We start from the raw sequence: 72,089 nt of genomic DNA, 5'->3' as shown, positions 1-72,089 counted from the left end.
ATATAAAGGGAAGCATCCCTAACGTAATGCTGGAAAAGTAGCTTGAAGTCAAGTTGTCAAAAATATTGGCTTTGATAGCTAAGATGTTGGTTATCAAAGATGAAAGGCTAGGCATTTGTATCTTGTTCAGCAAGCAATGGTACCTTCTAATGACTTTAAGTGAGAGTATTAAATAGTCAGATATATTCTTCAAACAGGAACCCTCCAACTCCATCCCTTTGCCCTGACTCTCCCTATTGTTTAAAATTTACTTTTCCCCACCTTTCTATTTCTTGTTTTCTCTAAGCCTCAACTCTAGGACCACCTATTATATGAAATCTTCCTTCTATTCCTCCAGCTGCTAGTTCCCATATACCCCAAACTCCCTTAGTTATTTTGGATTTATTTTATGAAGAAGTCTTTATGGAGAAGTATATTTTTTCTTTTGGTACAATGTAAGTTCCTTGAAGACAGATGTTTCTTTTCTTTTTTTTTCCTTTTTTGTTCTTTCTCAGTATGTAGCTCAATGCCTAGTGCATAGAAGGCATAGAATAAATGCTTATTGGTATTTCCTCAGATTAAATAAAATCATGGATTCAATTCTAATGAAGTGGCTACTTCTTTGTGTGCCAGACTAAATTTTTCTACTATGTATAATGTTAGTTTCCTTCCTCAGTCAGTTACTATACCCTAAGAGAAAACAAACTCTTCTGAACAAAGTGTTATTTTCTGAGTATATGCACATGACTTAAAAAGGTTTATATGCCCATGCTTTATGGCTGTCTCTTCATTTTCATCATCCTGTTAACTCTGCAGTTCTTTTCTACTGCACTCATGGGTTTTCTTGCCCTTTTCTTGTCTTTATGAATTCCTTTCTCTTTTTCTCTTGAATTTCTTTTTCAACTGAGAATTACAGTGAATGAACTTCAAAAAAGAGAGACTGTTTCTCAGTGGGGAGGAGCGATAGGAGGGAGGGAAAGAATTTGGACTTATTTTTTAAATGAATGTTAAAATTTGTTTTTACATGTGATTAGAGAAAAATAAAATATTAAATTTTAAAAATAAAATAAATAATTCTACTTGATGTACTTACTTTACAGGGTGGTGATGGTGATCAAATGGGATGCTGTTTAGAAGTCATTTTGAAAGCCTTGAAGTGCTATATAAATGATAGATTAGTAAAATTGCCATTTAAAAAAGAGAGAGAAAGACTAAAGAATTAGAAAAAATGACAATTCCAAGAAAGGGTACAGCAAAGGAGAGATTTATAGAAAAGAACTGGAAATTAAGAGTCTTGGTCCAGCTAGGATGAATTTAGGTGGAGAAGAAGCAATCGTTATCCACATTACTGCCAAGAACAAAGGGGAGACTCTGCTCTCCTTGCCTAGTAGGAACATTTCTTAAAATAGAAGGAGATCCTCTTGGGCAGTGTGTGATAATGGCAGGATGGAGGAATGGGGTGTGAATTCCATCAGAAACATATAGAAGTGAATGCTCTAGGCTCTAGGCTAAGGGTCAATTCTAGGCTTCCCAGTTAGGGACCATAGAATCATAGCTCTTTGAAGGTAGGAGAGATCTTAGAGGTCATCTAATTCAATTCTGTCATTATCTGGGTGAAGAAATAGGCCTAGAGAGGTTAAGCGAGGTCTAGGGTCATACAAGCAGTAAGTGATAGAACTGGGACTCACACCAGGTCTGCTGCCTGAAAAGCCAGTGTGATTTCCCCTACTTCATACTGTCTCCCAAGGATTATAAAAGAATCAAAAGTCAAATCAAGGTTAAAATAAAGCAAAAAATAATAAAAAAGGCTCAAGAGGAAATATAGTACAGTAGATCTATAAGGGACCTCAGAGTAGATTTTGTTTGCCTTTTCATTTTGCAAGTGAAGAAATTCAGGCCTAGGAAGCTTATTACGTCCTCCCTTCCACACCACAACTTTCCCTATCATAGTTTCTATATATTGCAGATCAGCATAAAAAATTAAATGGGAGATTTGGGGGAGTTTTGCAGAAATTATGGACAACAGGCAAAAGCCAGCAGAAAACACAGAAAAGGTTTAGAAACTCAGAAATGCATAAAATATGTGTATAATATTGTATAATATCAGCATACTTTATTTTTTAATACCAAAATAGTTTTGACTTCTTCTCTGGTAGGAAGTGAAGGCCAAAAAGTTTTACCTGGATTTTCCAGATTGCAGGGGGCACCACACCCTTAACCTGCATGATGTGGAAGTGATAACTGTATGTCTAAGATTGTTCAACTTTAATCTCAAACCGCCAGTAACAAGAAAATCTGAAAAGTGAAGCTTTCATTCAACCTCAGTCAGGAAATCTTATATACTTCCTCTGTCTGAAAGAATCTGTGTCAGCAAGTGGTCAGTCCAGGGTCCACACTTGGGTGCAGATCTATTACTAAATAGATGTAAAGAGGGTTTAGCTGGTTGAGATAAGGAAGGAAGTCAAAGGAAGACCTGACAAGGCAAGCTTTTTGATAAATATATTTATATCTAATGAATTTTCTGTGTTTTTGTTATGTCTCAAGCTCTATCTTCCTCACATTGAGCTTAGGTATAGAATGAGAGTGGAGTTAAGTAGCTAGGTAGCTAAGTGGGTAGAACTCTAGGACTACAGTAAGGAAGACCTGAATTCAAATCCAGGCTCAGATACCTACTAGTTGTGCAATCCTGGGAACGCTGTTTAACCTTTGTCTGCCTTAGTTTCCTCAGCTGTAAAATGGTACCTCCCAGAGCTATTCTGAGGATCAAATGAAATAATGTTTGTTAAGTACTTGGTATATAATATGCACTTAATAAATGTTTATTTCCTTCCTTTCTTCCTATAAAGTGGACCCTGTTCACTCTTACCCTCATTAATGTTTGTTTCTTCACTGTTATAGCAGTTATATCTGTATAATCTGATTTAGCACTTAGAGACATTCTGTTATTTATGGGCACCTAGCCATAGAGCACTGGACCTGGAGTCAGGAAGATCTGAGTTCAGATCTTACCTTAGAAATTTATTAGTTGTGGCAAGTAACTTAATCTCTCTGCCTCAGTTTCCTCATTCATAAAATAGGAATAATGATAGTATCTGCCCTATGGTGTTGTTCGGAGGATCCAGTTAGATAATAACTGTAAAGGGCTTAGAATAGCACTTGGTCCATACGAAGTGCTACCTAAATATTAACAATTATTATTGTTTCCTGTTGCTTTCTGTTGGGTTGAACGCTAGGTGACATTGCTAGACACTAAAGTGCATCCTGTACACCATGAGGACTGGCCCTGGGAGTTCCTCTTGAGATAATATCAGAAGATATCAAACCCTCTAAAATTCTTAGAGAGCAAGTGATTTTCCATCCCTCAGCTCAGCCTGTCTCTGGGTGGCTTTATTAGCCAAAAGGATAATGGTAGTATGGATTTACCCAATCGGTATAATTCTTAGCCCTCTAGTAAACTATGCTTCCTTCCTGAATCAGCTAGGTATGATGGAGTCTTAAATATGGAACCTTGCTCAATGGAGTCAGCTACCCATATAACCATATAAGCTACAGTGCTAATATTATTTTCACTCTTTGTATAAAATCAGTAAAAGGAAGAAGTCAATAGAAAACAGAACATTCACCATGTAGTTACATGCCCTAAGCTTCAAGATCCAAACAATCCTTAGTCTCTCTGCCATGGTCACCATTTTGCCTTTTCTGTCTTTCTTCTGTCTTTCCATGTGGATGAGCACCATATTGCTTCCTTTTAAATCTTAACCATACTTAGTTCACTATCTTCCTTTCCTCCCCTTCTCTTGTAGTTATAGAAAGAGGAGGGGATGGTATGTACCCTTTGCATGTTTTAGATATGCTTTTCCAATTAGAATAAGCCATGGGCCATATTAGGTGCTCAGTAAATGCTTATTTATTATCACTGATATCTGAGCCTGTTTTGAGGTTACTAGGTCCTTATTCCTTTGTGACTGATAACATTTGACTAACACTAACAACATTGCTAGTCCTCAAAAAAAAACCAAACCAACAACTCAAAAAACTATTGTTAAGATCACATGACTTATTTAGGAACAGATAAATAATAAAAATGGCCAATGTAATCTTGGAAATAACAAATCAGTCATTCAATCTTCCAGCCTAAATAACAGATATAAGGAATATTTGAGGGGTTCTGGAGGGATAGGATATACATAGTTCTGACCCCACTAAGAAAATCTGAACTGGTAGTATAGACAAGGGAAGATCTTATTATTTTAAACTCCAGCTGGGAAAACAGGTTTTCCCACACTGGCAATCCTGCTCACCTCTGTGCAGTATTGGTATAGCTGTGAATTGATCCAGCCATTCTAGAAGACAATTTGGAACTTTATCCAGAAAGTTACCAAATTGTGCATGTCCTTTGACTCAGAAATAACACTATTAGGCCAATGCTGGCATAGAGCTGAGATGGGGCGGAGAGAGAGTGTTACTGGAACTGATGGTTAAATTTTCAGTGTGAGCATTTACACCAAAGAAAACAGTGAGTGCTACAAGTTTGATCTATTGTTTTGTGATTATCTGACTTTAAAAAGTGATGCAGATAGTGTTAATAATGCCAATTAAACTTAAATGTATATTGTGCTTTTTTTTTTTTTTGAGAGTCATTTATTAATTATTTACCAGCATACTGTCTTTGGATGCCAAAGAAATCAAAGAAAGAGGAACGGACTCTACATGCCCAAAAATATTTATAGCAGCTCTTTTCATTGTAGCCAAAAGTTTGAAATTAAGATGGTGTTCTCTTATTGGGAATGGCTAGAAAGAAATGTGCTCTGTGAGTAAAACGCAATGTTGTTGTACCATGAAAAATGATGAATTGGAAAGTTTCACAGGGTGCTGGGAAGATCTTTATGAATAGATACAGAGAAAAGGGAGGAGAACTAGGAGAACAATTTGGATAGTAGAATAACATTGTAGAGAAAAATAGCTTTGAAAGACTTTAGAACTCTGATCAATGCAATGAAAAATCATGATTTCAAAAGAATGAAGACAAAACAAGCCACTCATCTCTGACAGAGAGGTGACGAAAATAAAATGCAGGAGACCTGCGGTTTTGGACATGACCAATGTAAGAATTGTTTTCCTGGACTGTATGTGTCTGTATGTGTGCATGAATGATGTATTTATTTGCATATATATGTATATACACATATACATACATACACATATATACACATACATACATACATACATACATATGCACAAATGGGGAAGGAGGGAGAGGGGGCAGAGGTAAAGAGAGGGCACGAGAAAGAGAGAGATTAGTTTATTGTTTTAAAATTTGAGTTGGAGGCAGTAGAGGGACAAATTAATAAAAAAACTAGTTCCTTGAAAAAAATTAAAACAATTAAAATGTTTTTAAAAATGTTCAAAGTCCCTATAGGTTTAACCTTAATGGAAGATTCTGTGAGCATCCAGATTTAAAGGTAGGATGAAGGAAAAAGGGCAGGAGAGTATGCATGTCTGTCAGATTTTCTGACATATCATGAATTGAGATTATTTTGATAATTTCATTAGCAAAGCACCAGGGGATATGGTGAATAGAGGTATTTTATCAGATTTCTTTTTTTTTTTTATTGAAAATTAGTTTCTATGATCCTTTGAAACCATAACATAAAGATTTTCAAATAAACTACCTTTAAGGAGATACTAGCATAGCTTCTAAGTAATCTTCTATGAACATACATGGATCTGAAGGAGAAAAGTAGCAAATAAGAACGAAGCATAAAACCCTTAGCAAATGTCACCATAGACAAAAATGAAGTGTTTAAGAAACTGAGTGACTATGGTAGGAAAGAAAAATAAAAAATAAAAACAAATGAATAGTCATTAAGGAACATGACGGTTTCTTGGGTTTAATTTCTTATGATTTATTTCCAGTACTGTTCCAATTCATCAGAAAGATTCTTAGCTTTCCATTTTGTTTCTGTTATCTCAAGGGAGTAAAACAAAACATATACATTAAGCACTTTTTTTTCCTTTTGGACAATACATTTTGAGCTTCTCTTTATTTCACTCTAACTCTAGACTGCCAGCTGTATATAGTACATCTATTCAAACTCATTCATATTTAACTCTTTCAGAAAAATGAAATAATCATCCAAGACTGTATAATTGCTTTGCTATCTCCACCTCCACTTTCTTTTAAAAATAAGACAGATATAAAAGCCTTCCTTTTATGTCATTAAGTTAGGAGATGAAAAGGCCATCTTGGGGACAACATGTTCATCCACTGCCAAATGCCAAATGAAATGATGATGGGAAAGTTAGTGAGTGATCACTCTGTCAGTTACTCTGCAGTCATTAGGAAATAAGTCAATTAGGGAAAGAGAAGGAAAACAACAGGAAGAGGAAGAAAGGGGTTCTCCTTTGCTCTCCCCTCTGCCCATGTTACAAAGAAAAGATAAAAACTGGGAATAATTAATGCAATGTTTCATACACGAGATCATAGAGAAGACGGTCTAATGGAGAAAAAAAAAAAGTCAATCTAGGGTCATTAACTTTTCCAACATTTGAAAAAGAGAGAAACCCACTTAGCACTTCCATCTTTATAGAAGAAAGGTTAAAAAATGCATTCTTCATTAGGATAAGGGATGTTCAAAGACTCAAACCTATTCTATCGTTGTTAGTGGCACTGGGCTGAAGTATTGCCACCATCTGGGGACTCATTAAAATCTGGGATTCATTCCATTTACTTTTAGTTTCTTCATTGAATCAAGGAGGGGTGTTGTTATACCTCCCCCTGCTGGTGGAAAACATGAAGTGTAGCCCTTATTGGAAGACGCACCCCAATTCCTAAGCCTAGCTTAAAAGGACTTACTTCTATAAACTCCCAAAGTGCTATGTAAAAATCATTTGTTTATTTAATTTAAAAACTAAAACAGATATTTAAAATTAATTGGAAACATGAAAATGATCAAAAATGCTATTAAAACTTATGGAAAATTTCTCATTTACTAGAAGTAAAAAATAATAATTGGTGTATGTTCTGATTTAATTAAGTATATATGGTATAAATCTTTGTGGCTTTATAACCTATTCATTGTATCATTTTTATTCCAGTTCCTTTTGTGCATTTGATCATCGTAGTACAAGATTTGGAGTTGAACTATGCAGTTCATCTAGTCTGATGTCTTCACTTAAAAGATGATGAAATTGAAAACCACATTGATTAAATAGTTAGCCAAAAATCACCCGAAGAGTAAGCAGCAAAACCAACATTTTATCCCAGTATCCTATGACCAGTACTTTTATCTCTTTACCTCTTTGCCTTACTTCTGCCTGTAACTTTACTAATCCATTAGTCAATAAACATTTATTAAATGTTTACTATGTGTGAAGTGCTATACTAAGTGTTAAGTTATGAAAAGGTGAAGTTTATTCATTTAAAGGCAAATTATGGGGGATTAAAACCTATATTTCACAATTATTTAGTGCTCTCTGTAGCGCAGTATATATATGTATGTATATATATGTTCTCTAGAAGTATTGAACTAGATGCAAGATCATAACACATCAAAAGTGCTAGATCTGGAGTCAAGAGGCTTGGGTTCATATCTTGGCTCTGATGCTTGCTCACTGTATGCCCATGAGCAAGCAACTTGACCTCCTGAGTCTTACTTAAATTCTATTCGCTTGCATGTCATGGTATCATGTCACTGAAGGGAACAGAGAATGAAAGACAAAAAAAAACTATATACATATATATATGCGTGTGTGTATATACATACATACACACACACACACATATATATGTGTATATATGTATACACACAGACATGCTCACATATATACGAAAGGGGGATGCTAATACCTATACTGCCTACCTTGAAGGGTTGTTGTGAGGAAAGAGCTTTGTAAGTCTTAAAGCATTATAGGAATAAAATTTATTATCCTAATTCAGTTAATCAAGAAATACTTATTGGGCACGTACAGTGACAAGATACCCTGACAGCTGCTGCCACTGGGGATTACAAAGTGCCGACACAACTGCTGCCTTCACAGGGTATATACTTTAGTTGGGGAGACTGGGCATAACACGAACAATAGAGAAGCTAAAGAACGATGTGAAGTGTTGTATGGATACAACATGATTATGGTTGCGGGTACTCAAGAAATGTTGAAGATTAAGCCAAGGGTGAGTCATATAAACCATGAGTGTCATAAGTCATAGAGTTCTAGGTCATGATATAGAAGGGACGTTGCAAATCATCTAAGCCATCTAACGTCGTGAGTTTTCATTGCTTTCTCTTGAGATTTCTGTAATGATGTTAATAAAGGTTATCCATTACTTATTCATTGTTCTTACTATTCAGTGAGACCATCTTATTTTCTAGTCATCCATGACTTGACTGAAATACTTTATATCATTTCTCCTGTATAACTCTGTTTGTAATGTATTGCAAGTTGTTCATACCCATCACATGCCTCTCCAATGCCATTTTGGTGATCTTCAACTTCTGTCTTTCAGAAATTATAATATTTTATGACCCACAACATACAATCACTAGAATAGTATTAGTGTCAAAAATGCAAATTTTCAAATCAAGGAGAAGTGTGGGGTCATTAAAAACGATGGGCTATTTCCCAAAGGCATGGCAGTTTGTTTACCCTGTCCTTTTCATTTCTGTGCCCATTTCATTTTAGCTTCTTTTGTGTCTGTTCTGGTTATGATGATCTGTACAGACAATAAACCTTCTCCATCCACATGATTTTTCCTGTATGGGACTCTAATCTCCTGAATAATTCTAGAACTCTTTTAGGAGCTTCTGTAATGTTCCAAGGTTTGATTAAATCAGCTCTTGAACCCAGAAAGACAAGGGTCCAAGTTCGACCTCTACTAAATACTGGTTATGGGGCTCTGAACAAAGGCAATTAAACTTTTAGTACTCTAGAAAAATCCTAAAATCAAATCTTACAGAGAACATGCTAATGTTTAATGGCAAAGGACATTTCTTTATCCAAGAGTTTTCTAAATCAATGATATCACAGACCCAGATCCAAAAATTATCTGCATGTAGAAGCACCTCACAATTGAAAAGGAAACCTTCTTAAAGTTGGACTCTATGCTGGACTTCCTCCATAACAGTGGCAAACACCTTTGGCAAGCATATACTTTCATCTTTCTCTTGATATTAGAAATCTGAACATTATTCAACAAAATTGTCTTTGTTACATATTTCAAGAAATTTTATATAATACCCATGCAAAAAATACTCCAAATTACTAACAATTAGAGAAATGCATGTAAAATTAACTCTGAAGTTTTACCTTACACCCATCTGTTTACTAAAGTTGATTTTTAAAAAAAGTCACATGGTAGATGGGACTATCGGTGGAGATTTGTACTGGTCCAGCCATTCTGGAAAGGGATTTGGAAGTATAACCCCAAAGTTACTAAATGCTGCATACCCTTTGACTTAACAATACCACTACTATGTCTATGCCCACAGAGATCAAAGAAAGGGGGAAATGACCCAAATGTTAATATATATGTATGAATATATATATATATACATATACATAAATGTATATATCTATATGTATCTATCAGCTCTTTTGTGGTAGTAAAGAGCTGAAAACTACAAAGGATCCTTTTAATTAGGGAATGACTGAGCAAATTATAGGATACAAATGTAATAGAATACTATTGTACCATAAGAAATAATGAAGAGGATGATTTCAGAGAAACCTGATGCATAAAATTCTACAGAGCGAAGTGAAAAGATCCAATTCATTCCATAATGACAATATTATAAAAATAAACTTTGAATGACTTAAGAACTCTGACCAATACAATGACCAATCATGATTCCGGAGGACCAAAGACTCTAGAGAAGCAGGGAGAAAGCTGCCTATCTTCTTACAGAAAGCTAATGAACTGAATATATAGAACAAGTCCCATAAATTTGAACACAGTCAATTTGAATTTGTTTTGCTTGACTATGCATATTGACATACATATACATATGTTCTATACATTTCTTTTTCTTTCTTTTTTTCTAGTAAAGAAAGTAGGTGGGAAAATAGAAAATAAATATTTTTACTTAAACATAGTTAAAAAGAGACATCTTATATAGGTTTGAAATACATATGGGAGAAACTTTGTTGGAAGAGTCTCCTTGTGGTGGCATTCTACTTTATTGGTTTAAATATATTTAATAATCACGAAAAATAAACACCCTAGGATCTTGTATTCGCTGTATCTTTCAGTTAATTATATGATTGTAAAGATGAGGTGTATTGTGGAATATCATTTGTGAAAGTCTTCTTATTTTTGTTTCATAAATTCTTGAATGGAAAGATTATTCTCATTAAAATTTGTATAGACAGGAGGTCAGTATATGAGTCAGTCACAGCTGCTGTTCTTTCAGTCTCCCTTTTTTATGGTAATGTCTGAAATTATTTTCCTCTACTTTTGATATCTTTCTCTTCTTTATATACCTTGAGGTATGATTCCTCAGTATCCACAAAATTGTGTCACTTCTAGTTTTAGGTGACACTGGTCTTTTCCAGCTACTTTACCCATCTCTGCCAGTGCCATTTTTACTTCCTCCAGAAGAAAATCCAGAACTTTCATGTTAGATACCAAGTCTGGTGGCTCTGTTACCTTTGATGGTGAAGAATTTGTTATAAAAAAACTTTACAGATCTTTTCCATATTTTCTCCCAGTGGACTGACCTTTTAGTTTGCCCTTAAATGCCCCTGGGATGGCTTTTTAAAATTCTGATCCACTCTCAACTTTCTTCTAACTTTTGCTAAATAATTCAATTTCTAGTAGTATATCTACCTATTGATCATTAAACAAGAATATGCCATTTTAAGTATCAACAATTAAGTTAATGTTAATAGTGTAAAAACTGTGTGATTCTTAGTACTCTGTATTACCCTTTTTTGTTAGTGTGCCACCATCACTTAAGAAGCAGAAAGGGACCAGATTATATTGATGGCCATTTTACATTTTTCTTTGTTTCATAGGTTGGGGTAACCAAAAGTTTCATTAAGAAATTGCTATTGCCATAGACAGAAATATGCCTCTTCATCTTTTAGTATAGATAAAACTGCAGGTGTGCCATAAAAATGGGCTAAATGAGAAACCAATTTGCTTCTTAAAGTAAGTAGATCAAGTGTGGTAGGGTGAATGAAGTATTATTGGACTTAGACACAAGAAAACTCTGGCTTAAATATTCTCTCTGACCATTATAGGCTGTAATGACCATTGGAAAGTTACTTACCTCCACTGAGCCCCAGGCAGCTCCGTAAGGCAGGGGTTAGAAAACTATTTTGGTAAAGGGACAGATAATGACCATTTTAGACTTTGTGATCTAAGAGGCAAAATTGAAAGTATTATGTAGATAACAAGAAAAAACAAATTTCTATAATTTATTCATTGATAAAACTCAAAATATAATAATAATAATCCCTGTTTTGATAATACAGGTTTATTAATGAGGAGAATTGAACTCTTTTTTGGGGGAAATGACATTTCATTTAGTTGGGGTTAAAAGTTAGTGTTCTCTATCATCAAAATCAGTTGCAAATGCTTATCTGTTAGTGCTGATCTGTAATGAGATTTTACATATTTGATTTTTGACAATGTCTTTTCACATGGTTAATGCCAAGTATCAATCCATAAGAATATGATTTTAATTGAGCATATTCATTACTTGGAAAGTATTTATAGAATTCTATTAGAATTTTCTCTTGATATTTGCCTTTTAGTGTGGCATTACTTATTGTAGATTAAATACATGTAATTGAAAGTTAGACGGATGCTCCTCAATAGCACAGTTAAATAGATTTTGAAATATGAAAATTTCTTTTGTGCTTGCATCAATGTGCAAAAACTATTGCTGGAACTGTAGTTTGAGCTCCAGAAAGTATGTCCACTACAATTTTGTGGGAATGGAAGTCTTTTTTCTTCTCTTAAAATTATTCACTTTTGGAAAGTGTGGAAAGCAGCTTTACAGTTCTTGTGAGTCAAACAATGCTACTTGTCAAGTTGACTCTACCCCATTTAAGTTTTAAACATTAATGCTGTTTTGCCTTGTAATTTTAGGTTGGACTCATCAAGAAATATTATCATCTGTTACAGCAAGCAAAATATGCGTTTTTAATAGAGCTTAGGAAATATTTTGGAGGTCCTGGGATGATTGTGCAATTGTTTGTTTCTATGAGCATTATTACATATTATAATGGGTTTACAGAACGCATTTGATTTCAAATCCAGGCTTAGAATGGTATAGGAAAAATGTCTGGAGCAGCTAGGTGGTACAATGGATAGAGCATTGGCCTTGGAGTCAGAAGGACCTGAGTTCAAATCCGGCCTTATACCCTTGATATTTATTAGCTGTGTGACCCTGGGACCCCTATTCCTTGCTTAAAAAAAGGAGAAAAAGGTAAAAGAAAGATGCCCTATCATGTTATTTGCAATGTTATCTGTCCTATAAATGTTATTTAAGAATGTGGTAGTTGAAAGCATATAGGTTGTCTATTAAAATATTTTAGAGAGAAAAGGTAGACCAAGTTACATTTTGAATATTCAAAAAAATCAAAAAACTCAATTTGAAACATAGTCATATTTGAAATTAAGCAGATTAGGGCTTTAAAAAATGGGCACATTCTCACATAAATATTGATATTTAAAATAAATATACTATTTCATGTAGTAATCTCTTCAGTTCCCACAGATCTAATTGTCATCTCTATGCAGATGATTGCCTAATTTGTTTATTCAACCCTGATCTCCCTCCTGACCTCTAGTCTTGTGTCTCCAACTGCCTATTTGATATTTTGAACTGGATGTCCTATAGATGTCATAAACCCAGCATGTTCAAAACTGAAAACATTATCTCTCTCTTTTCCCCAAATCCTCCTTTATTCCCAATGTCCTTGTTACTGTTGATGGCAAAACCACCCTCCCAGTTGCTCAGATTCACAACCTCAGTATCATCTTCAACACTTTATCCTCTCAAACCCATGTTCAATTGGTTGCCAACTTCTGTTGATTCAGCTTTTGTAACTTGTCTCCCATATGTCTCCTCTGACACTGTCACCAACCTGTTGCATTACTGCATCACCTCACAAAAACCCATTTGACTTCAGGCAATGGGTTCCTACATGAGAGTGAACAATGGGAGACAAAATTAGAAATACTACATATAGTTAGATTGTACATGGCATTAAATACCAGTGAAAAGAATCTGAACATTTTCTAGTAGACAATGGGAAACCACTTGCATTTTAAGAAGATTAATCTGGCAGCAGCATACAGGATGAATTAAAGAAGTCACAAATTGTCCATAAAGACAGTTTTTAGGAAGCTTCTGCTACAAATGTGCAAAATCTTCACTTTTAGACTTTTGACTGGGATTAGATCACTATAATGTAGATATGATTTCTTGGATCATTCCAGTACCAACTTTTAAAATTTTCTAGTTTTTTTGGTGCTGCTTGTTTCAGGTCCATTTTCTTACATCTACAATACTTATAAATGACCACTGATTTACTATGTTGCCTTCATACTGATTTGCCTCATACAGTTGATCATGTAGGACACTAGTGGTAATTGAGAGATAATGGTCAGTCACCAAAGCATTATATGAAAAGAAAAGCAGAAGGCTATCTTATCTCCCTCACTAAATCATGAAAGGAAAATATAAAGCACTTCACTGGTAAGCAGGTGACTTTATTTTCTCAACCTGAAAAATAAATGTGAATTGGATTGATGTTAGATGAAGGAAAAGGGTTAACCCTAAACTCATAAAATTTTAAAATTTATTCAAAAAAGTGTCATCCTCTGGAAATAGTACTGAATTTTACTTTCCAAAGAGATGACAGATGCCAATATATTTATGATTTGTTCTGCAGATCTTTTCCCATCGTATTTCTATTCATGATGCTTCTACAAAATTAGATATTTCTAACCCAAAGTTCTTGCTTCCATCATTTTTTATAATAAAACCTATTGTTAGTAGCAAGATTGTATTTTACTAATTCCTGTTCCTAACCTTTGAGAGCCCCTCTGGATTTTTAATCTGTAATCCCCAGTGTTCTCCAGTTTAGTACCATCTGCAAATTAGTTAATATGCTGTTTAGCCTTTCTTTGAAATCAGTAATTAAGATGTAAAGTAAGACTGAGCCTAAGACTTATTCCCATGGTCCCCCACTGGGCACTTCTCTTGAGCTCAACATATAATTCTTTTTTCATAACCCCTGGTTTATCATCTTTCAGCCAAATTTTGAACTATTTTGCTAAGCTGGTAATTAATTTGATTTATGAAGTAAATTAGTTTTATTTTATCTTGTGAAATATTTGTTGAAATCCCTCACTCATTTTTGAATTTATATGGATTGCATAGTTTCAGACAAAAAGAGAAGAATATTTATTTATCACTTCCTTGGATTTTTCCTAACTCTGTACTTTTTATGTTACTAGATGACTTAGCCTGGAGATATTTATAACTAGTTCCTTTAATACTTGTCCCATCATTTAACTGGGGTCAAAGTTCAATATTGAAGCAAAGCAATTACAAAACATGAATGTGCCTTTTTTCTTTCTGTTTTTAAAAATGAAGTCCTAGATTTTTATTTACAGTTCTCTCAAATCTTTCCACTTCTCCAGGGTTTAAACACACACACACACACACACACACACACACACACACACACACACACACACACACACACACACCTTCAGGAAATTCATTCACTTAATTTCTTGATTAGCCAGAAAAGAATTCTTTGTTTTCCGAATCTGGTTGTTTTCTATTAGCTGCCAATTATTCCCGCCTCAAATTGACATACAAATAATTAAATATTCAGGTGCACTGATCTTGCCACCAACAGGCTTTATGGGTATTTGAGAAATTTGTTTAAGTTTAATTGGGAAATTAAGCCACAGGGTAATGTTCCTGCTAAGCTATACTGCTGTGTTCTGAGTAACCAGACTAATCTAGGTCAGAAAAGCACACTAGGACACATAAACACCCAAGAACTACCAATTATGCCTTTGATGCCAGCCAGATTCTAGGGTACTTCATTCTACTCATTCATTTTGGTACTTTTTCTTCCTGCTCCATGAGTCTGCTTTATGACCGGAAATTTTTTCAATAGATTCCCGTCCCTGATTCTTCCCTCTTTCTGCTCCCCACCCCTTCTTGACTTTTCCAAACATTTTATTATCTTGTCTGTTTACAAAACATACTCAATTTAGTTCTCAGCTCTATCTCTGTGGCTCTAGATGCCCTTTCTGTGTGTCACTGGGATAAATACAAACATTCAGCCATGCTGTCTCCATGCTTATCTAACTTAATTCTAATTGATGATGCTGTATATCACTCACAAGCCAATAAAAGATGAATCTTCCTGTCTCATGATGGACTACTTCTTGGCACAGACCACCATCAAGATCCTTGTCTTCCGCTTTTGTATTGTCTGCAAGGTCTGTGTGTTAGAAACCAGTATAAAGAAAAGTATCTGACAAAGAACCTGGATGATTCAGTGTGGCTTTGCTCACTCTTTCCTCACCTCGACCTCTTGGAATACTTATCTTCTTTCAAAGCTCAGCTCAAATAATCACCCTCTCCTATCTGAGACTTTACCTCCTCCCAGTTACTACTCACCCCCTGCCCCCATTACCTTGAATTTGTTTGCACATACATTTATCGTACATGTCATTTTCCGTGGTGGAGGTGTATGACAAGTCCCTGAATTTCTGGTTGACTCTCACATAGTTCAGGGTGAGAAGCTGGAGAAAACAGAAAAGGAGGTTGAAGTTGAGGAAAAGGTCCAAAGTTTCTGTTCTGTGATAACGTATGTCCATAGTTTTGCTAATCTCATTGAACTGTTTACTTTCACTATTCTCAGAGGCTAAGGTGATTTTGAATAACATGAAGGATGTAAGTGAAGTCAGCAATTTCCAGAGTGATGGAGATACTTTTTGGATATACCATTGGATATACTTTTTGGAGATATCATTCACTTGAAGGCAATAGTGTAGAGTATGAAAGTAATAGAGGCTGTATCCCCTTGTATTTGGGGGAGTGGGTCACATTCAAATCCTCCCCAAAAGGAGAGGAAAACTTTAAAGGACTTAGGTTTACAAACTTGCTTCCAAAATTTTTCTTTAAATTACAAATGAAGGGGATGCCCATCAGTTGGGAGATGGCTGAACAAGTTGTGGCAGTTGATTATGATGGAATACTACTGTACTCTAAGAAATGATGAGTAGGATGCTCTCAGAAAAACCCAGAAAGACTTGCATGGGCTGATGCAAAGTAAAATGTACTGTGTATAAAGTAATATCAGTATTGCAAGATGACCATGTGTGAATGACTTAGCTAGTCTCAGCAATGCAATGATCTAAGACAACTCTGAAGGACTTATGATGAAAAATTCTATCCTCCATCTCCAGAGAAAGAATTGATGGTGTCTGAATACAAACTGAAAAAACAGAAACAAAATTTTCCTTTATCCAAGCTACGTTTTTGACATGCAATTATCTATAATCTTCTTGAGTGAAGTTTACTGCCCTTATTCTCCCTTACTTTCTTAGCATGCAGAAAGGTTAATTGAATACATGTAGGTTGACTTAAATGGGCAATTAGTAGACAGAGTGTCAGGCCTGGAGGGGAGAAGACTTCTTGAGTTCAGGACACTTATTAGCTGTGTGACCCTGGCAAGTCACTTAACACTGCTTGCCTCAGTTTACTTATCTGTAAAATGAGCTGGAGAAAGAAATGGCTAACTACTACAGTATCTCTGTCAATAAAACCCCAAATGAAGTCCCAAAGAGTCAGACGTGACAGAATAGCAACAGGACTGACCTAAGAGTCTAGTCCATATTTTTTTTTAAGTCCTGACATCTCCATTTTAGAAGAGTTGGGAACAGAAGAATTATGAGGTTCATCTTATTAGGAAGATTTTAATTAATAATTTGGGGTAAAATTAAAGAGAATTTTAGAAACTTCATTTTGGTAGTACTAATGGATGTTTATTTTCATGCTAATGAAGTTTCAGGCTTTATGCCATGCTCTAACAGTATAGATTTCTACTGAGGTCAGTTTTACTTTATTTTTGGTCTAGTTGGTTTTCTTTATGTTTTATTTTGTTTTTTCCAAATTTATTTATTTTTTTCAGTTGTCAACATTCACTTTCATAAGTTTTAAATTTTCTCCCCCTCCCTCTCCCCTTCCTCCCCAAGACAATATGCAATTTTATATGGGCTCTAAACATACATTGCTGTTAAACACATTTTCAGATTAGTCATGTTACATCGAAGAATTATAACGAATGGGAAAAACCATGAGAAAAACAAAACAAAATGTAGCATAACAAAAGAGAAAATAGTCTGCTTCCTTCTACCTTCTGACTCCATAGTTCTTTCTCTGGATGTGGATGGCATTTTGCATCACGAGTCTTTTGGAAATGTTTTAGGTCCTTGCATTGCTGAGAAGAGCTAAATCTATCAAAAACAGTCCTCACACACTGTGGCTGTTACTATGTATAATGTTCTCCTGGTTCTGCTCACTTCTGAGTTCAGTTTTATTAATATATATGGCAACAATCTAGCTTTTCTTTTGCATCATATAGCATATCATACATAAGATTTAGCATATTAGATCATAGGATCATTAAATTAGAACTGGAGGGGACCTCGGATGTCATCTAGTCCAACCCTTTAATTTATAAATGAAGAGACTGAAACCAGTCTCTTAAGAGATTAAGCAATGTATTCATACTTTACACATGTATAAAGTAACATAAGTAGGATTAGAGTTCATCATTTCTGCCTCCATAGCCAAATTTTTTTTTCACTGTAGTCAAAAGACCTGAGTTCAAATCCCAGTTCTGATACTAGTTTTCTAGACATAACTATCTAAACTTTAATTTCTTCACTTGTGTAACAAGTGAGTAAGGGGAAATAGTGCTTGTACTTTCCACGTCCCAGGGTTCTTATGGAGAAAATGCAATCTAAACCTTAAATTGTTATATAAATATTAGCTATTCTGAATTCTAATCAAGTTAATCATAAAAGGCAGCACAAGACGACTTTATCTCTCCATTTATAGTGATATAGGCATACATATATTTAAGTACATGAACTTTTCAAGATGAATATTGTTATTATTTTGATTTAGATTAGTTTCCCTTTAATTACTTCTACATTTCTGTGCACTCTAGGTTTTGACCCCTAAACTCTTTAAAACATATATCTTTCTTTTATGTTGTCTACATCTACCATAATTCCAAAATGAGTTGAGAGGAATTAGAAGATGTACTTGGGAATAACATTGGTTTGGTAGGATTGAATCCTTGTTCCTGGTACCATAGTCACTTATTCCTACTCTCAGTTGTGTTGGAAAACTGAAAACTGACTGGCTTAGGGGAGCACTGAGCCCATCAACAAGGTTTACCAATGATTCTATATCCCAACCCCATGACATATAGAGATTGTATTGATTTAGACATTGAAGATATTTCTCATTTAGAGATGATGAAATATAGAGCAACAGGATTAAAGGGAATTGTACCTGGTTACACAGTAAATCAATGACAGAAACAAAACTAAAACCTAAATGTCTTCAATCTTGGTCAGAATTATTTCTACCCCAAAAAAAGATGCTACTTTCAGAGACTCAATACATGATATACTATTATTGATATCTTTCATTAAAATATTGCTTTACCATTACTGAATATATCATGTACATATCATCTCCTATATTTCTTATAGTAGTTCTGTAGGGTATTTTAATGCAAATCTCATCCTCATGTTAGAAATGATAAAGACCATTGGGAATCAGAGAGGTTAAGTGATTTTCCCTGCTCACACAGCTCTTAAGTGGCCAATTCAGGGTTCATGCTTAGGTATTTTAAAATTAAGTCTGGTGTCTTTCCCTACACCTCTTTGCTTCTATGAAATATGAAAGACATGAATGTATTTCCTATATGTACAAATATCAGAGGGCTGTGTCTTACCCAAACCTCAAATACTAAAATAGAGACATGTATGAGAAGCTTATTTTTTACCTCTTGTGAATTATTAAGTTAATTAATAGATGAACTACATTAAGAGATTTTGACTTAAAAAAAACTAGGTTATGACCCAGAAACAATTAGAAATATTTTTGTCTTTTACTTTTATATCACCTTCAGTTGTGCATCCTTCCAGAAGCACAGAATATATAAAATTCACAGAAAGAATATAAAAGAAAAGGGGACAAAACAGTTTAGCAAAGCCAAGCAATATACCAACCATATCTGATATTATGGGTGATATTCTATATTCATAGTCTCCCACCTCTGCAAAAAAGGAATGAAGTAGCCCTTTTTTCAAGTATTTTCCAGGGCTAAGATGGTTCTTTATAAATATACAACAACATTCTGTTTGTTTTATTTTTTTAAATTTTCTTTCCATTTACATTGTTGGCATCATTCTATAGATTGCTTTGTTGCAGGAATATTTTTAAAATGTTGTCCAATAAAAATTCCCATGTAGTAATATAATAATATGTTACCTGTTCAAAATAATAACATGAATTAGGTTAAAAAAAAACAAGTCAACTAACGTGCAATGGGATATACTGTGTAAAGTCACCGACTTCTTAATGTAGTATACGTTTATATGAAAGCTACTTCAGATGGATGCAGTCCATTCCCTGCAGTTTGCTCTGTGCAGTATGATCCAATCCAAATTTAGCCACATTTGCATCATATAAAAAGAGGTTTGTTTTTATTTAATAAAAAGTCTTAAAACATGGATATGTAATTTTATTAACAATGTGATATGTATTTAAATAGGAATTTTAAGTATAGAGGAAATAAGGCACTGTTTGCACCATTAGATGGCAGTATGAGATAAACACCATCACTCCTGTTTAAAAAAAAGAAGTTGTGATTAGATCAGAAAGAATGAGCTTACAATATATTTCATATATACATATTACAGGAGTAATGGGTACACATGGGTACCATACTACGTGAGTAGTACAGCTTTTAAAATGGGAAAAATTGAAATGCCAGCTGAGAGTGCAAATATAATGAATATGAGAAAGACAAACAAAAAAAGGGAACCGAGTGAAATTTATGAGAGAAAATAGATATAGAAGAGAAATAGGAAATAGTAAAATAAACATGTAGACATTATAATCATACATAGCATTATAATGTCATAGAATAGGTGACCTTTTCTTTGATTTTTCCCCCTGGATGCTAATGGGAGCATAGTCTGATTTTATGATTTCAATGATATGAGGAATTCTTGATTTAGAAACTCCTTCCTCTGATGTGCATAAACAATTGAAGTCTTAATGTAGAGTTTTTAGAGAGTTATTTAGGGACACTTAAAGGTTTAGTGACCCACTCAAGATGACACAATACTTCTCCTATGATGTGCCTGACATGGGATGTGAACCCATATCTAGAAGTCTGACTATCGATTATGCCGCACTGCTACTTTTAGATTAAATTATTGTACTGAAAATGCTATTTAGGCAGACCTTGCCTGAGTTTCCCCAACAGTAGAATAACCAGCAAGATCTGGCTCTATCTACCTTGTAGGAATATTTCAAAGGTGATTCCCCAACAAAGTTATTTAAGTCCTGTGGATGGGAATAATGTATTCTAGAAGTATGATTGTGTGTGAGACTGCTCACTGTTATATAGAGCATCCTGTTAGAAAGTGTTTTTGTCAATAAGAAGAAGCCTGAAATAGTGGATAGAGTCCTGGCCTTGCAGACAGAAAGACCTGTCTCTGATATATACTGACCACATCACCCTAAGAAAGTCATTAATATCTCACTGTTTGCTCTAAGGCAACTCTATTCATAAGAGAAAGGTCCTTAGCTTGAGGATTTTAAATGATCTGTGAACTTGCATATGCTTTTATTTTCATTAATCTTGTGAGCTACTGGAGGACAGGAACTGTCTTTTGCTTTTTTTTTTTTTTTTGTATCCCTAGTTGTTAGCACAGTGCCTGGCACACTGTAGGAGCTTAATAAATATATATTAACTGATTAATCACTAACGGAAATTTTGCATTTTCCTCAATTATGGACCATCCTGAGGAGGGGTCTGTAGGCATCACTAGACTGACTGAAAAAGTGAAGAACTCTTTCCCCAGGACTCAGTTGCAGAGTAATTTCTAACCTATATTCATTGGTGGAGGGCATTTTCTCACCTTAGAGTCCTTATGCCAATGGAATATCAAGCCCTCTTCCTAATCCTATCTTGGCTAATAAATAAAACTAAGAAAGCAGCAGTCAGTCATATACTGACATTCACTATTCGATGCTATATCGACCCTACATAGAATGTTGACTAGTCCATTTGCAGAACTTTGCTTGTTCTACAAGATTCATCTTCTTACGTTCTCTGCTCCAAGCATTTTTTAAGACCAAAAAGTTAATAGAATGATCCTATACTTCCAATGAATCTTAAAATAATTGGCAACAAGAAGAGCAAGAACACTGGGCTGGGATCCAGGAGACCTGGGTTCTGGTCCCTGCCTTGCAAGTGCCTCGCTTTGTGACCTCGGGTAAAGCCAAGCCCCTCTGGGCCCTGATTTCCTGAAGGGATTGTTCAGAATGATCTCTAAGCTTTCCTTCAACTCTAATAATCTATTATAAGCCGTATCCCCAGATGGCATCATTTTGCCATTTTGCAGATGAGGAGGTCCTGGGGGACTGGGGATTAGAAGGCAAAGAGGCTAAAAAAGCTTTCCCTTTGATTTCCTGAGTAGTCAGTAGTGGATAGGAGGGCTGAGGGATGAAGAAGGGGTCTTTTCTTTGTTTGGTCCTTATTCTCCTTTCACCTTTCTTAATTTCTGACATGATGATAAAGAGCCCTGGGTTTTCAGAGGACTTGAGTTCTAATTCCAACCTACTACCTGTGTGATCTTGGTGAGGGTCTCTTAATGACTCAACTTTCTCCCCTTTAAAATGAGATGTGGAACAGCTCATCTACCAGCTGCTTTTCAATTCTAAATCATGTGATTTTTTTTTTTTTTGATATGAAACTAGGAGAATTGTTGGAGGATTTCTCAACCAGGAGACAGTTGGCCTCCTGGGAGGATTCTTCAGGACTGGAGGTCAAATAAGTGAGTAGCCAAACTGAAAAGAAAAGAATTCATTAGCCAACTAAGGAAGCTTTCATGCTAGTGGCAGCTTCAGCTCCCAAGAGCACAAATAGCTTCCCAGGCCTGCTTGGAGGATATAACAAATAATTCTTTCGGATGGACCAGCTGGATACAATCTGATCCTATCTCTATATTTGGGTACAACATTGGTGCAGTCCTATGTATGCCCCTGCACAGCAGGGCTTTGTGTAATCAGCCTAAGTAGGCTGGAGGTAACAAAGCAAATAGCACATTGCAACAAGGTTCTTTTTCCTCCAAAATCAGTCAATCAACAAGCATTTAGTAATCACCTAGTATGTGCTAGGTCCAGGGGATACAAAGAAAAATCAAGTTCCCCTGTTCTCAAGGAGCTCACATTTTTATTGGGGCAGACAATATGATCACAAGGATAGACCTGTGATTGTACTGGATAGGGAACTCCCAGGTTGGGCAGTTCCCTCTACTTCTCTTTAATTTCTACTTTAGGAATTCCCCAGTCAGTCTAGTATTTATTAAATGCCTACTGCATGCTGGATATGACTGGCAGGAAAGCTAAATGACTTACCTAGGATCATATAACCAGTTTGTCTCAGGGGAGACTTGATGGTAGGACTTGTTGGTTCTGAGGATACTTCTCTAGTCACACTAGTTCTTACCACACTACTTCTCATTTTTCTAAATCTTTAAAAAAAAAAAAAACCAACACTAGTAAAAAAAAAAAAAACTAAGTAAATTTGGGGGAATGTGGAGACATTAGCAACGGGGGAGGCCAGGAAGGCTGCTGTGGAAGGAAGCCCAGATTACTTGTACCTGGTGCCTAGACTCATTCCACAGTAGAGGTTCCACTGAAGAGAAATTAACCAGCTTGTCTAAGGCTTATAGGGAGTCACTGAATGGCAGGAGTTAAGTCTGTCCCCTCCCTTTGTGCGCTCAGTTGAAATTGCGGTTCTCTATCTCTAGGTAGCAGAAGTGGGTAAAGTGCTGGGCCTGGACTTGGGAAGACTCATCTTACCTGATCAAGAGTAGGCATACAATTTACAGCCACAAATAAATATAGTAACCTTGTATTTGACAAGTGTAAAGACAGATTTTGGGATAAGAATTTATTATTTGGTAAAAATTGTTGGGAAAACTGGAAAGTTGTCTGGCAGAAACTAGGCAGAAACTAATATCTTGCACCACCAAAGTAAGGTCAAAATGGATACATGACCTAAATATAAAGAGAGATATAAAAAAATTAGAAGAACATGGAATATATTACCTATTCCTTACATATTATGGATAGATAAACAGTTTATGAATAAACAAGAGATAGAAATATGAGATATAGAATGGATAGTTTCAATTACATTAAATTAAAAATTTGAGTAAACAAATCTGGCTTCAGATACTTCCTAGCTGTGTGACCCTGGCCCAGTCATTTAATCTTCTTTGCCTCAGTTTTCTCATCTGTAAAATGAGCTGGAGAAGGAAATGGTAAACCACACTAGTATGTCTACCAAGAAAACCCTAAATGGGGTCATGAAGAATGAGACTGAAAATGACTAAGCAGTCACAACAATCACTAGGAAAGTTCGTCCTGCAGCTCCACAGCACAAGGCTACCTAGTCTCCACCAGACAGATGGCTGAAGGAGGTAGTGCCAGTGAAACACAATCCCGAACCTTGCTTATCAAAATACAGGATCACAAAATCCTGATGTGCTGATCAGGCGCAGCCTCTTAGAACTCTGATTAGCCAGCTCCTGTTTGCTTACATGGCAGAGCTCTGTGGTCTGTGAAGCAGTCCTTGTTAGCAGCCTGGTGTGTGTGTGGGGCAGGAGGTAAGGGTAGGAGTGTGCACGCGCATGCTCGTGCACCCATGGAATTCATTAGAGGAGGATGTCGTGTGTCCTTTGTGCATGGGAAGCTTTGGGGCCTCACATTTCCATCCCCCTAAAACTCTGAGAAAAAGCACTAAATTCTGGGTGTCTGAATGCAGCCCGCTCCAGGGCATATTGTGATCACCAGCTGGGGTCAGGGAAAAATCCCTATCCACTTGATGTAATATGGCACAATTAGGCATATAATGGGAATTTTATGCTGTCCCCCTCTGAAGCATCTGGCATTGGCCACTTTCTAAAACCTGATCCTAGACTAGCTAGTGTCTACAGTATCACCGCATCTGTGGGTGTCCCTTCACATATGAGCTACTACTCAATAGTGTGACCATTTCTACAACTGCTGCATCCTCTGTATTGCCATTTAACAGAGTGAATCCCCAGTGTCTGTGAGGAGACTGTTATTTTCCAGGGAACTCTTGTCCTTTCCTAATTTAAATACCAAATGAATCTTAGAGAGGCTGTCTGCCCTGGCATTAGCATTGGCCCTTGGGACAATCATTGTTTGGCTATTCTTTTCAGATGTGAAGAATCTGAAAACAACCCATTTAAAACTCCACTTAAAAATGTTACCTCTCTATTGGAGTAGCAGAAGTAACTTCCCCAAACTTGTCTAGGAATTTCTTTGCTCTGGAGAAAGAATGAGAATTGGGAAATTTTAAGCATACTTTGTTTAAATTCTCAGGAAAGAACAAAACCATTTGTGAATGGATTTTTAATTTTCTTCAATCCTTATTAACCTCTTACTGAGTTCCATGTCATCTTTAAAAAAGAAAAAGAAAGGAAAGAAAGGAAAGGAAAGGAGGGCTGAAGACTCTGGTTCGACTTCTCAGAAGTTATCAAGTTTATGAATCTTGCTCACTCTCGTTCTCTAACTACAAGAGTAGTTGGGTTTTTTTTTTTTAAATAACATACCTGTCAGAACCAATAGATGCAAAACAAAATCAGAAACTCTAAGGGCTAACACTTGTCACCAAATGAGACTGCAACATTTTCTTTTTCCTGGTTTCTTGAAGGGTAAGGATGCATTCATTCTGTTTCAAAAAGTTATGGATGGTTTGAAAGATAACCAGTCACTTACAAATGAAGATATAAAAGTGATCATTCATATCATGTGAAAAAAAGGTCTTTATTTTCTGTGATGCCAGGAGATTAGAACATGAGAAAAAATTAGACACTCTAAATTGTAGAATTAGGTTTAGCATTGAAGCATCTTGAGTGAGTTTTAATAGCACATTGGAAGACTGAAAAATTACTGAGGTGAAAAACCAGTCTTGATTTTGAAACATCAGCACATGAAACTAGCTCAAGGCTCAGTTTAAAGCAAAGTGTTTTTTGTTCTATTTTTTGATCAGACCTTAAATTTCATTTGTATGAATGAAATTCCCTCTCAGGTTGGCATCTGTTCTGAAATTGAGTACGTTGGAGACGTGCCCATAGCATTGAGAGGTTAAGTGAGTTGTCTGTATTTATACAGCCGGTATGTATTAGAGGCAGATCTTGAACATAGGTCTTTCTAACTGCTAGACTCTGTATGACTCAAAGAGAACTGTTTACAAATTTGTCTTAAAGATGGTTAGGAAAAAGAGAAAGGAATTTGGATAGTAAGTGTCAGTCTTTTGACCACCTCTTTCAGATATATTTCAGAAGGAAAGGAGGAAGAAAGGGTAGAAGGGAAGGAGGGGGGAAGGAGGAGTAGAATGGGAAGGAGAGAAAGAAGAGAGGAAGGAAAAAGGAAAAAGGAAGGATAAAAACAAGGGTGGAAGAGGGAGAGGGAGATAGTGAAAAAGGAAAGATAGGAAGAAAAGGAGGAAAGAACTTTTTTAGGAAACTAGTAGGAATTTGTTGAAAAATCCTGGATTAGAAGTTAGGACCCTTCATTTCTGGCCTTGACTTGCTTAGGACTAGATGGATTGGGCCCCTGATTCCTCATCCCTACGATTATTTAGACTAGTCATGTCTATGTTGCCTTCTGTGATTTTAGACATTTTGTTTAAACGTACAGTATTTGGGGGGAGCTTATACAGGAATATAAACTTCTGGAGCAAAGGAACTATGTTCCTTGGGTGCTCTCTGAAGCTCCTAGTGCATAGTGAGTTCTCAATAAACATTTAAAAAAAGAAAAAACCCCAGCAGCTGCAATAATACCATGACACAAAGCATATTAGAAACAGATGGTGGGGCTGGATAGTTTGATAGTACAAATGGAGTAGGATGAAGATTCTAACCTCTCTTGCTTCAAAGAGTTAGAATGGCTATTTTGGGCTCTAATTGGAGGAATAATTTGATAACTACTCAAGAAGGAATTGTGTTGCAAACATTTTGAAAAAGTCTGAGATTGATTCCAGGTTACAGCCAAGAATCAGTGTCAAAAATAATTGCAAGGATCCTGTAGAGTACCTAGTTTTGGGGAAAAGACTGTGGCAAACTCAACTAATTTAGTTTTTATCAGAATTTTATTTCCAATTTTCATCAGGTTTTCTATCACTCAGCCTTCAGACAGTGTTTGGGGAGCCTTGAGTAACCTAGATAACTCAACTCATTCTCTCGGTCCATGCTTAAATGCAAAAACCATCTTGACATCCGCCATTCCCAGTTGCAAGGAGTAGCAGCCTCACCTACAAGCCTAGCCATCATCACACTTGCTTGATGACTAAAAATATTTTATCTCATTAGCACCTGAAATCAAAACCTATAAAAGCAATTCTGTGTGTAATAGAATCACTCTAGCTAGGTAGTGTCAGACATTTTTTCCTGTATTTTTTTCTCGTTCCTTTGCAGGAATCTGTAGAATAATAATTTCTTTTACTTTAAAACAAATACTCTTTTTTTCTTCTCCTTAAAAAAAAAAATCAGCTCAATGCCCAGAGGTGGAGAGGTCTAGCTTTCCATAAGAGGAAGGAGCAGTGTTAACAAGGGGCTGTCTTCAAAGATGTCTTCAGTCCAGGGGGATTCTCCTCACAGGTTTTTGGCACTGCAAAGTCTTTGAAGATTTTTGGATTTTTGCTTAACAGGTGGTCTCAGCTCCTGCTGCTGCCTCCGCTGCTCTGAAGCTGCCCAGCCCAGCATGATCCCTACCTGCCTGGTTTTCTAGAGGGGCCGCCCCAGGAACCGTTCCTTTATTTATTTATTTATTTTCTTGGTCTGGTGACTACTTTTCTTATAAGAGGGTTATGATTTTCCTCCTCCCTCCGTGCTCTTCACCCACTACCAACTGGCCCCCCAGGCACTTAGCATAAATATCTGCCAATCAATTAGTCCAGGCTGGGAAGGAAAGCCTGTGTTGAATAGCATGCAGATTGGTTCTTGGCCACGGGATGGCAGAATTGATCAAGCATTTAGATGTTTAAGGCCCCAGGCCCCCTGACCAGCCCCAACCTACCCCCTCTCCCAAGCCAATGTTTAAAAGCAGATGGTGAGAAGAGAGGACACTAACTAAATAGCAGCTGGTGTCTTCTCATCCATCTTCCCCTCCCCCCAGTCCTGTGCCTGACCTGCCCACAGGCACTCTGCGCTATTAGGGACCCCGGTGCTTTGACATCACTCCCAGAAGTGGCACTTTAGGGAGTGACATCACAGCGCCTGCCAATTAGCGGAGTTAAACACTGTGCAATGTTGTCACAGGAGGTGCGGGAAGGCTTTCGAAGCCTGTCATTTGGGAAGTGATGTCCACCAAGATGGAACCCGCCCATCCATCCAGAATGCCAAGCACCTGTTCTCCCAGATGCCCAAGCACCACTTTGAAGTGTGTGCTTAGAAATGCTCATCTTATGTCAGATGGCAGGTAGTGCACCTCATCCTAGTAAGAGGGTTTTTGGATTACACACCTGAACCCTGTGCAGTGATAGGAAGTACCCGCACAGCTATCTCAGCAGAAATGAGTATCTACTCAGCCTACTGGACCTACTACCAGCCAAATTCAGCATTACTTAGTAGCTAGGATTTCTACAGAGCTACAAGGTTGGCAGAGTGCTTAACACATCTCCTTTGATCCTCACAGGACCCTTTGGGGTAGATACTATTACCATTTCCATTTTACAGATTAGGAAAACTGAGGCCTAGAGAAGTTAAGGCAGGAGAAGTACTTCTGTTTAGTGCCCATGGCTATCCTCTGTTATCACCTGAGTGATTATGGTCATATATTTATTACCTGATTATGACCTGAGTCCTTATCATCATGCCCTCTAGCCACAAAGGGATCTTCAAGAATATATGAACTAGAACTGGTTTTTCCCCACTAACACAAACTAATAGGGGTAATATCTGATTGAAACAAAAGTAAATCTAAACAAGAGTTCTGATCGGCAGTAGGACTTGAGTCAATCAGATTGTCCCTATTAAACCCAGTGTCAATATGGTGAGCCCCAGAGAGTGGAGTGCCATCAGGCTGTCTAAGTAAATGTGAAATGGTTTAGGTTGGAAATGGAATAGGTCAAAGCTTCCATGATGATCAGAATGGGGATCTGGCCTATGAGTAGCTGTTACATGTCTAGACTACATGAGATAAGGAGAACCAGCCTCAAAACAACATAAAACATCATATGGATGATGCAGCACAAGTCATTCTCACTTGGAAACACAGCATGATGTGAAAATCTTAACCAGAAAATGGAACATCTTTAGTGTCATCATAAAATTTCCAAGACAAAAAAAAGGAAAAAGCAAAACAAAACAGGAAATTTTCATTTATTATACATTTTAAAAAGAAGCATGTTCAGCAAAATAGAAATGGCAGATAAAGAGTAAATTTACTGCCTTTTTGGCCTTTTCTTGCCCAGAAGCTGTCATCTTTATAGACTTGTTCTTCTATCTTCTTGTTAGCTTAGACTTCCATCTATTTCCATAAAACAGTACTCTATTAATTTACGTTAGTGAGGAAGAACATCTCTAGTCTGTTTATTTATGGAGGTCTCGTTGCTACACTTTCTAAGAGTTCCTGACAGTTATTATATTTCAAATGTATTGTATGCCCACATCTATGAGGATCATAGATCTCAATCTGAAAATGACCTAAGAAGTCATCTAGTCAAATCTCCTCATTTTATAGATAAGGAAACAGAAGACTCAGACAGGTCAAGTGACTTGGTCAGCGTCATGCAGGTAGTAAGTGGCAAGGGTAGGATTTGAGTCCATGCCCTCTAATTTTAAATCCACTGCTTTTTCTAGTGTCCTATGCTACCATTTGTTACATATATAATGCACATATACACATACATGTGAATGCATGTTATACACACATACACAAAGTTCATTCCAGCTCTAAACTTATGATTCAATAATTATCTACATCTCTTTTTCTTTCTTTCTTTTTTCTTTTATCTATCTATCTGTCTATCTGTCTATCTATCTATCTATCTATCTATCTATCTATCTATCTATCTATCTATCTATCTAGAGGATAGTCCCCAGCAAAAGGCTGAACTAATGTAATCTGAAATGTTCCTGTGCTGTGCAAGTAAAATTCCTCTTGACCTAATATTCATGAGGCTTGAGAAACTTTAAACTGCTTCTCATCAAAGCAAACAGGCAGCTAAAGATGGAAGGGATGGTGATGTCTCAAAGACAATTACTAATTAGATTTTTAAAGAGTGTGTGTGTGTGTGTGTATAGAAATCTAGAACCAGAAGAGTGACGCCTCAAGCACAATCAATGATTAGACTTTTAAAAGAGTGAGTTTTGTATTTATGTGTGTGTGTGCATATACATGTGTATATGCATATACACTTATATGCAAATGTGTGTATGTATTTGTATGTATGTGTTTGTGTATATATGCATAGACACACATATACATATATGATAAATGTAGAGCCAGAAGGGTGATGCCTCAAACACAATTGCTCATTAGACTTTTAAAAAGAGTGATTTTACATTTGCATGTGTATATATGTGCATACACACACAATAACCATAGGCCTAGAGCTGAAAGGGACCTTAGAGGCCATCTAGTCAAACTGTTTTATTTTATAGATCAAGAAACTAAGACCTACAGCAGTTAATTGACTTGCTTAAGGTTATGTGGATAGCAAACGATAGAGGCAGGATATATTAATTCCCGTCTTCTTACTTCAAAGCATTTGTTCTTACCACTGTATCAGATCTAGAACATAGAACTTAATTTTTTAAAAGATGGGGTCCAGGATAACTTTGTGCATTCACAAAAACTGAAGTGCTAAAATGTCTAGGAGCTGCTATAAACCATCTCGTACACCTCCCCCAAAAGTTGCTTTTCGTTGACTAGTTGCATAGAGTATCAGCATTTTGCTTTGTTTTATAACAGTGATCAGAAATATTAAGGATATTGATTAAGCTTAAAGATAACTACAGCTTAGAAATCCTGCTCTACTAAAATTAAAAAAACAATAACAACCAATTGAAGTGACATCCAGAATCACTTTTTTAAAAAAAGTCTAATTAGTAATTGTGTTTGAGACATCACCACCCCTTCCATCTTCAGCTGCCTATTTGCTTTGATGTGAAGCACTTTAAAGTCTTGAGATCTATCTCTTCCAAGCCTCTTGGGTGTTAGGTCAACAGGAGTCTTACTACCACAACCCAGGGACACTTCAGACTGCATTAGTTCCTTCAACCCTTTGCTAGGGACTCCCCTCCCCCACTGCACTGAGCTACTCAGGAAGAGACCTTTTTATCCCTTCTGTTTTTAAAAATCTCCAAGCAGTACTTTGCCATCAAGAAGATACAAATTGATTTTTAAAGCTTTCTTTGACACTGTGCCTTTTCATTATTGCAGGGTTTACACACTGAGTGAGTACTGATTCATTGGGAAGACTTCTAAGGAAGTCTCTGCACTGTTGAGACATTTTGGTAGAGAAAATCCAATTTTCTCTGCTATAGTTTTATTTTCTTGCTAGTTCCCCAGCATCATCAATCTTTCACTGTCAACACAACAGGAATTCATGAGAAACCCTGCTTGTCATACAAAATAATTGTTATCTTGTCTCATAAAACAGTAACCCTGCACAGGTGTCTTAAAATAAATTTCTGAAGGGAGATCTCAAGACATGGAATCAGTCTTAATTCCATGTATACCAGGAAAGTTCTTTCAGGCCTGACAAGCACTTAGAAACAATACTTTCACAACATTTGCTTGGGGGAGATGGAGAGATTAAAATAATCCTCCCCCCGCCATGATTAATAAGACTGCCTATGCATGGTTGAAGAATAACTTTCTAGTTCCTTCCCTGTCGGCTTCTATGTCTAGGTTATGGCAGTGACAGCCACAGAGGCAGCAAGGCAGATATTAAAACTCAAATCAAAGGCAGTAGTATTGGGAATCAGCTTACATTAATGAAGTACTGAAACTTCTCTTCAGAACAGATGAAGAGTAAATCATGAATTGGATCCCCAGTGATTTCTTACTTGATAGATGGGGAAGAAAATGACACTTTCGGAGTAACAGGGAAACCTCAGCCGCCTGTCAAAACACATCCAACACTGGGGCTAAATTAAAACAACAGCAACATCTTTTTGATGTGGACATTGTATTTCATCAAATTTCATATTTGGGTGTGATTAAAAAATCCAAATATGCCACCTGTGCTACCTGCTAAGAGGGCTGATTGGGCAGGTTTCCATTGGGAGCCTGTGTCCTTTCATTCTCAATTTATAAAGTGACTAGAGATAGAACTGGCTACTTAGTAATGGTATAACATATAAAATGATATAACATATAATGGTTGTGACCAAATTAGCTAGACATTTATATCAGTTCTCTGATACACTTGCTCACTCATGTGCATATGCACACACATACACACACACATAGACACACACACACGAATTAATGTCAGTGGCTACCTGGGTAGCAACAGGACTACTCAATAGAGTATCATAGCATTTTAGAGTAGAAAAAACAAAACAAAACCTTAGATGTCCTTTAATATGACCTCCTTGTTTTATAGAAAAGGAAATCAGAGAGATGAAATGCATTGCCCAAAGTCACACAAGCTATTAAGTGAAAGGTAGGATTGAACCTTGACTCTCTGACTCCATTACATTATAGTATTGTCACATTTAAACAAGTCCATTAGAGCTAGATGATAGGACAGTTTTTACTTAGGAATAATTGTAGCACAGAAATCAGGTACCTCTGAAATTAAAAAAAGAAATCCAATCAAAGAGAAATCGAGAAACACTCTTATTTTAAAAAAATTCAATTAGTGATTGTGTTGAAGGTATCACCTTCCCCACTTCTGTCTTCAGCTGCCTTTGCTTTGATGTGGACTACCTTAAAATATCAAGCTGTATATTTTCCCAGCCTCCTGGGTGATGACACATAGACCAATGGAAGTACTTCTACTTTGAGATTGGATTTAAAATACAGAAGTAAATTTTACCTTTTTGATTTTTTGTAAAGTCATTATCTTTGTTTCTCTTGCGTGCAGTTTATATCAACTGAATACCATCTATGTAAGTAAGATTTAGTATACTAGGGTCAAGAGAAAGCAACAGAAGAACAGTCCCTGGACTATCCAGCATCAGAGAGAGCCACTCCATGGAGTCCAGAGCTCCCAGCAGAAAGTAGCAGGATGGCCTTAGCATGAGAAACCTTCATCTTTAGGACTTTAAGTGGCAATAGGAAATTCTATGTATAGTAAGATTTAGCTAACTGAATTTTGATTGTCAGTCAATCATTAAATATTTGTTGAGGGGGCAGCTTGGTGGCATAGTGGATAGAGCAACAGCCTTGGAATCAGGAGGACCTGAGTTCAAATCCAGCCTTAGATTCTTACTAGCTATGTAACCATACGCAAGTAACTTACTAGCTATGTAACCATCGGCCCCCAAATATACATAAATATATATGCATATACATGCACACAATGTATATATGCATGTACACAATGCATATGTGTGTGTGTGTGTGTATGTGTGTGTATGGTGTGTGTTGAACACCAACTCAGTGCTAAGCATTGTAGAGGTACAAAGACTTCACATTTGTGTTGCTAGAAATGACTTAATAACCAATTTCTTTACAACAACCTTGTGAGTTAGATAGTAAAAACATTTTTATCCCCAGTTTATAGACAGGGTAACTCAGGTTTATAAACTTACTTGCTAGGGTCATGCAGGTAATAAGTGTCAGATACCGGACTCATACTCAGGTCTTCTGATTCCAAAGTCACCACTTTTCCCATTATCCACTTGTGTCTTCCAAAGTAGAAGACGGTGGTTTCCTGTGTGGAAATCTCTAATTTTATTTGTATAGAGAATTCCCTTGTGAGGGGTTCAGGGCAGAGAACTTCCTCTAGCAATATAAGTCGGCACACTCCATACAACCTATGTTCTTAGAGAGCTACTTGAAATGCTGAGGGCTCAAACAACTTTTGTAGATTCACAAGACCAGAATGTGTCAGAAACTATTTTTAATCTAGGTCTTCCTGATTTCGAGGCTGTGTCACACTAGCTTTATCGACTCTTTGGGGAGATAAGAAATATGTTTGTGTATCTGCATACTATCATATACATACACATGCAACCTTTAAGTGACAGAATGCAGAGCATAAAGGATCCAGATACTTTTTGGTTGATTTTCTTACTTACCTTTACTTGTATGCTCTCTACTGAGAAACCTGGGAATAACTCTGTAGGGCAGCATCCTTACACTGAAACTGAATCCTACTCTGCAAGCACATGGTTTATAGTTGTGCAGAAGAAAGTTTTATTCCAAGAAAAAGAAGCAAAACAGAGCTATTCATTTAACAGATACTCCATCAAATTTCCTATTGTCACTTAGAGAAATAAAGATGAAGGTTTCTCACGCTAAGGCCATCCTGCTACTTTCTGCTGGGAGCTCTGGACTCCATGGTGTGACTCTTTGTGATGCCGGGCCCTCCAAGTGGAGTGACCCTAGCTGGTAAGCCTAATAATGCTCTGTCTTCTTACAACATTGCTATCTTTGGTAAGGCAAGAAAAAAACGAACACTTATGAGCTCTCATTCAACATAGTATCAGTCAAGATAAGAGGTCCTCAAGGGTCATTATCTAGTTGGAGGTAAGATTTTAGCTATACCTTGACCGATAATTGGGATTTAAGCCAACTGAAAGGAGAAATGGAAGAGCATTCTAGATAAGAGGAATAAAAAAGCTTAGAGATGGGAAAACACAGGGCTGTTTAGGTAACCATAATTACACTAAAAGAATTGAACAGAGAGAAACTAGAAATATGACTGAAAAGGTAGGTTGGGACCAGTTCATAAATTAGTTTTTTCTTCCTAGCCTAAGGAATTTGGCTTTTATATTCTATGTAGTTGCAAAGTACTGAAAATTTTTGAGAAAGGGAATAAAGGACTTAAAGCAGTGATTAGGTACTAATTAATTAGGTATTAATTTAAAAGCATTGTGAAGGATTAATTGAATAACAGAGAGGATTGGAACAGGAAACTCAATTTGTAACAACCAGCTGAACTAGGGTAATGAGTGAGAATGGAAAGGAACAGATGTATAGGACACTGGAAAGGAATATTGATTGGAGACACCGGCCATAGAGGTTAGTGATAATCAAAAAGAATTCAAATTTTTTTAGAATGACAATGGCAGCCATATCACTGGATTGATGAAATCGGGAAGGGAAGCCTGTATTTGGAAATTAAATGGCATATCAATGATTATGTATTGATTTTTACGCAAGATGGGTAGAATTGATGGTAAGATGTCCTGCTAATTGTTACTTTCACAAGAGTATAATTAATGAAACTTCACCTTGGCCACCAGGAAGTAAAAGAAGTTGTGGATAGATCAGAAAGATTCCCTCAATTTGACCAGAAAAATAACTCTAAATTGTACATGATGCAGTGTTATTTGGAATATCTTCATATGTAAAGGAATTTTAAAAAATAATCTCTTGTTTGCATCATCTTTATTTCATAAAATATACCTCCCCTTTCCCTATCTAGAGAGCCAACATTTAGGATTTAAAAAAAGAAATAAAAGAAATTTTCAGCAAAATTGGCAAACACATTAGCCAAATCTAACAGTATATGCAATGTCCCACAGCCATAGTTCCCACCTTTGCAAGAAAGGGAAAGTAGCATATTTGGATAGCTGTTCTTCAGGGTCAAGGTTAGACATTATAATTATATAACATTCAATTTCAATATCTGCTGTTCTTTCATTTACATGGAGGTAGTCATTTGCATGCTATTTCTGGGATTTGCTCACTGCCCTTTGTATCAGTTCATATGTCTTTCCATGACTCCTCCCATTGTCCATTCCTTGTTTCTTACCACCCAGGGATGCTCCTTTACATTTATGTACCATGATTCCCTTAATTATTCACCAAATAATGGGCATCTACTTTGTTTGCAATTATTTGCCACCATACAAGTGGTGTTATAAATACTTTGTTATAAGTACCACCTTTTTATCTTTGATCTAAATGAGAACCACTTTTGTAGGCAACCAATGTCTAGAGGATAGTTGGGCTGGAATCCTTTAAACCTTTGAACTAAAGTTTTAAAATCTAAGTCTGATGGAAATCTTTGTCACCTTAAATTTGCTAGGATAAATGCCCACACAAATTTATGGGGAAGCACATACACACTTAAAAAATCAGCCCCAAAAAAATTAGACTAAAAAAAAATGTCATGTCTCTTAAAAACATTGTTTCATACATCCTTGCACTCCAATATAAAATTCCCTGCATGCATTATCCCATCCATGTGCAGGGACTAAACTATCCCACTGAACAGATGGAGATGTGTATTTTAAAGCTTCTGGATGCTTAAAAACATTCCCAACATTTCAAAATTATGGATACCATTTTGCTCAATAATTTTGTGTTTGTCTTGTGTGAAAACCTGCCACATTCGATAGCCATATGTATGTTAATGAAAGAATAATAGTGACAGCTAATGGAAGGCAAGAGCAGTGCCAGCGTAGGAGAGTCAGAAACAAGGCGGCACTCAGACAACGTAAAGCCTGATCTGAGCTTTTGTGAGTCCTAACTAGTTTTATGTTAATGAAACAATTATCAGAACACACAAAACCCTTCCTTTTTAATTTGATAAATTGAGTGGTGATGTGAGTTAATTGAACCATTGGTGTAATAATAAGATGCGATTGGTGTGATTTATCAGAGAATGACATGGTTACAGGCGTTGCTCCTAGGGAAAATAACGGCTGCTGTTACCATTTCCTGAGGTGAGCAGGTAAGCCATAAACCTGGGTTATTACTGTACATCTCAGTATGAAAGAAGGCCATTTTGTCTATAACCTAAGTGGATCCTTTAAGGTTGTCACTTCAAGGCACCTTTTCTAATTTTGTACTTACTTTTTTCTCCCTTATCGCACAAGTAAGGGTGTCAGTAATAAGAGTTTCTTTAGGGTTATGGTTTGATCCAAATCAGCTTTAATAAGTAGAGTATTGAAAACCTAGTTGGATGATGCTGATCAAGTCATTTCATCTTTCAGGTCCTTGGTTTCCTCATCTGGAAAATGAGGGGATCAGAATAGATGGCTTTTCAAATCTCTTCCAACTTTTACATGAGTCTAAGATTCTAGGTCTCAGAAAGTCCTAAGTTTGAATCTTCGATATTTTGGAGTAGCCTTGGATTATTCTAAATAAGTCACTGTTATCTCACAGAACTATGAACCTCTGCTGGGTAGTGGAAACTTCTTTTGTGATTATGTAGGAGGAAGAGGAACACTTCAACTTTTTCATATGAAAGTGAACTTGAAATTATGTGTTTAAAAAGCAGCTTTTCTCTAAGAAAAAAATACAATTCTGTTTTGTTTCTTTATATGTTAAATACACTGATAGACAAAAATATTGTAATATGACAAGAGCATTGTAATTTGGGAGGGAGGTTTGATTCATTTTTCTAGTGTCTTGGAAGAAAACAAACATTTATTAAGTACCTACTATATGCCAGAGCACTCTGCTAAGCACTTTACAAATATTCTCTCATTTGATCCTTACAACAACCCTGGGAGGTAGATGTTATTATTATATCCATTTTATAGTTGAGGAAACTAAGGCAAACCAAAGGAAAGTGACTCATCCAGGGTCATACAGCTAAAAAGGCTGTATTTGAATTCTGGTTTTCTTGATTCCAGTGTGCCAAATAACTGCCTCTAAAAGCACTTATATAATCTAGACAGTGGCAAAAAAATCATTCATTCATTCAAAAGCATTTATTTGAAGTACCTACATTGTGTCAAGATCTTTGCTTAGGGGCACCAATAAAAAGACAAAAACAAAATAGCTTCTGCCTCTAGAAGCTTTAGGCCTAGGTTCTAGAAACAGCATATAGGCAGATATGTACATGCAGGAAAAGAGACATTAAAATCTGAAAGAATCAGGAAAGGATAACTAACATTTGCTATGAATTTTGAATCGGTACTCATATTTCTGGGTGTTCAGTATATAAAATATACGGAATATATATATATATGTATATATGTATATACATATATACATATATATATAAAATCCAGACCAGTTCCACTTAGTTTTAAATTTTATGCTTGTTAAATGGTTGTAAAGAATTTTACAGCATCCTGATTGGCTGTCGATGTTTCAGTAAGGCCAGTCTTATTATTTATATCTGGCATATGTCTATAAGATATAATTTAAGGGAATCTATGGCACCCCCCTCCATTACTCTAACTCTTTTTATATACTCCCCCTTCAAGACTTCAGTAGTCTCCCCACTATAAAAGCAAGGATCCCAATATACACAGGAAGGCCTGCTGTACAGGTTCTTAAATCTGCTTTTCTAAAAGGAATGGCAATTTTTGAGGGATCAACAATCACTTTAATCAAATACACATATCATGCACTTAGTTCAGGGGAAAAAGTCAGCACTCTGAACTTCAGAGAAAATACAGAGAAATCTAAAATCAACAGACAGATCTTCCAGCTGTCTGACATAAGCGATGCATACATCACAGATCAACAGACAGATGCAACTGTCTGACCATACATACACAGTTACCAGAGAGAGAAGCATCAATACCTGGATTTTCAAAGCTGGGGAGTTGCTTGGTGACTTCCCAGAGTCTCATTTGGCACACAAACGTGCCAAAAACTAAGCCCCAAAGTAAGACCTCACCTCTGAGTCTTTATACATTTTTCAGGGACATAGGGCATCACAACTCTTGAGAACCAGTGCCTCATTAATAAAAGTTGTGGGCCTTCCTACAAATCTTCCCTAATCAAACTCTCCTTAATGGACAGGCCCATTAATGAGTGGGGAAGATCTTCTTTAATCACATTAAAATAATTAACAATACAAATGCATATACTATTTCTAGTTAAAGACACTTGATTAATTCAATCAAAGGCAAGATTCAATCTGAGGCACTTGATCATACTAAAACAAAAACAGCAAAAGATCCTATTTGCTTTCCATTAAACCCACCCAGCTAAAAGCATAAAAGTAGGAGAGGCACAAATCCCAAGTCACCCCACCAAAGAAAAGGCTTGAAGTAATAGCCCCAAACTCCCTTTCTTGCAGGAAGAAGTTTGAATATCAACTAGATGCCATTCCCCCAACATCCCCCCACCCCAACATGAATCAGTCCCAGAATCTTGGTATGCAAATGTGCATACCAGGTCCCAAGGTCCTGACCTCCCATGCTTGACCCAGGTAAACATCCCATAAAAATTTCACCATTCTTTAAAGTTTTAGTGCCTACTTTGGGGCACCCAGTGGACCTTTTTCATTGTCTTTGTTTGCCCTTCTTACTGTATTTGCCCTTAATAAAGCTGAATGGCCTCATTTTCTCTCTGCTGCCTCTTATTCTTTACTGTGTGCTAGGGACTTGCTTGTTTGAATCTCGAATCTCAGACTTCATTAAGACACTTGTTTCGCCCCCATCAACCACACCTACCTGCTATTCTACCATTTTAGTTACTTTTCTCTGAATCTTAAAGGCTTTTCAGTCTTTAAAAGTCTCTGATCAAATTGCAAATATGCCTTAGTAATATTAAACCTTATCACCTAACATCCCTACAGTTACCACCTAACACATTTCTTGATACCTATCTGAGAGCAAGACCCTGAAGGGGAATAGGACACATGTTTGACACTTTCCTTCCAGGTTCTAGAGGACAGAAAGATTGGGCATAGCTAGGAAAGGTAGGAAAACTCCAAAGACAAGCCTTTCCCTACTTGACAATTTTGCCTCGGGCTAGCCCTGTAGTCAGGTTCTCGCTGTGCCTATTTTTAGCACCTTTTTAAGCTCCACCTTTAGCTTCTTCTGGAACATCATTGCTGAGGGTTCAAACATTTTGAAACATTTGCCTTTTGTAGGTCTAGCCTTTCTTTCCATTTTTCTTCTTGTAAAATGAGAATAAAAACACTGACAATTGCATTCATATTTATAAAGACAATAAGAAAGTGTCAAATTTCTACAATGAACCAGGTCATTTCAGTATTTCAGTATCCTGTATCAGAAGAAACAACAGTCTCTCCACAGTCAGTGTCTGAATTATGGACCAATTTCTCCCTTCAGTGAGGAAGATTTTAGTGCCATAAGGTAACATCTTTTCTTCCCACCAGTATCATATTAATAAGGGCTATAAATAAAGATTAAATTTAAAAAGAATTACAGTATGGAGAATCTCTGATTCCCTGCATATTTAAATATTAGGATATATTTCTAAGGAATTTTTGCTACATCATCAGACTGTCAAAGAGACAGATTTCCATTTAATATTTAATTCTATTATTTCTCAGTATTTTAAATGTTCTTTTCCCCCCAGTAATTCACTTCCAATTCTAGGTCTGCTGCTAACTTGCTGTGTGATATTGGGCAGATTTTTTGATATCTCTGTGGTTTGACTTCCCATTGGCAATATGAGAATAAAACCCTGCACTTTTTCTCCTCTAAATGAGGAAAGATTCAATTTAGATAATGTCAGTGAAATATTCTTAATTACCTTGAAATAGGCAATAATGGTCATTTCTTCACCACTCCTGTAGCTCCTTTCTGTTAGACGTTAGCATCTTATTCCCTTGTAAATGAACTTTTCTCATCTATCTCTCCCTGTTGAACAGGTATGTATGTATGTTTCTAGAGCTGTAGCCCTGAATCATTTCAGTGCTTACTTTTCCCTAACAAAAGAATGTTCTGCCCTGGCCTTTACTAAACTAAGTTCAATTCAACATTTCTTAAATATGTGTCTGACCTTAGAAAGGGCTGGGATACTGGAAAACCGACAAACAAAGCATCCCTGCCCTCAAGGAACTTAGTCATCTTGAAATAGCTACTTTTAAATATATGACAAAAGGGCAATTATTCATTTACAATCTTTTATAACCCATTACTTTTATTGTAATTATTAGCTCAAAATGAATTGGCAGGTTAAAGTGAGAAGGGTCTTACTCTTATGATTCAAAACAAAGATTAAAAGGAAAATTACATTTTTAAAAAAACAGAATGGAGGCATGGAAAATAATATTTAGAGAAAGAATTTGAAAAAGTGGTAAGCTCTTTGTAATTTTTTATTTGTTATGAACTAGCCTCATTCTGACTTTGACACTTTCTTAGCAATTATCATTGAGAAAAGATACATGTGTTTGAAATATAACCATGCATATTTTTCTTTAGTATCATAGAATCATAGTATCAGTGGAAACAATTTAAGCAACTTCAAATGTTATCTAATATAACTTTAGCAAGAACATCCAATAGAAAAAAGGTACCAAAAATCAGCTCAAAACATTGATGTCAAAACTGATGACATCCAATAAACTTTGATATAATACTTTGATATCCAGACAAGCATGGCATTTTAATTTTGTTGTTGTCTAGGTCAAGGATTCTTTACTTGGGATTTGTGAACTTTTTTGCATGTATGTTTTCGTAATTGTTTTTAATAAGATTATTTTTTGTTTATGCTGTTTTATTTTATGTATTTTAAAGCAAAATGTTATTCTGGGTTAGGGTTCATTGGCTTTACCAGCCTGCCAAAGGAGTACACAAGGCAAGTTAAGAACTCCTTATCTAAATTAAGGATTAGAAAAAATTCCAACAAATAGGACATTTATTTATCTTTAAGACATGCCACAGTAGATATTGAGTTGACTGTGAAGCTAGGAAAATTTGGGTTCAAAGCCTGCCTCTGACACATATTTGTTGTATGACTTGGGAATGTCAAATAACTTCTTGGTGCCCCAGACAGCTCTTGAAGACTGTAAGTTGCTAAGAAGGAAGTTCTTCACAAGGCATATATATATACATGTATGTGTATAGATGTACACCATATGTACTTGTATATATGCATATGTTATATGCTTATATGACACATGTGTGTGCTTAACAGTGACATACTATTGGGTCAGCTAGGTGGTATAGTGAATAGAGCACCAGCCTTGGTGTCAGGAGGACTTGAGCTCAAATTTGACCTTAGACACTTGACACTTACAAGCTGTGTGACCTTAGGCAAGTCACTTAACTCCCATTGCCTTGCCTTCCCCCCTCCAAAAAAAAGTGACATACTATCTTGAACAAACAATGCTAGTTTTACTGTGAGGGGTCACAAGATATGACCATGACATAAGCAAGCTTCAATAAAAATCTCAACAAGCCAACTCCTAAACAATTTACTTTTGTAATTTACTGAGTGAAACACTTGAGGCATGGTGTCCCTCTGTCTGTATTCTAAATACAGGAACAGTTGGAAGACCTCTGAGTTAAGTGTCTTTGGGACTTAAGTTGGGACTAAATAGTGCAGGCTTGAAAAAGTTACAGGCACTCTTCTTAGAATCTTATAAGATTCTTATAAGAATTAAGTGAGAATCTTATAAGACCTTCTCAAGAGTAGGAAGAATTATGTATTGGCAGTCAGAAGAATTGGGCTAAAATTCTGTTTCTGCCATTTACTATTTGTGGGACCTAGGTCACTTAACATATCTGGTTCTCAGTTTCTCATCTGGGAAATGAGGAAGTTATGACCCTTTTATCTCTAAATCTACAAGCCTATAAACCTAGTTCCCCTGGAATAGACCAAGTATCTGAGAACTCTTCAGAATCTTTTGAATTGGTAAATACCCTCAAGGCAGCTTTAGCCTGGAATAGTTCCTCTGATCCCACCTGGTTCTGACCTAGATCTCTGATTTAACTTCAAGGGTCTCCAATTCTGTCCTTGAGGTGGATGTGTAAACTAGATTTCAGCAAATTACAGTACATCAGAGGTACCAACTGAAAAATAGGTACTATTTTCTGACATAGATATCCCATCTAACCATTAGACAATCCTACCAACAGTAACACCTACCAACACAGAAAAAGATATGAACTTGATTAAATTATGCTCAGTCTCCTTTTTCCATTCACTTCCTGTCTCTCTGTTTTCCTACCTTCATTCTATCTTCTCCCACTATTCCAGGATATATGATCTCTTGAAATAAGAAACCACAGGGAAGGTGAACAAGAGAAACTTTATATGTAACACTTTCTTTAAACCTCAGATGAAGCAGTTTTTGTATGATTATTGCAGATCAACAAATAGTACCAGACTGTTATGTACCAAATGTACGAGTATGTATGACTCACTTAATGCAAATGAACCAGCTGAAGAGGCAAGCTTCAGTGCAGACACTGATGAGGGGTAGAACATAGTTTAATGGAAAGATTATTTAGGGCAGAGTGCTGAACTTGTAGTCATTGGACCTGAGATGGAATTGCAGCTCTGCCACCAACTTACCTGAGGAACTCTGGGTAATTCAGTTTATCTCTTTGGGACTCAGTTTTCTCATGTATAAAATGAGACAGTTGGACTAAATGCCTTATGAGGCCCTTTACAACTTTAAATCTGTGATTCTTCTTAGATATGTGTGTCTACATGGAAGATGCCCTTACAAGGTCTATCCTCTTTGATTTAAAAGAATGTTGATTGGGTTATTATTTAGCTTTCATTTTGAAGAGGGCCAGTGACATCATGGGATGATGTCTTGACTTTCATGTGAATTGGATTTAAGTGAGGCAGAGTTGTATAAAGTCATCAGTTTCACTCTCTTCCAGAATCATTGAAGTCCAGTGGCAAGACAAAGGTCAAGATGGTTGATGATGGCCCCAGGATGCTGTGGATGATCATGGAGTCTCCGATGTCTGACCAAGCTCCAAGCACTCCATTGTGCCTGCTTCAGTTGCCTTCATGGCTTTTGTAGCAAAGTATTCTTATCTGTGCATTCTACACATGCTCTCCCTAAGTCACAACAGATTTGGGGTTTGTCAGTTACCCTCAACCTGGTTTAGTCCACCTGCCAAGATGGCTTACTGGAGTGTGGCCACTGTGGGTACTACAGCTTCTTGGAACTACAGGTGAGAATTGCATGGCAGGTGGACAACAAAGGTAGATGAGCAGCCCTGAGAAGGGCTTGGCAAGCTTTCATACCTGAGGTGCTACACCTCGCTGAATACCCCATAGATGATGGGCAATGTAGGCCACATTGGTGGTGTCAAACTGAAGTAGAAATAGCAGACAGAAAACCATAAAAAAGGATCTTTGTGGGGTATATGTTGACTTAAAAAACCACATATTAGAATCACCTCTGTTGTATTATATTTTTATCAGTCTTGTTAAATATATTCCAAATACATTTAATCTGGTTCAGGCTACCCTAGGGAGTGTTGTGGGTCACACAGGCTATGTGATATTTCTGGTCTACATGATAACAAAAGGAAGGTCCAGATGTCAATATTCCAATGGCATGTGATTCTTTGTCTGCAATTGTGACAGCTAGCATTTATATAGTACTTCAAGGTTTTCAGAGTATTGTAAATATGTTAACTCATTTGATTTTCGTAACAACATCTGAGAAGCAGGTGTGATTGTCATCCCCATTTTGCAGATAAGGAAACTGAGACACAGAGAGGTTAAGTGACTTGCCCAGGGTCACATAGCTATTAAGTGCCTAAGGAAGGATTTGAAGTTAAGTCTTCATCACTCCAACTGCCAAGTCCTATCCACTGGGCCATCTAGTTGTACATGGCACACTGTACTATACTCTGTAGTTTGAATGTTGGTGCACTTTTAAAACGCAGAGAAAAAATGTATTATGTCCTTATACTTGCATGGTACTAAAGTATACAAAATACTCTTGGCAACATTATGTACTATGATAGCTTTATAATACAAAAAAACTGCTGAATTTGGAATCAGAGGATTGGGTTTGAATTCTGGCTCTGACACAGTGACTGGATGACTTTGGCATAGTCACTTCTTTCATGTTATACATCTATAAGATGAACGAATTAGATTAGATGACCTCTAAGATCCCTTTTGAATCCAAATCTGTGAGCTCATTGGATTTGCACAATATCCTGTGAGGCTGAGAGGACTGGAATAATTATTTCACATTATTCATGAGGAAACATACTATTATACTAAGGGAAGACTTGTCCAAGGTCACATAGTTAATGTGGCAGTGGAAAGAATCAAGCTCGTGCCTTGTGGTTTGTAATCTAGGCTCTTTCCATCACACCATGTTTCAGCAAATTGTAATAATCTTCTAAAAAGAAATATGAAAGCTGTTCAATGGATAGAGCACTGGGGTTGGAGTCAGGAAGACCTGAGTTCAAATGTGGCCCCAGACACATTTGTGTGTGACCCTGGACAAGTTAATTAACTCTGTTTGCCTCAGTTTCCTCATCTGTAAAATGAGCTGGAGAAGGAAATAGCAAAGTACTTCAGTATCTTTGCCAAGAAAACTCCAAATGGGGTCATGAAAGATCAGATACAACTGAAATGACTGAAAAATAACAGTAAAGAAGAAGAAATATAGTCAGGAACAGAAGAAATGATTAGGGGAATTGCAGGACTACTGAATAAGAAAAAAGTAAATCAATAAGGCTGGCTTGCTTGGCTAAGTGACTTAAAAACAGTCATCAGTCATTAACTCTTTGAATCATGTGGGTGCTAAAGAGAGAAAAATGAATAATGGGAAGGAAGAACAGATTAACTTCAGATAATATGATGATAATGTGTTCATCATCATCGTTATTAATAAGCATTTAAGGAAATAGCTTATCTAGAAAGTATCCCTCTGTTAAGATCTGGAAAAAAACTGTGAACTCATCAATAGGCTTATAGCAAATAAATATCTGCGATGATAGATCAGAAATTGAATACTTTGGACATGGGTAAGGAAAACAGAGCCAAATTTCATTTCCTTGAAGGGTTTTCATCCATTTTCTTGCTTTTCATATCAGCAAAAATTTGTTAAAACATCTACTTTATACAGAAAAGAACTAGGTTTATTTTCTCTGAGGTCTATAGGAAAGATATAGTCCCATCTCTGAAAAGACATCCGTACCTGAAAAGCCAAATAAAAATGAATAATTTTGTTTTGTTTTAATTTTTTTAAAAAAACATTGAATTCTAAGCTCTCTTTCTCCCTTTCTCCCTTTTACTGTTCCTGAGACTGTAAGCAATTTAATATTGGTCAGACTTGGAAAACATATTTATATATTAATTATGTCTTGAAGAGACACAGACCCAAAGGGGAGAAAAAAACACTAAAGGAAGTGAAAAACAGTATGCTTTCATCTGCATTCAGACCCCATCCGTTCTTTCTCTGGCGATGGATAACATTTTTCATCATAAGTCCTGTGCATTTGTCTTGGATCTTCGTATTGCTGAGAAGGGATAAGAAAATGAACAACTCTAAAAATAACTGCAAGACCATAAGAGAAGAAATATCAAAAAGGAAGATGTTGTCCTATTGTCTATTCAACTGTGGTGAGATGAGGACAAGTATTATGGTGGTGGCAGAAGTATTATGGCGATGACTAGGCTGTGGGTCTGTATTTCAAGGCTGCTCTGGAAACTGGTAAATGGATTTCACTATGAAAATGATGAAGTTTGAAGGAAGGTAGTTCTCATTGGGCAGATACTAATTTGTTCAGTTACAAAGCATTTTCATTCCTGTTATCCTGGTTGGTCTTTGAAAAAAATCCTAAGAGTTAGGCAGGTAGGAAAGTCACGATTGTTGATATTTTACAGAAGAATGAAGTAACTTGCCCCAAGTCACATGAATTAAGATTAGACCCCAATTCTTCTGATTCCTGGTCCATTGTTGTTTTTAGTATATCTTACTATCTGTCAGATAAGTTAGGGTTGCAAGAAGAGATTTGGGGTTACATCTGCAAGGCAAACTGTGTGTGTGCGCGTGTGTGTGCATGTGCATGTGTGTATGTGTGTACATGTGTGTGTATATGTGCGTGTGTGTGTGCATGTGTGTGTGTGTGTAAATTGCATTACCTTTGTTCAAGCCCTAGAGAAATTGAACCAGACATCAAGTACAATGTTCATAACTCCTCTAATTTAATCTCCTGTGTATGACAGGAAAGAAATAAACATATATTAAATGCTTCCTATTACTAAGCACATTGTCAATATTATCTCATTTGATCCTCGAAACAACCCTGAGAGATAGGTACTATCATGATCCCTATTTTGCAATTTAGAAAGCTGAGGCAAACAGAGGTTAAATGACTTGCCCAGGGTCACACAGATAGCAAATATTTGAGAGCGGATTTGAACTTGAGTATTCTGACACTGGGCCTAGCTCTCAATTCACTTGGCCACCTAGCTGCCTCCTTCCTTTATATCTCCTTTAATTTAGTCTTCTATGTGTGACATTCTTTTTGCTTTAATAATAACTCGGCAACTGCTGGAATATTCTTTCTTGATTTCTGTGTGGAAGAAGAGGAATAGATCCTTGAGGTCTATGCCTAGGTTTAAATGCTGAAGATTCTGAATGCTTAACCTTCAAGCAATTTAAACCTTTGAGTGTCCATACCAGGCTGCAAGGTGTCTTTCTTAGTGAGCTGATGAATATCATAGGAAGGGTCTTCCAAGATTATAGAATGAGACACTATGGTGTAGTGCACTGAGTAGGAGTCTCAGTTCCTGTGATCTCAGTCTGCCATGGAAGAGTTGTATGATTATCTTGGGTTTCCTAAGCATGGCAATCAGGCATTGGATTAAGAATTTAACAAAAGGTAAGAAAGATTATGACTTATTCTAAAGCTTGATGCCACTTCTGCCCATACTTTATAAATTATATTTCTATTTTGTGCTGTATAAATTATATAAATATATAAACTTTATCAATTATACTTACACTTTGTACTGTATAAATTCAAATATCTGGACTTGTCCCATCTCATCGTCCAACTTATGGGGCCAAGGACAGGGAAATTACTTCTTCATTTGCACTTTTAGGCACTGATGGGGGCTAACAGATGAATTTGTCAGAAATTTTAGCATATTTGTATCTATTGTATAAGCCTTAAACTAACCTGAGATGAATTATTTCTTTTAGTGTTAAATGGTTTCAGGGGTGACTTGAACAAAGGCAATGCAGTTTACACACACATATGCACATGCACACACACACACACACACACACACACACACGCAAAGTTTCCTTTGCAGATGTAACCCCAAATCTCTTCTTGCAGCCCTAAGCCTTAAACTAATCTGAGATGAATTATTTCTTTTAGTGCTAAATGGTTTCAAGTGTGGCCCTTTGATTGAACACAAATTTCCCAGAACAAATCCCCTTAATAAAAGGATTTGTTCTGTAATACTTGGACTCAGTCAAAAGGCCACACCCAAGGACCTAGAAGGCCACATGTGGTCTCAAGGCTACAAGTTCCCCAGCCCTGGCACTGGTTAATCTCAAATTTACTCTTGAAAGGATTTTTTGAAAGGATAACTTCAAGATATTTGAAACTCTTGAAAATATGCTATTTTCAGTTTTTTAACATTTGCAAATCATTCCATATTAAAAAAAAAAACTGAACTAGTAAATATTGGGTTGGAATTAAAGGCATTCCATATTTGTTTTTAAAGGGAACTTAACAAACAGCAGTATTTTGGTTGAACTTTCATGACCAGTGTTTTTAGATGGTACCCATGAGTATTATAACATCTAAAAGCAACATTTATCCTGATCACAGTTTTATCTTAAATCTGAACCTTCTTTCTCAAAGTAAAGGGCTAGCATAACAACTATACATAATCTGTCTTACTTTTTAAAATAATATCTTACATTTATTTAATTTTGAGAACTTTAAATTTCTGAGAAATGACAAAAGAAATGGAAACACTTATGAAATAGAATTCAATCAGATCACCTTAGTTTTCAAAGCACAGTAAAAAAAGGGGGGTGAGGTTTTCAAACAGTGAGCTGTCTCTTTTATTTATTGATCTTTAGCAAGAAATAAAGCTATAGTAAAATGTTCTCTCCATATCTTTCTCACCGTATGAAAAGAAGGTTACAGATCAATTGATTTACCATCACAATTGATTAGCTACCTTTCCTACTATCTCTAGTGTGACAGCAGACATGCAGTCATATAGATCTTTCATTAGGAAAGTCATTGAAAAGCTAAGGTTCATTGCATGCTTAAATGGTTTGTAGCCTACTCATTAAGCCATTAACTAACCATTAATATTGCTTAACCTCAAACCTTACAGATGAAATAACTTATTGCCTTTTCCTGGCTCCAAAAGAGCCTGGACAGGCAAATATTTGCAAGATTTTGTTGCAATTGTATTCTTTAAAATTAAAGATAGGTTAAGAGATATAGGAAAAGAAAAGGATCCAGGGAACTGGATGTATGCGAACTAATAAGATTTATATATGTGATTCCTTTGATGTATACCCCAAAGCATGAAAAGCTGGTGTCTGAGACATGTACATTACATGGAATTGCTTTTTGTTTGCATGTTTAATCTGATTTTAATGCTTTTTCCTACATTATTACTACTATCAATAACATTCATTTAATTTATAAAGCAACTCATCCCCCATGAGAAAATAGTGTAGGCAGTGCCCTAATGCTGAACTGTAACAAGAAGAACCAAGATATGCTAGTTATAGAAGTGGTTACATGCATTGAACGGAGATTACTATTTTTATGTAATCATCTTTAAACCCAGATGAGTAAATAATGCACCAAAATGATCTTATGTCACATGACCAAACAGAAAATAAAATCTCTCTGTTCCTAAGGTTCCTAAACTTCAGTCATTATGTTTCCCTTGGAACAGAGCCAGCAAATGGAGTGAGTTCTGTTTGTTATGGATAAGTCCTATACAGAATATAGTATAAGCAAAACTCCAAACAAAAAGTCCCTAGCAACCTTGCATTGCTGCATTGCTAATATCCCAGCAGGTCAATGCTAATGAAAGCATAGGTTCTTGCTCATAATTTTTTATCAGGTATGTTGCATTACAGTGAGGCTGCCCATAGACCTATTTGCAGGCATTTCTTTCCCCAGAATTAAAAACAAAAGCAACCTCAATACAGCATCGAACATTTCTTCCGAGTCTAGAGGAGAAAACAAAAGAGGGTTCAAAAAAAAATCCAATAAATTCTACGGCTCACGTGCAAGGAGGAATGCAAGCGGCATACAGTGTGAAATTAAGGAGAAATATAAATAGGGCCTACAGTTCATATACAGGAGTAGTCACAAAGCCACAAGGGATATTGTACAGTAGGTAACTAAATGTAAATTACCTTTGCCAATCTACCCAGTAAGGAGAAGAAATTGATATGTGCATAGCGATTGGACTGAAATATTGCCACAAAGTGTCAGTTTGGGCAAATTGGGGCTGAATTCAATTTGATTTTTCTGTAACTCAAATACTTTGAGCCTCAGTATGCCCTGAACCATAAAAATTAAGCACAGTGGTACAGAATCCATCTGTGGGATAGAGTTTGCAACTGTGTAATATTTGTTATTAATTGTACTTGATGTGTGTAATTTACAAAGCAGTAATCAACTACAAGACCATGCCCTGTCAAATCTGAAAAAAAAAAGACTTTTTAAAATGTTCATTTATTAAGATCATTTGAAACAACTCACTCTCATGCTTAATGGCTGGTCGCGAGACCCAGACGGTCTTTTATAGGCAGGTGCATGTGATAAGCCAGAGAGTTAATGCCCAGGGCCATACCTTTCTGAGGCATTTTAATTATTTTCAATGCACTGTCAGGACAATGACACATGTCTAAGGAATCATGCAAATATGCCTTTGCTGAATATATGACCTACACCCTGCGGCACTGGAAAGGGTGAAAATGAACTTTGGTGGAGTTAGGAGTCTCGGTACCATAGCTTTAGAAGAACAGCGCAATGAACAAACCTCTTTTAGGTCAGTTTCGCCCTCCTTGTGCTATCTGAAAGACTCCTGAATATGTTGCTGAGTGTCTGGAGTGTTATCTATTTCTTGGTGTTATTCAGTTTTTCCCCAGGATGTGGTTGAAGGCTAGGGAGTTTGATTTGTTAAATAAAACCAGCAGTTCTCCCTCTGGAACCAATAAATGCTAGCTTTGGATGGAGAGGTTATATGTACATATGTATGTGTATATACACAATATGTTTCTGTATATGTAGATAGATGATTCTTTTTTACATATGTGATTTAATAAGTTCATTTTGGTGTAACGTTTATCCATTTAAACTTAAAGATGAGAATGTACAAAAATAGAGCACTAAAAAAAAAGGAACCTTTCTATGGCTTCAAGACTGTTCATAAAAAACTGTGTCAAACAGAACCCTGAGACGCATAGGTCATCTTAGGCTACTAGTCAATGATTCACTTCTCCTTTTCCACCATGGTACCTGCAGATCCAATAGACCTGCCTTTTCTGAGGGTGTTTTACTGCAAGGGATCAAAAGTGTTTTGTATCATGTATTATGTCTATAAAGATCTACATCTATCTATCTATCTGTCTATCTATTTATCTATCTATCATCTATTTATCATCTATCCCCATATCCATCTGTATGTGTCTCTTTCTTTTGGAAATCCAATTAAACCAATGGATCTCTTCTTAGAATATTGTTTTCAAATACATCAAATAAAAAATCCATAGGATTACAAAGTTTATAGATTATATTTTATTAACACACTACACAGAGGTACATACACACACATATATATGCATACTGTATGCATGAGCATATAGATATATACACACGGCAGACATGCACACTCAATGCATAGATATATATCCATGTGTATACATGTGCACACACATGTCTATATATCTGTATATATGCATATCTTTTCCTAGATACATCTATCTATATATGACATGACACAGTGGATAGAGTGCTCAGCCTAAAGTCAGGAAGACCTGAGTTCAAATGTAGCCTCAGACATTCACTAGCTGCATGACCCTGAGCAAGTCACTTAACCCTGTTTACCTTAATTTCCTCATCTGGAAAATGAGTTAGAGAAGAAAATGGCAAACTACTCCTGTATCTTTGTCAAAAAAAATAACCAAATGGGGTCATGAATAGTCAGACATGACTGAAATAACAAAAATTATCTATATTGATAAAGATAAATATAGAGATCTATGTCTTTATAGACATATAGATAAATGTCTATGCATATCTATATCACAATGTAGACACATCTACATATCAATGTATGAGACCTCAAAATCTCATATTAAGAATTTCTGTCTGGAGGTTCTTATGTCCTGAGACGGAGAGAAGGAGGGACAAAGAAGCAGTGAACATGAATGGTATTGACATTCTGGGAAGAAAAACTGTGTAGCAAAGCAGGCTATCCATACAGTTTTGTAAAGAAGTTTATACCTTCATTACAACTAGAACAAGCATTACTATTAGATCCAGCCTCTGATTTTTGCTAGTTGTGTGACATTGTCCAGTCACTCAATCTCTCTGAGTCTCCAGGTTTCCTTATTTATCCAATGTAAATTATGATACTTTCAGTACCTACCTCGTAGGGTTATTGTGAAGAAAGTCTCAGCCCTCCCTCACTCAAAACAAAGTCAAGTGCAAGTCATGTCATCATTTCTCTGAAGTCATGCACCTCTTCGAAAACGAAAGTTGAACACAGTTGTGAAAAAAGTGGTTTAAAGCCTTCCAAATGCATATACTGTGAACATGGATGTCTGCAGCTGCTCTGACTACCTTACACAAAATGGAGATCAAATCTTCTGTGCAAAACAGAAGTCCAACCAAATGCCCCATGAAGTGGGGTGAAGACACCAGTGAAATGGCACCTTGCCTTTTCCCCACTGGAAGTCAGTCTAGTGACAATTCAGCCTCAGAGTTCCTAGTCTGACTGTCTCAGTGTGATCTTTACTTTCAGTGATACCAGGGAAACCGGATTCATTCTGGAGTTAAGTAAAGTTGTGGTAAGTAAAGTTGGAGAACCTCTGCTTCTGTGGTAAACAAAGCACTTTCTCCCTCTTCTCTGCCTCCTCATTCTATTTACCCATAGGTAACTGGAATGTGAATAGCTTTCTAGGGGGTTTGTTAGAGCAGTGAAGACATAGGCCTTGCTTGATTTCCTGTGACTGTGTCTCTTACATCTCTCCTCCCCACCTTTCTGACAACACTCACCTCACCCTGAACATATGCAATACACATATGCACACACACACATACATCCATCCATCCCTGGATTGCCAGTAACAGGAATGACCTTGAAGAGAGAGGAAATTGTAACAAAGGGCATATAGACGGCTATCGGATTTCTATTGAACCAAATATATTTGCCATCTCCTTAATTTTGAACTCTCTTTTAAAGAATGAAGATAATAAAACCTGTAGCACTTATTTTCCAATGCTGTTGTGAAGCTCAAATGAGTTAACGTATAGATAATGCATATGTGTAGAGTAGCTAGTGTTTATATAATCTTTGAAGTTTGTTAAGCGCTTTACAAATACAGACTCCTTTGGCCCTTACAACAAAATGACTTTCACAGAGTCACATGACTAGGAAGTGTCTATTACCAGATTTGAATTTGTCTTCCTGACTCCAGGTATGTATAGCATTCTATTGACTGTACAACCTAGCTTTCTAGATACTGATATCTAAATATCTAAAGATATAGATCTATATGTGTTCATAGATAGTATTTTGCAAATATTCGTATACTATAAAAACACAAGTGATGAGTTTTATTCATGATAATTACACTAATATTTTTAATGAAAAGCTTTCAGAAGCTATTAAATTATGTGGAAGGAAGATAAGGTATCTATCATTCCTGTTGTCTTGTCTGATGCTAGGATTGTGCCAAAGATGTTTTTGATAGATCTACAGAAGATGAGTTCACATCCTAATACTTTCATTCAGCTACAAAAAGCAGTCGTCTTGTACACTGATGCACTGGTCTACAGAACATTAAATATACAAGAATAATATCCCTATAGTGACTTACCCACAACTCACTGGGGGAAAACTGAGAACAAAATTAAAACAATAACAAGAATGGTAATTCCAAACACTAGTTCACTAAAAAGAAAAAAAATAGTTTGTAAACATTTTTGTTCTGATGTTCAGGAATTACTTCTTAAGGTCACAGCTCCAGGTGGTCATTTGGATAAAGCTATTCTAGTCAGAAGTAAATATTGATCCCTACCTCCCCTGCCCCAAACCAATTCAGGTGAAAAATCCACCTTTTACTTGAATTATCCAAATAAAACAAGTAAAAGGTGGATTGTAACTGTATGAGCGTAAATTAAGAGTGAGGATTTTTGACAGATGGACAGAGAAAGACATATATATGTCTCTCTCTCTCTCTCTCTATATATATATATGTATATATATACACCTATATAGAGAGACACAGACACAGACAGACACAAAGACAGACAGACAGAGACAGAGGAAAACAGAGACAGACAGAGAGACACAGAGACAAGGACAGAGACAGACAGAGAGAGAAGAAGAAAGAGAAACAGACAGACAGAGACAGAGACAGAAGGAAACAGTGAGAGACAGCAAAAGAGAGACACAGACACAAAGAGAGACATACATAGACGCACAGAGAGAGACACAGAGAGAGAGACACAGAGAGACAAAAGCAAAGAGACAGAGACAGACAGGGAGACAGGGACAGAGAGAAACAGATGGAGACAAAGACACACACACAGAGACAGAGAAAGACATGTACTGACACAGAGAGAGAAAGAGAGAGATACATAAAGACAAAGAGATACAGACAGAGAGAGGTAGAGAGGCAGAGATAGGGAGACTGAGACAGAGAAAGCCAGAGAGAGAGAGAGAGAGAGAGAGAGAGAGAGAGAGAGAGAGAGAGAGAGAGAGAGAGAGAGAGACAGAGACAGAGACAGAGAGAGAGACAGAGAGACAGAGAGAGAGACAGAGAGAGAGACAGAGAGAGAGACAGAGAGAGAGAGAGAGAGAGACAGAGACAGAGAGAGAGAGACAGAGAGAGAGAGACAGAGAGAGAGGACAGAGACAGAGAGGCTTTGTTCATTTTACAAAGTTCACAGCATCTAATTTGTGATTTGCCTTAATATAATATTTCCTAAATGTTTTCTACAATCAGGAAGAATGCATAATTAACTATACACTAAAATGATTTCAGGGAAGATTGCTTCCAGGAGAATGAAGTTATGTAAGGTCACATGATACAAAACAGGATCTCTTCATGCCAAAATACTATTAATAATTAATTGGAAGGAGAGTCCTACACCGTAATGAATGAAAGACATGGATGGGAGGAGTGAGCTCACCTCATGGCAGAAATAAGCTAGTTATGTGCTAAAAAAGATAAGGAGACACCATATGATGTTTTGCAGTTAAAGTGGAAGACCTCCAAATGTGTTAGAGACATTGATTAAGTTTCTAACTACTTCAGTTATTGAGCTCATAAACAGAATTAGCCACATGGGACTGTTTCCTCTTTGTGTCCCCAGTGCCTAGCACTGTGCTTCTCATGCAGATATTTAATTAATGCTTGGTGAATTGAATTGGATATGAATGAGAATAATTCCTAGAGAAAATTCCCAGTAGGGAGGGGGAACAAGTGTTGGGGGAAAAGATAAAGAATGTGCTAGCTTAATGGGCTCAGGAGAGATACATGATTTTCATCAGAATCAGGACCATGGACAGTAAGATCACAGATCTTCCTAGAGAAAGAGGAGGGTTTGAACTGTGCAGGTACAATTATACAAATATCAAATACATTACAATTGGGATCCTTCAAAGTCAAGATTTCTTAGAAATAGCATTGAAGGCAACAGAAAAATGCACTGGACCGACTCGATATGCGTCTCTGCTCTGAGAGATATTTCCTTTTCCCTGTACTTTTAAAGATAACTTCTTAGAACCTTCTTCTTCATGAGTCAAGACCCTCCATTACTACTGTGGTGAATCCCCTTACCTCTTAATTTTAGGTTCTGCATGAAGACTTCTTCTTTGAACCACTCAAATATTGCCAATATCTCTTTGTACTATTTTGTACTCCCCTTTCCCTGAAGTAAGTTCCCTCCCAGGCTAGATTAAACAACAATAGTGATAATGATGATAGGCACCATTTGTATAGTGCTTTTAGGGTTGCACCCTGCCTTACACACATTCTCTCATTTTATTCTAAAAATAACTCATGGAGGTAGATGCTATTTTTATCCCCCATATTATGGATGAGGAAACTGATACATACAGGGATTATGTGGTTTACCCATGGTTACACTGTCTGTCAGTCTATCTGTGTTCATCCTTCATTTTCGAAGAAGACCATGACATCAGAGAAATGGTGACATAGCTAGTAAATGATTGGGTCTGGCTTTGACCTCATGTCCTAATTCCAGGTCCAGCACTCTATACACTGTGCCACCTAGCTGACAGGTGGACAGCTCCAGATGGGCATCCAGGAAATATTCCAAGAACTACAATAAAACTTTCAGTGTGTTTGGTGGGTTCTCTATAGAGAATAGATAGATGATAGATAGATAGATGATAGATAGATAGATAGATAGATAGATAGATAGATAGATAGATAGATAGATAGATAGATAGAGTTAGATAGGTAGAAAGCTAGAGATAGACAGATATAGATAGATTATCTATATCTATCTATCAAAGATATTCTCTATAGGGGGTATAAAGATACATATTATGATATATAAAAGATATAAAACACACACATATATGCATATGAATTCCTCTGCAGGATCAAACAGTCAACAAACATTTATTTAGTTCCTACTCTATGCCAGGGATCATACTTGATGACAGGAATTCAAATACAAGTAATTAAATTACCCTACTCTTAAAATGTTTATAATCTAAAGGTGAAGCTGTGGGGTATTTGAGAACTACATAGGTAGAGGGGATATTCACTTTGGTAAGATCATAAATCCATTACATTTTTGAACTATTATACAAGATATACTAAAAGTCTTAGTGCAGATTTAAGCTAGTAAAACTTTTTAGTAGTATAAATATGAAGAAAGACTTTTGGGACACCCTAAATAAAGCTTTTTAACATCTTAAAGCTTCACTAAGTTTCTTGGGACACCTTGTAGCTTCTTTCTAATGTCTTTGAGCCTAACAACCAGACACTTCAGCCTTTTTGGACAGTCCCTTAAGTGGATACTAATAACTTATGAACAATGTCACTAGTGTTACATGTTACATGTTACATGCTACATGTCACAGTAGTGACCTGAAAGGCAATTGCCTTAATAGCAATTTAGAGAATTCAACACCTTTTTCATACAAGGCCATTTTAAGTCATTTATAGAGAAATTAAGCTACTTAGAAAACAGGAGGAAAGGAAGTTGAGGATAGGGGGAAAAGCAGGCACAAGACATGGAATTCAAAAGGGAACCAGAATGGAAAAATTGAACTATGTAGGCTGTAAGACCAATTTTGGGTTGCAACCAAAAAATATAGGTATATCATATATATATATATATATATATATATATATATATATATATATATATACACACACACACACACATATGTATATGTATATATATACACACACATATGGTATTATATATTATAGATAGACAGGGTTTTTATATACATACATATATGTCATATAGGAAACAAAGAATTGCAAAAGAAGAACCAAAAATCAGGAAATTGTAATATGAGTACATGAAGGAGGCTGTTATCAAAGTGATACAGAAGACCATGATGTTTAAAAATGAGAATACAGTATAGTATATGAGTTGTATGGGGTTTGATTGCTTAGATTGACATTAAGCAATGGTGGCTGCTGAGCTTTCATGTTTATGGGAAACCTCTGGCAGAGTATTTTAATTTGCCATAATGTGGTTTTAAGATTTAGCTTGAAGTCAGGCAGCAGGATGGAGCCCTGAATTCTGAATAAGATATTAGTTTGTTTTTACTTGCAGGGTTTTGCCTTCCCTGAAGTTTTTTCACTCCGGCTATGCCACATTTTAGGAAAGCATGACAAGCATGTTCACACATGTTTTTGAATTTATCTTTAATAAATGTCATATTTTCCTTTTTTTTCCAAAAAGAAATATTTTCAGACATTTCATTCTATGCATACAATATGCAGAGTGTGGATTGATCCTGAACAACAAATGAAGATTCTTTGTATAAGAATGAAGTTTCTATCACACCCCAATCAATGAGCATGAGGATAGTTTAAACAAGGTGACTTGTATCCTGTGATTTCTTCATGAACTGTGAATCTTTTTTGAGTAAAGAAAGATAGCAATTTGACTGGCTGATAGTATAAGCTGTGCTCATTGGACCTATGTATAATGTTATCAGTCAGTCCCTTAGTGAACTCAGGCCAACAAGTATTTATATCAAATGTGGAAGATTTCAGTTCTTGGTTGAAGATTCCAGTTTAAGCTAAGACTCTGTAGAGGGAACCTAGAAACTCTAGAGAATTTTTCCCTCCTGAATCTCTCCCCACTTCCACTGACATAGGATAGAAAGAAACACTAGGAGAAAACGCATCTAATTCGGAACAGAGACACATCAAGGTCAAACATGAGCATAGGCACAGAGAGATACAAAGGTCACCCAAGGGAGGTAGTAGCCTCAAGAGGAATGACTCCTTGAACCACAAAAGAATGCAAAAAAGGACTTTAAGGCCACGAGTTATAACGACATATATTCTTTATTTGTGTGCTTCACAACTAATGCTTTCAATTTTTCCTCTGAATTCTATGTGTGTACTTGTGGGGGAGTATACACTAGGATTTTGAGGAGAAATGCCATAAATCCACTGTTCTTATTATAGCACCTTAGTCATATCATTTTTTTAAGACTAATTGAGACTAATAATCAGTACCAGAAAACCCAACTCCTCAGAACTACCCAATAATAAAAACTCCCAAAGAATGGTAGTAGCAACTGCCTTCTCAAACCAGAAGTGCTTGTGACCCTGCAGTGAATACCACAAGGAGAGCTCATGTTTTTATGGTGTTTTAAAGCTTGCAACGTGCTTTGCATAAATTATCTCAACTGGTACAATTCTATGAGATAGTTGCTATTCTTATCCCCATTTTGCAGGTGAGGAAACTGAAGCATAGAGAGGTAAAATGTTTGGCAGAGTCCCACAGTTAGGAAGTGGATGAGGCAGAATTTGATCTCAGGTCTTCCTGACTCCAAGTCCAGTCTTCTGTCTACTGTACCATTTAGAGTATACAGATTTATTCTAGGGCATTGAGTATGGAGGAGGAAAGTAAGGTGGCCAGAGAATTAGAGTGGAAGATTGGTTGTTCTTTCCTTGTAACTGTTAACATAGGAGGTTTTGTTTTATATTGAAAAATGGGGGAAAAGGAATGTTTGTTATCGAACAGTGTGATGGGATGCTAATTAGCCCCTCCTGCTTCTCTGTCTCAGAAAACCTTACAGCCTCACAGTTAACTCTTATTTTAGCACAAATTCTATAAATGATACGTATGCCCTAATGCTTCTGTGTTCTAGATATCCCATGGAAAGGAAGATTTTTAACCTAGGGATTGCATCCTCTACTTCTTTTGAACTCACTTTTGCTGTGCCCTCCACAAATAAAATGAGCAGCAAGATAGCACAGAGCACTGGGCTAAGAGTCAGGAAGACTCATCTTTACAAATTCAAATGTGGTCTCAGACACTTACTAGCTGTGTGATTCTGGGCAAGTCACATCACCCTGTTTGCCTCGGTTCCTCACCTATTAAATGAGTTAGAATAGGAAATGGCAAACCACTTTAGTATCCCTATCAAAAAAACCCCAAATGAGGTCATGATGAGTTAGACATGACTAAAATATGACTAAACAACCACTATGTGAACTCTTAATCAATATGGTTAAGTACCTGAGTAATGCTATATTAACCCAAATACTGGCAAGCTAAAAAAAGATACTGGCTTAGACTTAGAAAATATTTCTAAGTTGTTTTTTTTTCAATTTCTAGAGCTTATGGATAGTTATCACACTCTGTGTATATTTATTTAAAACTATTTTAGTTGATGGAAACTTAAATTCTATACCTTCTTCCTTCATGGGATTTTCTTTAGTTTTGATATTTCATATACAGGATATGAAATATCATATTTCACATGCTATTAGAGCATAGGACATTTATCAGAGTCCACCTTGAAGGGGCTGTACTAGATATAAGTTGCTTTTGGAACTCTGGAGGTCAATTGTTCTTGTCCATTATTACCTAGATAAATGCTAATATGCACACACAGACATCTTTCTGTAACAGAGGCCATTAAACAACTAACCTGACTTCATTTGGCTTTGTGAAATAAGGGCCTAGCTCTCTTGCCTTGTACTCTCCCACAGAAATCAGACCAATTTATGATTTATCCCAAGGACAAACTTGTTCTGGCTGGGTGGCAGGGTGGATAGAGTGCTAGGCCTAAAGTCAGGAAGACTCATTTTCCCGAGTTCAATTCTGATCTCACTTAGTAGCTGTGTGACCCTGGGCAAATCACTTAATGCTATTTGCCTCAGTTTCCTCATCTGGAAAATGAACTGGAGAAGGAAACGGCAAACGACTTCAGTATCTTTGCCACGAAAACCCTAGAAGAGGTAAACGTAACTGAAAATGAATTTCATTTGTCTGAGAACTCTTGTGAAGAGGCTTCTTCTACCAATGCCAGGCATATCACTTCTCGAATGTTTGGAGCACTGAGAGGTGAAGACTTACCCAGGGTTACTGCATCAGTATACGTCAAGGCAGATTTTGAATCTAGGCCTTTTTGACTCTGAGGCAGCTCTTTATGTACTATGCCATGGCTACCTTTTAAAAATGTAATACTTGTATAATTAATAATAAACTAACAATAATAAAAAAAATTAAGATGTATACTTGTATAGTTAAAGAATTATCAAAACCTGTGGCATCAGTGAGTACTTAATAGAACTGCCAGAAATCGATTGGTAAAGGTAACAAGATAGGATCACAAAAAATAACCAAAGCATGCCATTTAAAAACAAGCTAAAATCACAGAACGTAGCATCCACCCAAGGAAACACTATTTTAACAGATAAAAAAAATCACTGCTAGACTAATAAGGGGAGGGCGAGAGAGAGAAAGAAAGAAGGAAGGAAGGAAGAAAAAAGGAGAGCATAGTGGGTACTGACTAAGAGCGGCCCAGTCTTTTAGGCATACAACATCTACTCTGCCTGGTGCCAACTCAAAAGCAGAGGTTTGTTGAGTGAGGACTGTGCATAGTGGAGGACCTTATCCTTCATTTCAGAGCATGCAGAGGCATTCTGGAACTGTTTCCTGCTTTTTTACCTTGTGACAAAGAAATATTTTGACAAGTTGCTGAGCTGGAACTGAGTATTCGTACAAAAGGCTTCAGTGAAGAAGTCTGATCTCTCATACCCTGGGAGCTTTTAAGTGAAGGTAATGAACTTCTGCGGGCCCCTAGGTGGAAGAGGGGCTTTCTTTTTTACCTGATTATCATGAAGCTGAGAGCTCATGATGTTACTTTTAATTTTTTAATAAAAATTATTATAGTTTAATTTAAATTGTAATAGGAGTTAGAGGCGGCTAGGTGTCAGAATGTGGTAGTCCTTGAGTCAGAAAGACTTGAGTGCAAAAGACTTAGACATTTACTAGCAATGTGGCCCTGGGTAAGGCATTCAACCTCCGTCTTCCTCACATTCTGCAGCTGTAAAATGGGGACAATAATATCATTTACTTCCCAGGGTTATTACAAGGATCAGTTGAGATAATATTTGTAAAGTGCTTAGCACTGTGCCTTTCTTATAATAGGTGTTTAATAAATCCCTTCCTTCCTCCCTTCTTTCCTTCCTTCCTTTCTCCCTTCCTCCCTTCCTTCCTTCTTCCCTTCCTTCCTTCCTTCCTTCCTTCCTTCCTTCCTTCCTTCCTTCCTTCCTTCCTTCCTTCCTTCCATCTCTTGTGTTTACTCTTTCTTGCTCTTAGGTGAATGATTGTTCCCACCCCAGCCAGTCCAGAAACTGGAATCTGTAGTAGAGCATGAGAAGCTGAACTTGATGAGGAATCAGTCAGCCCTGAGGAGAGTCCCATGACTTCATTCCTTGTAAGCACACTGACTATACTGGGCCTAGAATAAACTTGTTGGGAATAAAGGTTTATAGAACCCACTTTACCTTTGAGCTTATTCTCCCCAGTGACTGAGGTGTAGAGTGAAGTGATGTGTCCCATCCATGGGGCATGTTTTGGTATGCTGATTCTTGCTATAGCTTTTCAGTAAATGTTGCTTTATAAAATCAAATTGATATTATTGTTTATCAAGGATATCAAGGATATTGAAGTATTAATTACTACTTAGATGATATTGAGGAAACACACTAGATTCTGGGTTTATTAATAATAATATTAAAAAAAAACTCCATAACTCCTCAGGGGTATGCCTAGAAACTTAAGGGAAAATTGAACAATCACCTTGCTCTGTGGACCTCCAATGGAGTGTGAGTTGGGAAAAAGTAGCTCTAGGGCTTTGCTACAAAAACATCCACCTTTGGTGTCCACCTGATTCACCCAACTCCCACCTGTGGCTTCAAGAAGCTGTATCAGGCACAACAGCTATATCCTGGAAAACCATTTTGGCAGATAGTCTAAACCAGTTTGAGGGTAACTGACAGGGCTCAAACTTGTCAGTGAGTTAGAAGGATGTCTATTCCAAGCATGTGAAGACCTCCCCGCCCTCCAGTTGAATGGACAGTTGAAAACAATTTATTCCAGTGGTCATGAAGGTGAGCAAAGCAGGCACTATGGAGCAATTAGAGCTTGGTCAGACAACAAGATGCCAAGTTCATCCATTGTATTACAGGGTCATTGCCAGTTATCCTGATCTTTGTCTTGTCACTGATTTTTTTTTGATTCTGTAAGAAAGAGTGAAGCTGATGACTGTGTAGCTCTGGCTCACTTAAATCCAATTCACGTATCAGTCAAGACATCAGTCTATGATATCATTGGTCCTCTTTTGAAATGAAGGACAAACGACATAAAAACGAAGAAAATAAAGCAAAGAAGAAGAAAAAGGAAGGAAGGAAATAAAGGAAGGAAAGGAGAGAGGAAAGAAGGAAGGAACAGAGGAAAAGACTGGATATAGTCTTATTTGATATTTGATTATCACTTGAAAATTGAGCTATACTCTTTTTTTTTTCATCTTCACCTTATATCTAGCAGTCCTGAAGCCACGCTTCTCTCTGGGATAACATTTCTTCAAATAGATCTAATATGGTCCACAAAGGTCACTTTTGTATTTCCCTGATTAAAAACATGACTGGAAATGAACTAGCAGAAATGCATTTTTATATCTGCCTTTTAGAAGAACTTAGAGTTAATTTTCAAAAATATGGCTCTAGGTCCATCTCTGAGAAGACCTATAGGTAAATTGGACTGTGTGTTTCTAAATGTCAACAGCAGATCACTCCTGTGGATAGAATTTTTCATATCCTACATAGGGGTTAAATAGCCCTCAAATATTAAAGAAAATGTAAACTATATAAAATTAGGGAAACCTTAGTCCTATGTTGAAGCCTAGGGAAAAATAAATGGTTCAACTCTCTCCCAACTTCTAAGCACTACACTTGTGCTATTTTTTCCTTGTTATTTGATGCTTTACCTTTCTCTGCCTTCTATGTAAAGATGTTGTTGTCAGTTGTGTTCAAATGCAAGAATCTTTGTAATATTATTTTCCTCTCCATTTATGGGTGACCATTCTCTTGTTAACAAGGACTGTGAGAAATATATACTAGACTTCAAGTTACAGTATTTTTCATTCTTTTCTCTTCTTTTTTTAAATCTGGACCCACTGCTTAAGATTTCCTCATTGATTTCTCATTTGTAAAAGAGGAAACGTAGTGCTTATTGACCTGACTGATAGATGGATGAAATCTCATAGTTAGAGATTTTTTAAAAGTTGAAAAAATACTTCTAAATTGAGAAGCAAGACTAAAAATCAGTAAAAGTCTAGAACTTTTTTGTTTACAATCGTATGCTTTTTATACTATTGGCAGAAGTATATGGAATGAGAAAATAAATATTATATTGAAAGGATAGTTGACTCATCCAAAGAACAGCTAAGATAATTGACATTGTCTTAAAGCTTACAGATATTCTCCATTGGCTCATATGAGATGGGACACAAGCTACCTGTTGCAACAAGAAAATTACACCTGGAAGCTTATGGATGTAGACACTGTGGTTGTACATTTTATTTGAGGATGTCAAAGGATTTTTCTATCCCATATTATTACCCTCCTTTTGGAGAAGAGTAAAGGGAAATACCATTAGGTTAAGAGACTTCCTAGAACCAGGCAATTAATCTGTGGCAGAAGGTGTAATGGTATCCCCAAGTAATGACCTGCTCGGCTAATCACCAGCCAATATTCTTTCTTGTAGGGAAGCCTAGTCTTAAAACACCACAGGGGGCACTAAATAAATAAAAAGTGAACTATGTGTGGTCAAGTGGCTTCATCGTTTGCACAAAAGACAACCCTAGACAAAAGAGGCTCTATGTTCTGCAGGAAATAAGGAGGCAAATTTGCTCATCTGTCTTCTGAACACAACTGCTTATTGTTACCTGCATTCCACTGATATATTCTCCCTCCATCCAAATGAACTTGGGGGTTTAAATGCAAATCACACATAGAATTGCTACCCTTTACAAAGTGTCTAATTTCAGTTATGTGAAAATCCTGTATGGAGGCAAATAACTATTCCATATCAAACAGTGTTCAAAGAGAGCTAAAGGCTTAGTAATTCAGTACTTTCTTCCGGGAAGGAAGAGGATTAAAATGGTCAATAAGCCAGATTGGTAAAGATTTCTTCCTATTATCTGCTATGCAGAAAGCAGGGAAGATACCATAGGCAAAACCTTAACAGATGCAGTATCCCAAGTAACAGTGGAAAGAGAAGTCTTATAAGAAATGCAAAGACACTCTATAATTCTCTTGAGACCCGGAAAGGAAACAGGAGTCCGTTTATTTGTGTAATGCTGATCAAAGGCTCTATCTCTTAGGCTCATGGAATTAGTAAGTCTTTTACCAAAATACTTAGGGTGAACAAGGACAATAAGCTCAGGGATGCAAAGTAAGACAAGACCTCCAAGACCACCTAACCCAATCCCCCTCATTTTACAGATGAGAAAACTGAGGCCCTCCAAAGTGAAATGATTTACTCAATGTCAATGGTCAGATATGAATTCAGACCAGTGTCCACTGACTACAAATCCAACCTTCTTTTCACTGCGATCAACAAGAAGAAAGAGGGAAACAAAGCCACCTCGTTTGATAGCGTGGGATGGAGTCAGAGATGTACAGGAAAGAGAATTATGAACATTAACTAACTGGGAAAATCTGAATTCAAATTCAGCTTCAGACATTCCAGCTGTAGTACTCTGGGAAACTTATTTTTCTTCTCAGAGTCCTAGACTGCTCTCTAAGTTGTAGACTGAGTTCCCGCTCAGCTTTTGTTCTGCATCAGACAAAGGAGGTTCCACTTCCACACTTACCCCTGATGAATAAAATCACAAGCTCAGACGAACAATGAAAATAATAATAACACCAACAAAATAAAACAACTGATGGAAGGAAAAAATATCATTGAAACTGCAGGAATAAAACAAACTTCTTTTGTCCTGGCTATTCTTACAGCTCAACAAGGAGAAATCATGCCTGTGATACTACCCCACTCTTGTTGCTTTGGTTAGTATTGGAGTCACATAATAGTTATATAACTTGAGTCAGTACCTGAATTCAGTACTCTACTGTGTGCAGTATATTGGCTATTTTTTTCCCCAGCTTTGTATCATTTAACCAGCATGTGATGCTTCTCCATGCTCCATTCTGGACTCTCTTGACTTTTTCTACTATGCCACAGAAGTTTCCTCACTTGACTTTTTCTACCATGCCACAGAAGTTTCCTCACCTTGAAAGTTCACTCTACCCCTGGACTCCCATTGGAAGTACATCTCTGTAACCCCTTCCTCTGATTGGCTGGCTACTCTTAGAACCTCTGTTTTAAGGAAGGAAAACCAGGTCAGCCATGTCTTCATTGCTCTCTAAACTCCACTCCTGAGCTAATGAACTTTCTTTACCAAGATCCTGTTTGGGTACTTCATCTCTCCTCTACATGTCTCCTTCCATTGTTACTAGTGATGTTGGGTCTCTTAAGGTATTGCCTATGTTATCTCTGATGAGTATTAGAATGTAAGTGACTTGAAGGCAAGAACTTCCTTCTTTTCTTTTTCTTTCTTTCTTTTCTTCTTTCCTTTCTTTTCCTCCCTTCCTTCTTCCCTCCCTCCTTCCCTTCCTTTCTTCCCTTATTCTATCCTTCCTTTCTATTTATCTGTCTTTCTTTCTTTTTTTCTTCCTTCCTTCCTTTCTTTCTTCCTTCATCCTTGTGTTTGTATTTCAATGCTTAACACAGTGCCTGATACTTAACAAATGCCTGTTGACTAGATTTGATTATATAAGAAACATGCAAATTAAGGATGACCATGCCTACTGAATTCTTCTTTCTCTTCCATGGGAGAAATTTTACCTATTAGTAGTACAAACTAACACACTGTCTACTTGAAATCATGCTGTAAATTATCTTTATCATGAAGGAAAAAAATTATTATCCAAAAAGGAAATGAAAGCATTCAGATAACTAGAATGTAGTCAAGTTGTGAATGACTTAGATAAGCTCATAGGCAAAAATGGGAGCTTATAAGAAAAAACAATTAAATTAGTGGTTTTGCCAGTCTAAAAAGAATTTTTCAGTTTCAAAGTTCTTCACCCAGGGCTCCTTTGAGTACCTATATCCTTGGTTCCTACTAGTAATCTAAGATTACATACTACTTGGAAGAAAGGAAGTATGGCACATTGAATAGAAGACAGGTCATGAAGTCAGGAAGACTTGGATTCAGATTCTGGCTCTGACACAGTTTGACTGGAGAAATCATTTTACCTCTTAGAGCCTCCAGGTAACTCTCAAAACTATAACTTATAGTTGAGTTACTGCTCTTTGTGGTGAGGGAATTTATACCTTGGGAATCTCTGCATGAATTAAGCCATAGATCTGGAAAAACAAAACAAGCATGTTGGAATATGTTGGTAAGTAATGTTAAAATCAGCATGTAAAAAGCTGTTGTTTACCAAAAACCAATAAGTAATAAATAAAAAGTATAATTGTAATTATCACATAAATAGATGGGGGGGAAAGAGTACATAACAGTCTCGTAAAGTCTGCCTGGGATCCAGGAAGATCTAGATTTAAATTCAGCCCCTTTGATGAAGGATATATTGATTACATGGTTCTGGGCAAAAACCAATTAAAGTTGAAGCCATCTAGGCAATTGTCTGAGATTATCCAGTTGCAGAGCAAATGCCAATTGGCATCAGTAGAGGAAGTCAGTTACCTCCTTGGAAATTTCATCATATTGATGAAATCATAAGTCTGGTCTAGAATATATTATTTATGTGTAAACACACATATGTATGATACAGCAATATAGCACATGATGTGGAAGGATGTAATATGTATAATATGATTGTCTATAGTTACTTCAGGGTGAAAACCTCAAATTAAGAAGACCTGAGTTAAAATCCTGCTTCAGACACTTGGCAAGTCATTCACCCTCTTTTAGTCTTATTTGCAAAATGGGGATGGTGATAGCTCCTTCCTCACAGAGTTGTTGTGAAATTCTCATGAGAAAATACATGGAAAGGGATATACAAATCTTAGAATGTGATATGTGGTATTTTCACACGTTATAATGATTTCAATATACAATATAGTGACATTTTATACTATAACATAATAAAATAGCACAATACAATAAGATATAACATAATTTACAATTTTAAACTGTATATGAGGTATGTCTCAATTAGTATTCTTTGACCAGATAATCAGTCTGCCCTTTTGACGAAAGGTCTTTTAAGAAATTTTATAAGATGTACATGAGTGGCCATAGAATGTTTGAAAAGTATATAAATGATGTACTAATCATATCTAAGTTTATTTCATCTCCAAATTTTACCTTATAGTGGTCCTATAATAAGTAGTGTAGGTTCATTACTGACCATTCCTTTATACCACCTTTCAGGCTCCTAAAATCACCAGAAATTCCTCTGTAGGATTTAAAATATAACAAATATCAAGAAATTCTAATTTCATGGGAAAGATTCATATTAATTTACCAATGATGTAATAAAGGCTTACTATGTGGCAAGTATATGTTGCAATAATGTCTAAGGGTATGTCTGTTTTGAGTAGAATTTTATTATTATTATTTTAACAAATCAAATAAAAGATAAAGGCAAATTGAGAAAATTATGTAATTCTGTGCAGTAGTGGTTTTGCTTAAGTACTATGAAACTGACTATCCTATACATTAGCTCTTAAACCATTATTCTACCTTTTGGTAACCTGGTACATGGTCTTCCGGGGGGATCCCTGGTGAAAATGAAAGGTCTATTTTTTTTAAAATCACTGTACTTCCTAAAGACCCAGGAATTTGGGAGTCAATTTGGGACTAAGAATCATGCTAGGAAGATAAATGACATTCATATGTCAGAAATTGCTTCACAATACCATCTAGCTCAGCAGGCCGTAATGAGCCCCCTCTCACCAGACCAAGCTCCAGCCAAAAAAAAAGAACACCTACTATTTCTCCATCAAGGGCAACTCACTCAGAGGGCAAACAAAAGCAACCCAGGGAGGCCGACCACATCCACACAGTAATACAGGTTGCTATGCAACCCTTCATGCAAGTTGGGCAGCAACAGATGGACATTTTGAATGGAATTAATGCTCCTCTGACCCATATTTTAATAGTGTCCAAACCTACTGCCTGATAAATTCCATTAACTATAGGCATACTTACAAATATAAAATATAGTATTATAAGTGACACAGTTATTACCCTTCCCACTAAAATAAAGTCATAAATCTATTGGTAAAATTTGAGAACAATAATTCTCAATGAGATTTTTCTATCCCCCTTTCTTCTCCTTTTTCTTGATAAATGAAATCGCTGATGTCTCATAACCTTGGGCTACATGTTTCCTTAAAGCTCTGCCCTGATTTCACATGCAAACCTGAGATGGAGGCTTTGGGCTCCACCAGACAGGTGAGGTGAGTTGTGTTTCTGTCTTGGCCACTGAAACCTGTGAGTTCTGAGCGGTGTGGGGGAGTCCTCTTTTCACTGTAGCGTTAAGAAAGAACATAACGAGAAATAAATATTTCATACTCCTTTGTGAGGACTATGTTGTAAACATGTGCCTGATTCAACCAGCCTTCTAAAGCTGCAAAAGTTTTTTCTCTACATTATGCCTGCCCTGGCCAGGCTTACAGCATACTTAGCGAGTTACAACGGACAAATGTCAAGGGATCAATTGGAACTCTTTAAAATTTTAAATAATTTAATTGGTTGACTTAGATTATGAGGACCTAAACTGCAATTGTAGGGACAGGGTGTGTATGCATATATCTCTATATATCAATACCTACATCTACATATATATAATATGTATATACTTTTAGAAGTAAAAACCTTATAAGACATTGTGTAAAATTAAATGTTTGACATAGGTGTATATTAGTATTCATGTATATATGTATATACAGACACACATATGTATGTATATACATACATATGGATACAATGTCTATTTATATGCATGTGTATATAGGTACATATATATGTGTATATGTATGTATGTGTATATATGTATATAAATGTGTATATATGTGTGTATATATATATGCAATAATCCTGACTTTATCATTAACTAGTCATGTGAATAATATATTTCCCCTCTCTGGACATTACTCTTGTCATTTGTAAAAATCAGGGGGAATGAAGTAAATACAGAGCCATAACTAAGAATTAGAAACTAGAGGTTTACTGAAACTTATTTTAGTCACTGAAATTTATCTATTTTATCTATAGATTTATCTATCTATTTTAAATTTATCTATTTACTGAAATTTTATCTATTTCAGGGCACTGAAAGTTTTAGGATATTGACAAGCTTCGCACTCCTTCCATAGTGTCCAAACAGTCAGGTGTAGGACGTAGTGAGAACTAATAATTAGATAAAGGCTGCCCTGCATTCTGAGGTCTCTTCTCCCACCAACTCAGTGGTGACAGTTGCCAAAATTACTAATTAAGGCTCTGACTAAACGGACCATAAAATCCTTTCCTTTCCTAAAAGTCTCAAATGCTATGTTGCCAACAGTAGATGCTGCCAAACTGATTATATAAAAGGTCCAATTTCTGAAATACAAGTAATCTTCAGAGAAAGTACAGATATGACAACTATTGCATTCTCAGATGAACTTAAATATGGTGCTAATTTTCAAAATCCATTTTCTGAGGGTTATTACAACCTTTTGTCTGTTGCCATTAGAAAATGCAACAGTATTTATCATACTCCTGACAAAGCATTCCAGGGGCTCCCTTCTGATTCACAGATCCCTCTGTATTTCTTTAGATTGTTCATATCCATAGGAAGGGAGATACTTGTTCATTGATTGTGACTTTTTTTTGAAGGGTTTACATTTTGCCCCATAATCTTCTGTTGGGGACATCTCTCCACAGAGGGGAACAATGAGACAAGTGTGCCTCGAGTTTGGTAAGAGATGTTTCTCTGTCAGATCTCCTGCTGTCTCTCAGTGGGCCTTTGTTTTGGAAATATGAGCTTGGTTTTTCTACCATTGAATACATTGGGTTGTTGTCTGCTCACAACAATCCATTACTTTCTGTTCTATCTGGTCTAATTCATGGAGAAGACATACAGAGTAAGTGTATGTAGATATGTGATCATGCTGATGATATGTGCAACATACACATATGTATAAAGGCATATACATGCTTGCTTTGATATGCATATAGATGCATATGTTTATATGCCACAGCCACAAACATATATATATACAGATGTGTGCATATGCATGTGTGTGAGTATATGTACATATATTTGCATGTAATAGGAACAACTAACATATATGAAGTGCTTACTATGTGACCAGTACTCAGCTAAGCACGTTAAAATTATAATCTTATTTAATACTCACAACAACCTTGAGAGGAAGATTTTGTTATTATCCCTATTTTACAGATCAAGAAACTGAGGCAAGGTTTACTTGTGGTTAAATGACTTGCCCAGGGTCACACAGTAAGTGTCTGAAGTCTAATTTGCACTGCTGACTCTAGGCTATGGATATGTATATCTTCTTTCCCAGAAAGGGAGAAAAAGAGCACAATTCACTGGAAAGCTTTTGTGTTGTTATTTTTCTGAACTCTGGCAAGATTTAATTTCCCACACTAAACAGTGATTCCTTTTTTTTTTCTTTTTCTTTTTACATCATCATCTGGATTGATGGAATTTTGAATAGATAACAGCTCAGTTACAAACTGGTCAATGCCTGCAATCTCACATTTCTGGATGAAATTTGTAATAAGCAAATAAGGAAGTTGCTCTAGGGCTAAATACGTTCTTCCAATTTATCATATTATGCCTTGGTGATATCTATAGCTATCTATCTCTTCCTTAATCCTCCATTGAGAATAGTACATAGAGACTTGTTTTTCAAATTATCCTCTGCCTAAACAGAAAAATATGACCTCCAAGCAAAATTCATATAATTTTACCAAGACTATTAAATTTTCTCCAAGTTGTAGGTGTAGTAAAACTAGGGATACCAAGAAGAGATGAGTGTAAGCAAACGCATTTTCTTTTGATATTGTACTGCATTCAATCTTTTGTTTAAATGCACGGCAGAATGATTCCCCTATCTCTCTCACTGGAAGAAAACGTTTTCAGATCCCAAAGGAGGAACTTAGAGAAGCACGCAAAAAGGAAAAGGAGAAGGTATCACTGTATTTTGTATATTTTTAAATATCACAAGCTCAGAATGTTGAAATGAAAATGGTGGAGTGTGTGTGTGTGTGTGTGTGTGTGTGTGTGTGTGTGTGTGTGTGATATCAGTTCACTCAGGAGAGGTAAGATTACTTGGTGTAGTGGTTAGATTTAGGAAACTCTAGTTTCAAATTTCACTGCTGTCCCTAGCTGAGTGACCAAAGGTCACAAGTCCCTTAACCTTTCTCACTCTCTTTACTCTTCTGTTCAAAGAAGCTGTTGGAATATGTGACCTCTGAGATCCCTTTCTCCACACCCTCAATTCCCCTTCTCCTCATCAACTAAGTCATTATGTTCTTGGAGCTAATGGCTCAGTGGGAGACAATGAACCCAGCTGGAAGCAGGTACACAACCGAGAACAGACATGGATTCAGAGAGATGGTCAGATGGGGCAGGAAGTGACTTCAATAAGCTTCACCCTTCAGAGCAGAGAAGAGGGCCAGCCATGGAATCAAAATAGGAATGAACCCTGGGAGCCCAGCTGAACAGCTCACCTACAACAAACTACCGAGAATGTCACAAGGAAGGAAGGACTTCTTGGCCATGAACAATGAGGAGTTGGGAATTATTCATTGCCACATGCGTATCTTGAAGATGTGACTCATTATCATTACACATGAACTCTAAGTTTTAAGTCTTACTCTTCCTATAGATGCTGTGTGTATTGGGGGGAAAGTGAGGAAAATGCATTGTAGCAACTGTAAATTGCTAATAATAGTGTAATAGTAAAAGCCTTTGCTCAAAGCTATTCAAGTCTTTTGGGCTAATTGTTAATGGGAAATACACTGATGGGGACATATGAGCTACAAAAATAGGGTTAGACTCACCCCAGAACCTGAAAGGGGCAGTCACCTACTTGAGTGGTAACCTGAGAGGGCTTGTGTAAATAGACGAAGTAGCACGTAGGTGGTGTTCCATTATGGTAATATGATTATAGGATAATGAGG

The sequence above is a fragment of the Notamacropus eugenii genome, chromosome 6 (genome assembly GCF_028372415.1).
Source record: "Notamacropus eugenii isolate mMacEug1 chromosome 6, mMacEug1.pri_v2, whole genome shotgun sequence".
NCBI classification, from domain to species: Eukaryota; Metazoa; Chordata; class Mammalia; order Diprotodontia; family Macropodidae; genus Notamacropus; species Notamacropus eugenii.
Note: the sequence above shows the minus strand (reverse complement) of the source record.